A 72,089-nucleotide genomic window follows, 5' to 3' on the forward strand; every position below is an offset into this window, starting at 1 on the left:
ATTGGTCATTGGTATCTTCATTTATTTTTCTTTGCTAGCATGACTAGAACTTTATTAATTTTGCAGGTTTTCTCAAATCTGCAAAACAACAAATCTTTGGCTTCAGTAATTTTCCCTATTGTTTCTCTATTTTAAATTTCATTGATTTCTACTCTAATTTTTATGTTTTTCTTGTACTTACTTTAGAGACAGAAATATTTGAAAGTTGTTCCTGCATGTAGAACAAACTGTAAACATCCTGAAAAGATTTGATAGCCAGTCTACCTTCTGTCTATCACCTATAGACACCCTCTTCCTTCTCAAGTCAAACTCAGTGGGTCAGTCATGTTCACTACTATGCTGTTACGGAGATGGCTACCAGAGAGTGGAACCACACTGTGGAAGAAGCTTCTGTCTTCTCTGACAAGGAAGAGGAGGTGACATCTTAAGTTCTATGATAATAACATACAAATACATTCAATATATTTAGATTTAAGTCATATACTTCTAATAAGATAAGTTGAAAGTAATTAGACTCAGCTGTTCATATGCAGAAGCATGTAGTAAGCATACCAAGATGATTTTGGAGTCTATGATGATCCTGCATACAATTTTTTTCTGGTCAAATTATTTCATTTTTTTCCAAACTGCCCTCAAGCCTACTAGATTAAGAAAAAAATAAACTATGTGATTGTTAAAAATAAAGATCAGTAAAAATATATCAACTTTCCAAATGTAAAATAATGCAGCCAGTATTCACATTGCACAATGCTTTATTAATTGAGACATATGCATATTGGAGTTGTGCAGAGTGAGGATGTGTCTCCAATATGCATAAGTTTTTCTTAAAATAGTGAAATCTAAAGTGAGCACTCTGTTTAAGAATTAATTACAGGAGTTGTATAGTCAATGCAATATCATGTGACTTTTTATGTTTGTCATTTAATGTTCAAAGAATATCAGAAATATAAATGTCTAGAAAGAGACAAAAATAACTGCTGGAAAATAACTTACTCTTTTGACCCACAATGTGTTCCTCCTGAGTTTCACGTTTTATTCTATTTCAGTTATTATTTTCTTTCTCCAGATGCCCTTAATTGTACTTTAACAACAGATTGCAGTTGTATGTATGCACTATTCTCTTTTTATTATACCAGTTTGCTGTTCCTTAGTATATGACGTTGTTGTACCTCTGTATTTTATCCTTCGACTTTTATCTCTGTTTTAATTATTATATTTGAATACACAAAACAATGCCCAAACTGTTTTGAATGGTAAGCCGAAAAGTTCTTTTTTTTTTTTCAAGGCAACTTTCTTCTCAGAAGCAAGCTCTCCCTATCTATGGAAATATTTTTGTATTTTCTCACGGAGCCTTACAATTTATAAGGGATTTTATTTGTTTCCACCTTTTCAAAACGGAATAATCCCTGCTATGAATCCACCATTATAAGCTCTAACAAAGATCTTCATTGTTCACTGCAACATTATTTATGAGAACAAATTATTAGACACAACTTAATATAAAGGGCCATGATCAAATATAGACTTTGTCAACATAAATGTCTTCCTGTTAAAAAACAAGGGAGATATAGAATATATACAGAAATATATATATACAGATATATATGTGCCTATTAAAAAGATTAAAGGACACTAGGACATATCAACATGGAAGCATATCATTGGTAAATCACTGAGTGAAAAACTGGGGAGTGTGTTTACCTACAGGTACATAAGGCAACAACTTTATTGTAATAAAGTACCTATCTTGGTCTGCCTGCCTATTTAGCTCTAACCTGACTCAATAATGCATAGCACATAGAAGACATTAAATAAATATTGTTTGACTCATAAATCTCTAGAAGAAGGCAACCTAGCTATTAATCATGGTTACATCAAAAAATGAGATTATGAGGATATTTGGAGAGAGAAGCAAGATTTTTTGCCCTTTTTATATATATTATATATAGAAAGATAGTTTAGATATTTCACGACACACACACACACACACATATTCTACAGCACATTATATGCATGTGCATTAAAATACTGCAACTATATAACGTATTTCTATAAAATGCTAGAAAGCCAATAAATATTTGGGGAAAAAACAAAATATTAAACATACCACTTAGTAACATTAATTATCAGAGAGGCTGTAAACTTCAGTTGTCTTTGCCTTCTGAGAGGCTACAATGTAAATCCCAAAGTAGGTTGTGATGTGGCAGCCTTAGTTCAATATTCCAGATAAATCTAAAATTTAGCATTGTGGTATCCATTGGTTTAGAGTGGCTTTGAAGACTTTATAGCTTATACATAACCATGAAAAGGGGATGAATTCCTGGTATATTTTAGGGGAGACAATTATTTGTACACCAACATTAACATTGCCTCAACAACTTAGATGAAATGGTACTAACACATTGTCGATGAAATTTACTGACCAAGAAAACTTGGCCTTCAAGCACTCTTCTTTCAAAAAAGTCTCACTCCAAATATCGTTTTCATATAAGCAAATCACAGTGGTTTTCCAGAGAAGAATGGCAGGAATTCCTTTTATGGTCGATGCTACTGGGGATTTCTGTAACAGGCGGTGCATAGATCATTAAGAAAAATAAAGCAATATGAAAAAAGTAAGCAAACATTAAATTCCAAAAATACTCTGTACCATACCCTAGCTGATGTTTTTATCCTTTCACTCTATTTAGGTGGGGAGAATCCTTCATTTTTTTTAATTAAAAAAAGCAGAAAGTCTTAAGGTGATTTCTCCATACAGAAGTACTAAAAGGGTCAATTTGTCCTCTACTTCATTCATTCAGATATTTCCCCATATAACAAATATTCATTAAACATCAATTTTATCCCAGGCTCTGTCATAGGTTGTGAATACACATTTCAACAGTAATGATGAAACCCAACTTTCTAGGACTTTCCTGCTGAAGTATTCCTTTTAGGGAGAAAAAACATAAACAAGCATGCATATATATATATATATATATATATATATGTGTGTGTGTGTGTGTGTAATATGTGTGCTTATTTATATATAAATTATATAGATTATATATAAATTATATATTATTAAATTAATATATAATATATAAATATATAATATATTCATATATATAAATTATTTATATATAAATTACATATATAAATTACATATATATAAATTACATATATAAATTACATATATAAATAATTTATATATAAATTATATATAAATAATTTATATATAACTTATATATATAAATTATTTATATATAAATTATATATATAAATTATAAATTATTTATATATAAATTATTTATATATAATTTATATATATAAATTATTTATATAATTTAATTATATATAAATTATTTATATATAAATTATATATAACTTATTTATATATATATTATATATATAATTTATATATATAAATTATATATAAATTATTTATATATAATTTATATAAATTATATAAAAATTATATATAAATTATTTATATAGAATTTATATAAATTATACATAAATTATTTATATAGAATTTATATAACTTATATATAAATTATTTATATATAAATTATATATAAATTATTTATAAATTATTTATATATAAATTATATATAAATTATTTATATATAAATTATAAATTATATATAATTTATATATAAATTATTTATATATAAATTATATATAAATTATTTATATATAAATTATATATAAATTATTTATATATAAATTATATATAAATTATATATAAATTATTTATATATAATTTATATATAAATTATATATAAATTATATATAAATTATTTATATATAAATTATTTATAATTTATATATAAATTATTTATATATAAATTATTTATAAATTATATATAAATTATTTATATGTAATTTATATATATAAATTATATATAAATTATTTATATATAATTTATATATATAAATTATATATATAAATTATTTATATATAAATTATATATATAAATTATATATAAATTATTTATATATAATTTATATATATAAATTATATATATAAATTATATATAAATAATTTATATATATAAATTATATATAAATAATTTATATATAAATTATATATAAATAATTTATATATAAATTATATATAAATAATTTATATATAAATTATATATAAATTATATATAAATAATTTATATATAAATTATATATAAATTATATATAAATTATTTATAAATTATTTATACATAAATTATATATATAAATTATATATATAATTACCAACTGCTGTAAATAAGATAAATAGGATACTTCTGGAAAATAATGGGGCAGGAGGGCTACTTTTTAAATATCCTGTTTAAAGAATTATGAATCATAAACAGAATTTGGATTGAAGATAAAAAAGAAAAGGTGCGAAGAAAATAAGTATGAGGCAAAGATAGGAAAACAGCATTCCAGGCAACAGAAAACAGACTCCGAAGCAAAAGAAAAGTATTACCTACTGAGAAAAGAACGGTGTATCAGAAGCTTAGTCAGAGAAAAACTTGGACGGAAACGAGTGTTAGTGATATATTAGCTAAGATAGGCCACTATATGCTATAACAACACATGGAACCCAATGTGGAATGGATTAACATGAAGAATGATTTTTCAGTCGCACTTAGTCCAGGACATACGGCCCTAAACTAGAGCATCTGAGGGATATAAACATCTCTTTCTCCAACATATGCACCATAATTTACCATGTATCATTTAGCAGGCAAGTGAAAGGAATAAAAAGAGCATGAAAAGGTGTACCTGCTCTTCACTGCTTCAAATCCTAAGTGTTACAGCACTTCTGTTCAAATTCCATTGGTGAGATAAACATAAGCACAAGGGATGTGTGAATATAGTTCTGCTCTGTATTCTGAGAAGCAGGTAGTTAGTGGGCAACTAACCAGTTGTTGCTATAAGAGATTTTGGGATACCTGTAAGATACGCATATGTACATGTTACATTGATAGTTGTAAAAATTAATATGAATATCATAGAAGTGGTTTGGTGATAAATGGTGAAATGAGAGCATACGTTAATTTTCACATTTTGGAAACAGAATACAGCATTTCAGAAAACAAGTGTAGAAAAATAAATAGATTCTGGCTAAGATCAACCTGTCAGGGAAAGAGACTAAGAAGAAATTTCTAGAGGTAGGAGATATTTCTCAATATCTAGATGTCACAAGAGTCAAAATAATAAACAGTGTTGGTATGCTGCTAAGATGTCCAGGACACACAGAACAAATATTGGATGAAGTTTTTGACGTTTTAGGAGAGAAATTTAGATGACTTTGGAGTGCAGTTAAAGGTAAATTCATGAATCCTTAAGAGATTTTTGGATGAATATGATACAGCTGTTCAAACTTCAATCAGCTCTAATAGCTTAAATAACAGTGCAATAAGAGATGAACTAGGGAGAAAGCAAACAAAGAGAGACAAAGCATGCCTCAAATATGAGGTAAATATCTCATTAGAACAAATGGAAGAAATGGAACAAACACAAAAAGACCAAGCAAGCCTGAAACAGTTAGTATTGTCTGGAAATTTGATTTAGGCTGAACAATGGGAATTAAATTGTTTCATGCCAAAAAAAAAAAAAAAAAAAAGACACGAGACAGTTACACTCCTTGAAGCCAAGGTCAGGGTCCATTTTCCATTTCAGAAACAAAGATTTTAAAAATTTACTCCATTGCTACCTAAGGCTGGAGCTCCCTGAAAGTGGCAGTTCTACCCGGGGACACAGAAACCACAAATTTATAATCAGAACTGAGCCAAGTTCTACTCTGGAACTGCAATAGGTCTTCCATATTTCCAATTTCATATTAGAGTTTATTTCCAAACTGCCCTTATGTGACCATTCTCTGAATGAGTGGGCACTTCAGTGGGTCTCCAGAAGGAGAAAAACAACAAACTCTAAGTCAGGGAGTGTGCTGTGTGCTAGACCCAGAGAGAAAGAGGCAGAACTGCAATAAGAAAGATAAAGAAAGCACCTCCTTCACAAAATGAGTGTACAGTCAATATTTGACAAATGAAGAAATGCAATACTAAAAGATAATCAATAAAATTTATTATCAGAATATTAATTTATATATCATGAATTTAATTTATAAAATAGAAATAAAAAGAATTTAAAATCAGTATGTTTAAGATATAAGAAAATATAAACGCATACTTTATACTCAATAAAAATAAACTGCAACATAAAAATACCAACGAATTAAAGCTAAATGTTTTAAGAAAAAAGGGAAAACTTAAAAATAAAAAATCTAGAGTGTTTGAAGTTAAAAATACAATATCCAGAATAAACTCTAGAAAATTCAAGACTGAGAAATAAATTCATGAATATGAAGACAATAAAATATAAGGCATTAAAATTGAATCACTAAGAGACAAAAGGGTAAAAAAATGGAAAAGCAATATTTGTCTGGAAACAGTTTCACAATAAGAGAATTAACTGGATGATGGGAAAATAATATTTATTTGGGAGAATTTTGCAAACTAAAGAAATTTTACAAACTAAAAAAAATTGTATTTCCTGATTAAAAATGTACGCCAAATGTTAAGCAGGAAAAATGAAACTAAATTCACACTTAGAAACATCATAGAAAAATTATTTTTTAAAATATAAAAGTAAAGAGACAAAATCTACCAGAATAGAAAAAGACTTATTTCCTATTATTTGCAGACTTTTTATAGCAGCAAAGGTGTCAGAAAAACCTATATGATAGAAAATTTCCCTAAGAATTTTGAATATTTTAGAATTTTATTCTCAGAGACTCTGATTAAAGGGTATAACAAATATTTTCAGACATACAATGATGAATAATATTGCTAGTTATCAGAATATGCTGTTCTGGACATATATTTAATTCCCATATAATTCAATGTTACAGATGAATAAACCAAGGCACAATTGATTAACTGACTTTCTCAAGGTAACAACTAATAAGTATCGAAGTAAGATTTTGAAACAACATATTCACTAGATTCAGAGTCTATGCATTTAATATAATACCAGGGGAACAATTAAAGAATATTTAGCAACAGAAAATGGCCAAATGAAACCCTCCAGTGATGGCCCCCTCACCCACAGCAACCAAATTGCACTGCCATCCACACAAGATAGTACTAGTACTTTCATATGTACTGAAAATCAAGTGAGCAATCACAGTACTTGGTCTTAACATCATATCAAGGAAAAGGGCACTCAAGTGGGTAGAAAAGGCAGTCTTGAATTGCTAACATCACCCCTTTCCCATTCCCTGGCAATGGCTGCATGGAGAGAAAATATGTGTGTTTAGGGGAAAGAGAGCATAGCGAATGTCAGACTTTGTATTGTAACTCAGTACTGCCCTGTCATAGCAGAAAGCAACACAAAGCAGAATTCGCCGGCACCAGAGAGAAAGCATTTAGATCAGGCCCAGCCAGAATGGAATCATTCATCCAAACAGGAACCTGAGTTCCAGTCAGCCCCCTTACCATGGGCAAAAGCACCATAGGATCCTAAATAAACTTGAAAGGGAGTTGAGGCCAAACTACTGAAATTACTAGGCAAGTTCCAGTACAGTGCTGGGCTCAGAACCAGTGAACTTGGGGTGTACATAACCTAGTGAGATGATAGCTAGGGCAGCCAAGAGAGTGCTTACATCACCACCCTCCCCCCACCCCAATTCAAGAGAGTGCAGCTTAAAGTTCCAAGAGAGCCTTCCATCAGCTTGAGGAGAGGAGAGGGGAGAGTAAAGAAGACATTGTCTTGCAATGTGGATACCAGCTCAGCCACAGGAAAATAGGACACCAGGCGGAGTCCTGAGGGCCACATTCCAGGTACTGGCTCCTGCAGGGCATTTCTAGACATATCTTGGGCCAGAAGAGAACCCACTGCTGTGAAGGGAAGGACCCAGTCCTGGCATAATTCACCAGCTCCTAAAGAAAGAGCCCTTGTACCTTGAACAAACATTAATGGTACCCAGGCAGTACTAGCCACAGACCTTAGGTGAGACCCAGGCCTTTGCTGGCTTCAGGTGTGGCCCAACCCATTCACAGCTATACTGACCAGGTGGAGAAACCCCTTCTGCTTCAGAAAGAGGTAAAGAAGAGTAAAGGAGACTGTTTTGCAGCTAGGACACCAGCTTGGCCCGTGGAGTAGAACATCAAGCAGGCTTGTAGGCCACATATTTGTGATCATCAATTGTAGGCCTTGGCCTCTGGATGGCATTTTTGGACCCAAGCTGGACAAGAAGGAAGCCCACTGCCCTGAAAGGAGAGATCTAGGCCTGGCAGCATTCACCACAAGCTGATGGAAGAGCCCTTGGGCTTGAGCATGTATCAGTGGCAGCCAGGCACTGGTCACTGCAGGTCATGGGCAACATCCAGGGCTGTTCTGGCTTTGGGTGTGACCCAGAACAGCCCCAGTGGTAGTGGTCACAGGAGTGCTTGTGTCACCCATCCCCTAGCTCCAGGCACCTCAACAAGAAGACAGAGACTCTGTTTCTTTAGGGCAAAGTAAGAGAAAAGAAAAAAGTAAGAAAAAAGAAAAAATAATCAGGCTATTCCCCTGGATCTTAAAGACAAGCAAAGTGGTACTTTTATGAGTCTGTAAGAATCACAGTGTCAATGGGTTTGAGTGCCTCCTAATGCAGATACCATGACCAAAAATTAAGATCACAAAACTCAATTATTTTGAATAGTTGGAAAGCCATCTGTATTAGCTGATTTTCACTCGGCTGATAAAGACATACCTAAGACTGGGTAATTTATAAAGAAAAAGAGATTTAATGGATTTACAGTTCCATGTGGCTGTGGAGGCCTCACAATCATGGCAGAAGGTCAAAGTTACGTCTTACATGGCAGCAGGCAACAGAGAGAGGACTTGTGCAGGAAAACTCCCCTTTAAAAAATCATCAGATCTCATGAGACTTATTCACTATCACGGGAACAGCACAGAAGGACCTGCCCCCACGATTCAATTACCTCCCACCAGGCCCCGCCCACAACATGTGGGAACTGTGGGAGCTACAATTCAAGATGAGATTTGTGTGGACACACAGTCAAATGATATCACCATCCCAAGAAAGACAGATACAAAAAAGCCCAAAATACAAAGACTACAACAAATACCTAACTCTTCAAGTATCAGACATTGACAAACAACAAGCATCAAGACCATTCAGGAAAACATGATCTCACAATACCAACTATATAAGGCACTAGGGACCAATTCCAGAGTGATAGATATATGTGACCTTTCAGTAGAATTCAAAATAGCTATTTTAAGGAAGTTCAACAAAATTCAAGTTAACACAAAGAAGGAATTCAGAATTCTATCAGATAAATTTAACAAAGAGTTTGAAACAAAAAGAATCAAGCAGAAATTCTGGAGCTCAAAAATTCAAGAGACTTACTGAAAAATGCTTCAGTCAGACATACTGAAAAATGCTTCAGTCTCTCAACAGCAGAATTAAGAAGAAAGAATTAGTGAGCTTGAAGAGAGGCTATTTGAAAATATACATTCAGAGCTCTGAGACAAAAGAATAAAGAAGAATAAATACCTTCAAGATCTAGAAAACAGTCTCAATGGGGCAAATCTAAGAGTTATTGGCCTTAAAGGTGAGGTAGAGAGATTGTGGTAGAAAGTTTATTGAAAGAGATAATAACAGAGAACATTCAAAACCAAGAGAAAAATATCTGCATTCAAATATAAGAAGTTATAGAACACCAAGCAGATTTAACTCAAAAAAGACTACCTCAAGGCATCTAATAATCAAACTCCCAAAAGTCAAGGATAAAGGAACCTGAAACCAGCAAGAGAAAATAAACCAATAATACAAAATGGAGGTTCAATACATCTGTCAGCAGACTTCTCAGTGGAAACCTTATAGGTCAGGAGAGAGTGAAATGATATATTTAAAGCAATGAAAGAAAAATGCATTTATCCTAGAGTAGTATATCCAGCAAAAAAAAAAAAATAATAATAATAAAGAAAGAAAAAAAATCCTTCTAACATGAAGGAGAAACAGATTTCCCAAGGAAAAGCTGAGGGATTTCACCAGCACCATAACTGTTCTAGAAGAAATGCTAAAGCAACTCTTCAATTTGAAAAAAAAAATTAATGAGCAATAAGAAATCACCAGAATGTACAAAACTCATTGGTAATAGTAAATATACAGAAAAATACACAATATTATAATACTGTAATTGTAGTGTATAACCTATTCATATCTTGAGTAGAAAGACTAAAAGATGAACCTATCAAAAATAATAACTACAAAACTTTTCAAAACATAGATAGTATAATAATATATAAATAGAAACCACAAAATTTTTAAAAGCAGGAGAGGATGAAGTTAAATTATAGAATTATTATTAGTTTACTACTTGCTTCTTTGTTCATTTGTTTTTGCAATCAGTGTTCAGTCATTCGTTTAAAATAATAAGTTGTAAGATGTTATTTGCAAACTTTATGGTAACCTCAAATCAGAAAAACTGCAACAGATACACAAAAAATAAGAAACAAGAAATTTAAAACCACCACCAGTGAAAATCACACTCATGAAAAGGAAGATAGGAGGGAAAGAATAAACAATAGAAGACCAGAAAACAAATAATAAAGTGGCATGACTATGTCCTTACTTATCAATAATGACATTGAATTTAAGTGGACTAAACTCTCCAATCAAAAGAGAGAGTGGCTGAATGGATTTTTAAAACCAGACTAATGATCTGCTGACTAAACAAATACATTTCATCTATAAAACACACATAGACTTAAAATAAAGGGATAGAAAAACATATTCTATGGAAATGGAATGCAAAAAAGTACAGGAGAAGCTATATTTATATTATACAAAATGGATTTAAAAACAAAACTATAAAAAGAGATAAGGCCATAATATAATAAAAAAGGGTCATTTCAGAAAGCAGATATAACAATTGTAAATGTATATGCACTCAACATTGGAGCTCTCAGGTATATACTAATATCATTGGAGCTTATATTATTGGAGCTAAAGAGAGAGGTGGCCACAATGTAATAGTAGCTGAAGACTTCTACACCCCACTTTTAGCAATGGACAGATAATCCAGAAAGAAAATCAACACTATAGACCAAATGAACTTAATAGAAAATTACAGAACATTTCATCCAATGGCTGCAAAATACATATTCTTCCACTAGCACAAGAGTTACTGTCACAGATGGACCACATGTTAGGCCAAAAAACTAGTCTAAGAAATTCAAAAATAGTTGACATAACAAGTGTTTTCTCTGACCATGATAGAATGAAACTAGAAATCAATAACAAGAGGAATTTGGGAGACTACACAGACATATGGAAATTAATTAAACAGTATGCTCCTGAATAACCAGTGGGTTAATGAGGAAATTAAGAAAGAAATTTAAAAATTTTCTGAAAAAAATCAAAATGGAAACAGAACATACCAACATTTCGGGATACAGTGAAAGCAGTACTAAAAAGAAAGTTTATAGCAATAAGCACCTACATGAAAAAAAAGTAGAGAAACTTCAACTAAACAACCTAATGATGCATCTTAAAGAAACAGAAAATCAATAGCAACCCAAATCCAAAGTTGGTATAAAAGACATAGTAAAGATAAGAATAGAAATAGCTGGGTGCAGTGGCACATGCCTGTGATCCCAGCACTTTGGGAGGCCAAGGTGAGCAGATCACTTGAGATCAGGAGTTCGAGACCAGCATGGCGAACACGGCAAAACCCTGTCTCTACTAAAAATATACACACACACACACACACACACAAATAGCTGGATGTAGTGGCATGCACTTGTAATCCCAGTTACTTGGGAGGCTGAGGCACAAGAATCGCTTGAACCCAGGATGCACAGGTGGTAGTGAGCCAAGATCATGCAACTGCACTCCAGCCTGGGTGACAGACCAAGACTCTCTCTCAAAAAAAAACATAAACACATTAGAACAGAAATAAATGAAGTTACAATGAAAAAATACTAAAGATCAATGAAATGAAAAGTTGTTTTTTTTTTCAAAAGATAAACAAAATTGACAAACCTTTAGCCAAACTACAAAAAATCAGAGAGGAAAAGGAGACATTACAACTGGTACTACAGAAATTCAGGAATCATTAGAGACTACTATGAGCAGCTATATGCCAAAAATTGGAAATCCAACAATAAATTAATAAATTTCTAGACACATGCAGCCTATCAAGATTGAACCATGAAGAAATGCAAGCACGAACACACCAATAACAAGTAATGAAATTGAAGCCATAATAAAAAGTCTCCCAGCAAAAATAAAGACTGGAACTTCATGGCTTCACTGCTGAATTCACCAAACATTTAAAAAAGAACTAAAACCAATCCTACCAAAACTATTCTGAAAAATGGAAGAGGAGAGAATACTTGCAGATGCATTCTGCATGGCCAGTATTACCCTGTTAAAATAACCAGACAAAGACACATCAAAAGAAGAAAACTACAGGCCAATATCCATAATGAATATTGATACAAAAATTCTCAACCAAATACTAGCAAACAAAATTCAACAACACATTAAAAAGTCAATTGTGCATGACCAAGTGGAATTAATCCCTGGGATGCAAGGATGGTTCAACATATACAAATCAATCAATGTAATACAATATGCCACCAGAATTAGGAATAAAAACTATATGATCATTACAATTGGTGCTGAAAAAGCATTTGATAAAATTTAACATCCCTACATGATAAAAATCCTCAAAAAACTGGGTTTAGAGGGAACATACCTCAACACAATAAAATCCATATATGACAGACTCTCACCTATTAACATACCAATCAGGGAAAAACTGAAAATCTTTCCTCTAAGATCCAGAACATGACAAGGATGCCCACTTTCACCACTGCTATTCAACATACTACGAGAGCAATCATACAAGACAAAGAAATAAAGGGAATCAAAGCTGGAAAGGAAAAAGTCGAATTATCCTTGTTTGCAGATGATTTAATCTTATATTTAGAAAAGCCTAAAGACTCCATCAAAAACTACTTGAACTAATATACAAATTCAGTAAAGTTACAGGCTACAAAATTCACATACAACAATCAGTAGAATTTCTTTTCTTTCCTTTTTTTTTTTTTTTTTGAGACAGAGTCTCACTCTGTTGCCCAGGCTGGAGTGCAGTGGCGCGATCTCGGCTCACTGCAACCTCCATCTCCCGGGTTCATGCCATTCTCCTGTCTCAGCCTCCCGAGTAACTGGGACTACAGGCGCCTGCCACCACACCCAGCTAATTTTTTGTATGTTTAGTAGAGATGGGGTTTCACCATATTAGCCAGGATGGTCTCGATCTCCTGACCTCGTAACCTGCCCGCCTCAGCCTCCCAAAGTGCTGGGATTACAGGCGTGAGCCACCATGCCCAGCCCAACAATCAGTAGCATTTCTATCTGCCAACAATAAACAATCTGAAAAAGAAATAATGTAATGTCATTTACAGTAGTTAAAACTAAATACCCAGGAATAAACTTAACTAAAGGAGTAAAAGATCTCTACAATGAAAACTATAAAACACTGATGCAAGAAAATGAGAGACATAAAAAATGTAAAGGTACTTCATGTCCATGGATACGAAAACTCTTGCTAAAATATCCATTATACCAAAAGCAACTTACCGATTCAATGTAATCCCTATGAAGATACCAATGATATTCTCCACAAAAAAAGATTCTAAAATTTATATGGAACCAGAAAAGGCCCAGAACAGCCAAAGCTATCCTTAGCGAAAAGAACAAAACTGGAAGAATTACATTACATGACTTCAAATCATACTACAGAGCTATAGTACCCAAAACAGCATGGGACTGGCATAAAAACAGACCCATAGACCAACAGAACACAATAGGGAACATAGAAATAAATCCATATATCTACAGTGAACTCATTTTTGACAAAGATGCTAAGAACATACATGGGGGAAAGCCATTTATATAATAAATGGTGCTGAGAAAACTGGATATCCATTTACAAAAGAATTAAACTCTTTCTCACCATATACAAAAATAAAATCAAAATGGATTAAAGCCTTCAATATAAGACTTCAAACTATGAAATTATTGAAATAAAACATTAGGGAAACTCTTCAGGACATTGTTTGGGCAAAGATTTCTTGAGTAACACACCAAAAGCACAGGTAACCAAAGCAAAAATGGACACATCAGATCACATCAAGTTACGAAGCTTCTACACAGCAAAGGAAACAGTCAACAAGATGAAGAGACAACCCCCAGAACCTGAGAAAGCATTTGCAAACTATCCATCTGACAAGGAATTAAAAACCGGAACATATAAAGAACTCAAACTATAGGGGAAAAAAAATCTAATAATCTAATTAAAAATGGTCAAAAAATCTGAATAGACATTTCTCAAAAAAAAAAACATACAAATGGCAAGCAGTTATATGAAAAGGTGCTCAAGATCACTGATCATCAGATAAATGCAAATCAATACTATGAGATATCTTCTCACCCCAGTTAAAAGACAAGCAATAACAAATGCTGGAAAGGATGTAGAGAAAAGGGAACATTCACACACTGTTGGTGGGAATGTGAATGCATGCAACCTCTATGGAGAACAGTTTGGCGCTTCCTCAAAAAACTGAAAATTGAGGTACCATATGATCCAGCAATTCCACTGCTAAGTACATACTCAGGAAAAATGAAAGCAGTATATCAAAGCGATATCTGCACTCCCATGTTTACTGCTGCACTATTCACGATAGCCAACATTTGGAGCAACCTAAGTATCCATCACCAGATGAATGGATGAAGAAAATGTAAATGGAGCACTACTTGCCTAGCAAACTTTGCTCTTTTCAACAAGGATAGAGCAGTAGGTCATTATGTTAAGTGAAATAAGCCAGGCACAGAAAGACAAACTTTGCAGGTTCCCACTCATTTGTCAGAGCTAAAAATTAAAACAATTGAACTCATGGACATAGAGAGTAGAATGACAATTACCAGACTGGAAAGGGTAGTGTGTAGTGTGAAGTGGGAATGGTTAATGGGTACAAAAATATAGTTAGATAGAATGAATATGATCTAATATTTGATAGCACAACAAGGTGACTACAGTCAACAATGATTTATTGTACATTTTTAAAATAAACTAAAAATGTATAATTGGAATGTTGTAACACAAAGAAATCATAAATTCTTGAGGAAATGGATAGCTTATTGACCCTGATGTTATTATTATATATTGTATACACGTATCAAAATATCCCATGTACCCTGCAAATATATACACCTACTACGTACTAATAAAAATTAAAAAGCAGCCGGGAGCATAAAAATTAAAAAGAATGCCTGTAATCCCAACACTTTGGGAGGCTGAGGTGGGCAGATCATGAGGTCAGGAGTTCAAGACCAGCCTGACCAACATGGTAAAACCCCATCTCTACTAAAAAAAAACACAGAAAGTAGCCAGGCATGGTGGCAAGCACCTGTAATCTCAGGTACTCAGGAGGCTGAAGCAGAAGAATCGCTTGAACCTGGGAGATGGAGGTTGCAGTGAGGCGAGATCACACCACTGCACTCCAGCCTGGGTGACAGAGTGACACTTTGTCTCAAAAAATAAAATAAAGAAAATATTAAAAGGATATTTGTCAACAATAAAATCGATTTTGAGGGAAGGCAGTAAACAAAAGATGATCAGTCTATCTTTGTTTAAATGTTTCTGCCTTTCATATTCTTGTGCTGATTAAGTCTTTGTAGCTGAATGCTACATCTTATGTATAATTACAGTGGAAGTTACTGCACACTTCCTACTCCACATTCCTACTAAGCATTTCAGCTTTTGGTTTACATCATATGCTACATGAAAATCTTTGAAAGGAGAGCTCTGGAAAATAGTAAGTAAAATCTAGTCTTTTGAAGACTTAAATAACTTTAGTAAAATCTGAGCCCCTAAGTGGCCAGTCTCCACCTAGAGACACATTCAAAGGAAACATCTTTATCCAGAAAACTTACAACTTTTGACTCCCCAGATGTGTAATTACTAATACTGTACTGTTCACCAGAACCCTTACCAATAACATAAACAATCGATTAACACATTTTTACGTTATATATATCATATACTGTATCCTTACAATAAGGTAAACTAGAGAAAAGAAAATGTTAATTAGGGAAATCATAAAAAAGAGAAAATATATCTCCTATTCATTAAGTGGAAGTGAATTATCATAAAAGTTTTCTTCCTTGTCACCTTCACATTGAGTAGGCTGAGGAAGAGGAGGAAGAGGAGGAAGTGGGGGAGCTGGTCTTACTGTCTCGGGGTGGCAGAATCCAAAAAAGTGGAGAAGGTGGAAAGGGAGGTAGGAGAGGCAGGCACACTCTGGGTAACTTTTACTGAAAAACATCTTCCTATAAGTAAATTTGTGCAGTTCAAATCTGTGTCATTCAAGGATTAACTGTGCTAAATGTATTATAAAACCATAAATAGTTTGTTTCATTTTAGGTTAGAGATTTTAAATATATACTAGTAAATATCAATAAGCTTAATATAATTCTCTCTTGAAATGTTTAGCTGCAAATGTAGGCATGAGACAGACAGACAACCAAGTTTATCCAGTTTTTTATATTGGTGAGAAAAATGGGGGTGAGAAATGTAATGATGTTTACAAAAGGATGAATCTAAATAGGGTTTATGGAATCTAAGCTGAGTAAGGAGAGAAATGAACGTGGACAGTCAGTCATCTGGATCCATAGGTTGAAGATCTCAATGACATAGAACATCTTTACATGGGGACATTTGTTAGAGCAAGTGAGGAGGAATTATTGTGTTATGTGGATGTGGTCAGGAAGTGGAACTTCAAGTGCAAATCCTGGGACTTCATCTCGTTCTCCTGACTATGAACTGACTTCTAATTTGCTCTCAACACTTTGGACTCTGACCTAAGAATTTGATGCCTAATTTTTAATTAGGTTTTCTGTTGTTACTGTTGTTTTAGAGTGTTCAGCTGTGCATACACGCATGCACAGAATTCACTCTAATTCATTTTGAAAGGTATAGACTTAAGAGATATTCAGAATTCACAGAATTACTGCATAGCTAGAGAGAAATTTTCTAGACTAAATTTTTAAGACCAAGAATTACACCAAAATACCCTGGCAAAGATGCAGACACTGTCACGTTGTAAGCCTCACATAATGCCACTGTCAGGCAGCTGCCACCACCACCCCCAACACCTAGATCAGCAAATGGCATGTGCCTGTTCCCTCAGTTAGCTCATGTCTTACCCAAAGCCTACCATGTGGGCACTGATTGGTGGAAATTAAATGACAAGTTTTCTCTCCACAGACATGGGAAGCTGGGATGTCTGTTGCTTTGTGATTCCATGATAGACTTGACAACACAGAAACTACCACAATGTGAGGAAGGTGCGCAAGGGGCTTCTGGAAGACTTTAAAAAGACTCAAAGGGAAGAGCTTAAGTTACTTATTCCAATAGCAAAATGTGCTGTTATCCATGTTGTTTAAAGACCTTGCTCTACAAGTTTGTCTTTATCATATTGTACAATTATCTATACAGTACTAAATATAGAAGAGTGTTCAGTAATGATAAGTGTGTGACGATGAGATTACATTAGGGGAGACAAATATGTGTTACCCAGTCATTCTACCCACACAGACTATGTATGTAGATTTTTTTAAAAAGTGACTACTTTTCAGAACACTTTCCAAACTATATTCTAAATGACAAATGCCCAGTTAGTTCATAATATATGTAGTTTAAAATATTTCAGATCGAAACACAGGGAAATGCCCTGGCATGCTTCCTGTGAGAGAATTATTAGACTCCAGAAAGCAGGAGACTAATTCATGATACTAATCTAGAAAAAAGTGTGAGTTTCAAATTATAAAGCCAAGCTATCAAGTGGAATGAGGTTTAAAGCCTTTACATTTTATATTTATTTTTGCCTCACTTAACCAAATACCTCAGATGAGTGCATATTTTTAGCCTAAACTTACACCATAATTACCTCAATTCTGGATCACATTGCCAATGTTTAACTATTAGTATGTTACCAGAGGAAAGTTGGAGAAACAATTCTGGTAAAACATTTTTTTATGTGAGAGAGAGAAACCCTGTAATTTTCAGCAAAATGATTACATAAAGAGCTACCTATAATTTTATTTAATTGTACCTTTTTATCTCATTTTGTCAACCTAGCTTTTTTTCACCCTTGTCTCAAAAGAAAGACATTACAACTATGTTCAAAGCAAAGTTTTCAGGGATATTTACATAGTTAACTGTTCTCAATTTATGTCTAAGATTACAGCATTTTAAACAACTAGCAGAGAATGTAAAACTCATAATAGCAATATTTTCCTTAGGTACAGGTACAGAGAGACCTCCTTTCAAATATTGAACATAAAAGTATTAATCATGAGTTACATATAAGCAAAATTAATAAGAAGACTGTACATTAATTATGAATAATAGGCTATATGGCAACAAATGCAAATATAACCCTATAGATTACCATCAACATATCAAACTATATAATCCACAATATGTTAAAAGTCCATGTTGCGGCATAATATTTCATTGTACATATATATCACATTTTCTTTATCCATTACAATCACCTGCTGATGGGTAATTAGGTGATTTCCATATGTTAACTGTTGTGAATAATGCTGCAATATAAATGGGAGTGCAGATATCTCTTTAGGATCCTTGTTTCAATTCATTTGGATATATACCCAGAAGTGGAATTGCTGAATCATATACTAGTTCTATTTTTATTTTTTACAGGGCCCCCATATTGTTTCCCAAAACAAGTGTACCATTTTACATTTCACTAATATTTCTATATCCTCACCAATAGTGTTATCTTTTGTTTATTAATAATAAATGAAATTAGCCAGTCTTACAAAGACGAATCCTGTATGATTTCACTTATATGAGGTTATCTAAATAGAGAAACATGGAGGTAGAGAATTGAATGGTGGTTGCCTGGGAATGGGAGGGGGAAATAGAGGATTGTTCAGCAGATATAAAGTGTTAGTTTTGCCAGATAAGTAAGTGTGGAAATCTGTACAACGTAGTGCCTAAAACTAACACCATGGGATTGTGCACTTAAACATGTATAAAGTGTAGATCTCAAGTTAAGCATTCTTGCCACAGAAAGGACACAAGGAAACTTACGGATGTGATGGATTTACATGTATTACCTTGGTTGTGCTGAGAGTATCAGCAGTGTATTCATCTGATAGTATACATTAAATGTGCATATCAATTATACCTCCATAAGCTGTTAAAAATTCCATTATGAAACTTTCCTTTGTTGTTGCTACATAGAGGAAAGGTGATGGTGAAGAATGCTGATTATTAAATCAGTTTTCCTGAGTTCAAAGCCAGCTCTACTGATGATACCCTCATGAGCAACACCAAATTCTTTAATATTTCTGTTTCCTCATCTGTAAAGGAAGGATTATATTAGTACCTACTTCATAGGATTGCTGTGATGCTTAAATAAGAAAATACATGTAAAGGACAGAAACCAGTGGCTGGCACATTTTGGAATCCCTACACAGGTTAGATTTTTAAATTAAGTGTCCACCTTTAGAAATATTTTTAATGACTCACTGACAGATTTTTCCATTTATATATTTTGTTCCTGGAAGACATAAAACTATATCTTCAGTGCATACTCAGTTAACACAACAATGTTCTATTCATACTACTTAAAAATTCTAGAGCTTTACATGAAGTTTATTTATTCACCTAGATGAGTGGCTGGCACCCTTTTTCTGCATAGGGCTAGTGAGTTAAGATTTCAGTATTTGCAGGCCATACGGTTTCCGGCACAACTACTCAACTCTGCCATTATAGTGCAAAAGCTGCCGTAGATAATACTGAATCAAGTAGGTGTAGCTGCCATCTCATGACACTTTATTAAAAAAAAAAAAAAGCAAGCAGCAAGCCAGATCTGGCCTATGCGTGTAGTTGTCTGACCCCTGATCTAGATATTTGAAAAAATGCAAATAAAGTGCTCAAATATTTCAACCCTATTTAACCTTTTCTAAGGGAAATAAATTCAATGAAGCTCTTTGAGTATCACAATTGCACTCTGTGAGTATATGTATCTAAACCCTGAATTCACATTAAATAAAACAAGTATAAGCAATAGTCTGAAAATTCTGTTTTGTGTTAACAAACACAAACAAGAGCTTTTAGAGTTTATAAGACTAGAGAAACGTGCCTGATTCAACACTTAAAAGATGGAAGTAACACAAGTTGTTACTCTCATATGTTTCTCTCTACTTACCATATGAAGATCAAACACAGTATATGCATTATTTAAAAAATACCATTAGTGTATTATTAATTCAATATTTATAACTGTTAAAATGTTATGATAGAAAATCCTAATTGTCAAGTATAACGTTTTCTAAAATAAAAAGCAGCTAAATCTATCCAATCAGAGCCTGACTTAATAGAGATATGTCCATAACCACAATCAATGGAGTGGTGACCTTACTCAAAAGGTCACTGCATTAGTAGTGTCTTTCATGAGAGATGATGGCAAATTTGTGCATTTTTGAAAATGATAAACGAAAGAGAAACTAAAACCATTTTAGAAAAATCTGAATATCAACAATACAAAATAAAATATATATCATCTTGATTTTTTTAATTGTGTTTTGTTCTGTTTTAGGCTAAATTCTTGAGGTAATTGCCCAAACTTTCCATTTAATTTTTCAAAGTATGCCTAAGTGTGTAAGGAAAATAAATAACTGGAAGGCTGGCTACTATGCAGGTTTTGGCTTTTACTTCCTGGGGCCCAGCACCTTCCCAATTACCCAACATGTAGAAGACACTAACCTTGTGTAGAGTGTGGCAGGGGGACACGGCATGGACCGTACTTCCCAAAACATGACTGCACATTCCCTTGCAGGCTACTTCTGAACAGTAGAGTCCCAAACACTGAAAGTATCTCTGAGGACTTTTCAAAGGGTTTAATCCTCCTGTGCATTCACCAGCAAATACCTAGGCCTCAAGGAACAGATTTGATTTCCTAAGCTTTTTCTGTCTACACTAGAAAAGTTGATTATTATGCAGAGGGAGGACACATAGCCTCGTGTCCTGGATGGACAGCTCCACTGGCTTCTACTAGAAAGGACGGATGTCAGTCTTCATTATGAGAACACATTCCTTCTCACCATAGCTCTCATCCTGAATTCCAACCCCCAACAGATGTCTGTGCATTGAAGACTGGTGTTTACCTCTCTGTGATTTCCAATACCGGGGCCAATTTCACTGACCAATAACTTCTGAATTGTTGAAGGGCTGCTACTAGACCCCTGCCCAAGTCTTTCACTTTAATAGGATACAACTAGGAGTTTACTACATCCCCTCCCCTCCTCATGGTGACTCCTTGGCACTTTCTATGTAACTCTTCTATGATCCCTGCCTAGCAGCTTCTCTCTCTCCACTAGATAGCCCTTCAATCCAAACCAGTTCTAGAGCTGGAGACACCTGGTATTTCTGTATTCTGTTCAAACGTTAGAGCAATATCAAATCCTAGACAGACAGACAGGTAGATACAGAGATGGACAGAGAGAGAAATATATAAAGAAATTGCTTCAAATCTTTTGTCTAATCTAGTTCACATTTATGAAACACAATACAAGTCAAAAAGAGAGAGAAAAATAATTACTTCATTCAGATGATAGTAATGGAGATCCAAGGATATTTGTCAACAATTCCACCCAAAATTGAGTAAAGGATTTTTTGGGGCAATTTTCTACTCATTGTTTATGTATACATTTAATGAGAACATATTGTATTGCTATCTAAATACATTTTGTATTCTACATTTTTGTATAGTTTTCCTGTTTACTATTGCCTCTTTTATCTTATACACATATCTAACCCTTTAATCTCACCTCTATTCCCAGGCATTAACTAGCATTTGTGGATTATACACATTGCTCTCCAAGCACAAACAATGTACACAATTAATATGTATGTAAAAGAATGTGTTTTTTTGGTCTGTGTTTTAAAAGTGGGATCATGTGGTCTCTATTTCTCTAGTTCTCAAATTTCTTGAGCTAATTCACATAGGAAGGCTCACATGGAATCTTACTTCACATGAAAATCACCAAATTTTTTAACATCTCTGCCCTCTATTTCTTAACTATCAATACATCAAGAAGCTACTTTCTGGTCATTTACAATGTTTTAATTCTATATGTAAATTTGCATCTGAGAAATAATTTTTACCAAAAATAAAGAAAGAAAAAAGAAAAGAAAATCTTTCCTCCTTAGAAATCAAAATATCTAGTTACAAAATAACACAGGTCCCTGACACTACTACACACACATACAATTATGAAATTTGAAGACATTTTTGTCTTAATATTACATATTTGGAGTTGGACAAAATACACTTAATTCCAGTGACATTATAATTCACTCAATGGATGGAAATAAAAACCTAATTATCTGTGATTTAACCCACTACTTCTCAAAGTGTAGTCTATAAATACATAGTTGGTCCACAATCTCTTACCTGTCTGCCATAACTTAAGTATAGAAGTTGACAGCATTTCAAAGTATTTCTGGTACTTTGGAGAAGAATTTCATGGTTGCTGAGTCAAAAGACCAAGATATTGGCTTGTATTTTATATGTCTTTTTTCCTCCAACTACATCAAGATATAATTGACAAATAATAATTTTATATGTTTAAGCTGTATAAGATGTCCTGATATACATATACATTGTGAAAGAATTACCATACTAAATCGAATTAAAATACTCATCATCTCACACAGTAAACCTTTTTCTTTTTTTGTGGTAACGATATTTAGTATCTACTGTCTTTGCAAATTTTATATATACAATGCTTCATTATTAACTATAGTTACCATGCTGTACATTAGGTATCCAGAATTTATTCATCTTATTGTACCCTTTGACCAATATCTCCCCATTTCTCCCTATCCACAACCATTGGTAACCAGCCTCCTACTCTCTGTTTCTATAAGTTCAACTTTTTTAGAATCCACATAAATGCAAGATCATGCAGTATTTGTCTTTTCATGTTTGGCTTATTTCACTCAGCATAACGTTCTACAGGTTTATTCCTGTTGGTACCAATGGCAGGATTTCCTTGGTTTTTAAGGTTAAAAAGTATTCCACTGTGTGTGTGTTTATGTGCATATTACATTTTTAAATCCATTCATCTATTGATGAACACATAGGTTGTTTCCATATCTTGGCTATTGTGAATAATGCTGCAGTGAACATGGGAGTGCAGAAATCTCTTTGAGATTAGTGATCTTATTTCCTTTGGATATATATCCAGATGTGGAATTGCTAGTCATATGGTAGTTTCATTGTTTAATTTTCTGAAGATCCTCTATTCTATATTCCATAATGACTATATCAGTTTGCATTCCCACATATGTCTTTGTTATTTTATTTCTGGTCTGTGGCAGATTAGGAAAGCGCACGCACGCACGCACACACACACAGTCACACACACAAACACACACACACTTTCTCTGAACCACAGAAAGTCTGAGAGGCAGAGCTCTATGGCAATAGTCATCAGTCTTCACATTATACACTACTGTTCAGTATTTTAAAACCTCTGTTATACTCTTGTAAAACAATAATTACGTGATATTTACTATAAGTGTCTACTACATGCTGAGTATCATGGAAAAGTATACAAAGTGATAAGACGTCTATAATCTGGTTAGGTAAGAACAGAGGCAGAGGAAACAATTGGGAAACTCAGACGCTTTGTAATGAAGACCTATGGTGGGCTCTAGATGAACCTTCATCATCAGAAGCAGCTGAAAATTCTTTTAATGCTTTCTTATTCTATCTCAAGCTAACAAAGGGCACAAAAATTGATATTCATCATGCTCTTTTTTAAACCTAACAACTGTTCAAACAGACATTGAGAACACTGGCATTTCAGTATAATCCTTCATACTTGTGAATCCAGTTTTTCTTTCTTTCTCCACCAACAGGTCTTTTTGCAATAGTCAGAGAAAAGAAGAGCAGAAAAGTCCCAAATCATTTATAACATTCAAACAAATAAAACAAATAAAATGCACCTTTGGAATCTCACTTCACCTCATAAAGTGACTTCACACTTCACCTCATGAAATAATGAAAAACAAAATCCTCTTTTTGTCAGCAATTTGGACTCAGTAAGACTGTATTAAACCAATCGCTTTAAGACAAAAACATCTTTGTCATCCTACAAGAGATGAGAACTGACAGATCCAAGGGGGGAAAGAGGAATGCTCTTGTTTATGCTTCACACCTCACAGCTTTATCCTCAAGACAGTCACACACACACACACACACACACACACTCACACACACATGCATGCACGTGTGTGTGCGCACACACACACACTTGACAGTTTTTTAATCTACATAAAAGCATAAACTCCATAAGGCAATCAAGTACCCATTGTTCTTTAGCTACTTTGAGGCTTTTTTTGACATTACCAAATATTAGCAGGAATGTTCAAAATCAATTTCACATTAAAAAAATTCCTAACAGTCAGCATTCTTCTTATTACAGGAATCACCACAGAAACCCATGTAAAAAAATATAAGATTTGACCATTCCCTTAAATATGCATGAAATTATTTTAATTATTTTATTCTCATTCTCTCTTTTACTACAACGTGTTCCTAGTAAATTTTAAAGTGTATTTTTTAGCAAGAGAAAAAAAGGCTCAATTGTACACTCATATGTACAAGTTATCATGAATTTAGGTCTATATGGCTTAACAAGAGAGGATTTTCTTTTCATTCTTCACTTGATTATTCACCTTCAACAGTAGAGTTGTGAATTTAAAATTTAAATGACCTAAGTACTAACTAATAAATACTGTACAGACCTTGGCATTAATTCAAATGGTATAATTCTGACAGCAGTAAAACAGGAATCATGGTGGATCCACTACTATAGGAGGCATGGTAAATGTTTCAAAAGATTGCAAGATAGTGATGTCTGACCAATTGTAAAGCTAAGTCATTCCTAGTATATTAATTCCAGGATTTCATGATTAAAATGTCTTAACCATTTTTATTAAAGTGTGGTATACTTTAGCATAACTGATAAATAAATCCATAATTAATTTAACTTACCCATCATCGATTTACAAATTTTAAGTTATATTAGGTTGGTACAAAAATAATTGTGGTTTTTGCCATTTCTTTTAATGGCAAAAACTGCAATTACTTTTGTACCAACCAATACAAACTTTCTTTGATACTGAGGTATCTTTTCAGAACAAGAAAGATAAAATAGGTCAAAGGATTTTGCCAAAAAAGTAATTTGACCATTTACATAAATAATACCCTAATCAGGGAAACATTTCTGAAGCCCTTCTTGATCACCTTCCTATTCCTTGGTATTCCAAACATGAACCTCGCTGTCATCATCAATAAGCTATGGGCATCCTGATTTATTTGCGTGTCCTTAGTACTGTGCACAAAGCCTCACTGGTAGACAGTAGACATTACATAAACACTTGTCTATGAAGAAATCTATTCAAGCTTTCTGTTTGGACTTGAATAAAAAAATATGAAATCTTTCCATCTATCAAGAAAACAGAACCCCACTGCCCTTTGGGGGTTTAGCTGAGGCCAACGTATGATAAAGTTGTCACTAAAGAATTCAAAAAAATATATAAGGTTGAGAATGATCAAAATAAATGTAATGAGATTTCATTAGACAGACAACCAGTCTAGACATAAGAATGCTTCCAACCGTCTGAGTAACAAGTCAATATGACTATTTTCTGGTAAAACTGGGAATGCTTACAGATGCCAGGTGTGAAAGGCATTCAACAATGACTTATTTTAAGGACGAATTTGTAAACTGCCAGATAAAGGGCGAGAGATTGCCAGGATGGTATCCTATCCACCTGCCACCTTATGGCAACGGCCCTGAGTTGCAGACACTTGTCACTTATGTGCCCTGGACTGTGTGTAAGAACTGTGTTCCCAATGTACAGTCAACACAAAGTCCTCTGTGGTTCACTGGAACCACCACCAGCACCAACACCATCACTAGAAACAAAGAGATTCAAAAGCTAGCAAATAACATACCTGTTTTCATCACCTGTACTAAAAAATAAGTCCTGTCTAGAATAGAATTTTAGAACAAATGAAGATTGCATTCAGCACCCTGTCCATCCTTTTCCCATGCCACTCCCTTACACCTACCAGTAAAATCTTGGTCCTCTTTCAGCCCAGCAGTCCTCTGACCACACCATACCTGAGCACATTTACTGTGGACAGCATGTTTAGCTTGAAGTCTTTCCTTCTACCCCATCATAGCTACCACTGTTGTGAGAACTCCCATGTCCAGCACTCCAGGGAGGTGACATCAGGTACGAATAAGGTGATATCAGGTACCATGACTATTTGTTAAAATGTCATGAACTAGAATAAGGCCTGGAAATACACAAATGTATATCATAGGTAAATAAATGACTGTTAAATATGTTTATTTGGTATGATACTAAAAGGATATGCATTCTTATAAAGGAGCCTTGTATTTGGCAAATGTGTTCCAACATACTCATTGATGATGATGGTGAGTGATGTCTATAAATATACATGGAAATATGTTTGTTTTTGCTAAAATAAATGTATTTTATTCTAAAATATTCTAAAAATACTGAAATAAAAAATATTTCATTTATTAACCATCAGAATGTAAGATCTAGTTTCCATAATCCAGGGTCTATTTAGAATGTATTATGTAATTATTCAGTGTTAGACGTGGTAGTGATGGCTCAAGAGAAAATAAGATTTTTAGTAAGGAAAATGACTAGTTCAGAAAATAAGTCAACTATAGAAAGAAATCAATCAAGTATCCATTGTGTTTGGTTCCTATAAACAGTGCCTGAACATCTAGTCTGAACTGGGACAAAATCACTTTAATTGCACTACTGCTTTTCAGTTTAAAGCCACCATCAGTGATTTAATGTCAAACTCTGGGTCTTTATTCAATTATCAGAGTGGGGGATTCCCTGAGAAATTGAGAGGTGTGCTTCAAAGTGTGACTGAGATTTGAACAAGCTTATTAAGTGTCTCTGTCCTCACTTTCTATATAGCATATTTAATCAAAAGTTTAGAGTCATCATGGTTGATGTGAAAGTCAACAAGACTTACTATGTCTGAATGAAATGACTGAGGGAAATAAAGATAAAAAACATTAAGTTTATTAGGGAACAGAAAAAAATGGGAAAGAGATGGACACAAGGAGAGGGGGAGAGAGGTAGGTAATTTATAGTTTAAGTCAATAAAAAGTTTAAAATTTTCAATTATATGGAGTTAACATGAGTAGAACTTTTAAAAATCCTTTTACAGTAGAAATAAGCAAAAAAATGCTATTTTAATTAAATTCCAGCTTCCTGCTCTAAGCTCGCAGTGCTGTACTTACAGCCATTTCCAAACCAAACCAAAACCTTCCTCTAAAGAAGCCTGGGAAATTGAGGTAATAGTCTGTAAGTGTCATCAGTGCTGTTCACGCAAATACTCTGTCTCTCTCTCCTTTTAAGTACATGGAAAGATTGTACTCTCCAAACATGAGGTATGCTCATGCAACTTCTGTGGGTTGATTAAAAGTGACAAATGACACACCTATGACAAGTACTTTCTCTATGGAAATTTAAGTACCCGTGTGAGTTTTTACCATGTTCTTTTCTCCTCCTAGGTATCAAGGAAATTTCAGATACAGCTAGATCCTAGAGTGAGAATACAGGGTAGAACATTCTCCTAGGCAAATCAGGTTGATATGTAACATGAATAACAAATAAAATATTACTGCTTTAAGCTACGACATTTCTGGTCTTGATTGTTACAAAAGCCTAGCCTACCTCTTCTGCCTGATACATACAGAGTGTCAACATTCAAGGTTGACAAACACAGATTATGTTTGTTAAAGGATCGGCTCTAGGTAACTGAAGATTAGAAGTTCATATGTCATAAAAACACACAGATTTCACACTTTCACTCCCTACCTCTAAGATATTGGCCATTTTATTTTTGCTGGCATAGTTTTTCTGATGATTAGATGATCCATTACATTCTGATGATAAAATGATCTGTTTTATGTAAATGGTGAGAAATAGCAGTCAATACATTTTAATAATTTTCTCTATCCTTTTGTATAATCATACCAGTTCTCAAAGCCTTTGACTTTGTTCAACTATTTATTAAAAATGAGGTATTAAATAGTAATATTAAAATGTCATGTTATAAGCAATATGAATCAAGTTGTGACCTATTTTGGGGAGCAGAATGAGACTAAATGAGATTTATGAACTATATTTCAAGTGCAGATTTCATAATACAGGTGTCACATGGACCTACTGGAACAATAAAATGGATCACTATTCACACTGAAATTGTGGGTCCAATACATTAAATAAGAACCAACTGGCCAGAAATTACTTTCTTAATATAAAAACCTTCTAAACTTGTGAATAATTCAGACTTTCATTTTTTTTAATTTTGTTTTTTGTTTCAATTAACTACCACTGGTATATTTGTGTTCATTACTAGATACTTGACATGGTTCCCTTAATTACTCTGTGGCCACTCTATGTGAGTGTCAGTCAGGATAAACTAGGTTACACCTTGGAAAAAACCAAAACAAAACAAAAAAAGAAAACATCTAAATCTTGGTGATTCTTTGTGACAAAAGCCATGAATAAATGTGCTTTCATAGCTAAAATATAGTGTCTACATATTCATAACAGCAATATTAAATATCATATGAAGACTAAAACTGGGCAAAATTATTACAGTATAGCTTCAAAACAGCATAGCATAAAAGACTGCAGAAATTTATGTCTTTTCAATCATGCTGTTGTATAGATTAGCTCAATTCCTGCTGGCTCTGCTAATGTGTAAAAACCCATTTTAAACTGAAGTTCAAGCTGGAATAATCTCATGATTCTTATTGGTCTCATATATCCTCTATGGCTCTAGTTAGGATGATCTCGTGGTTCTTAGTTTTTTTTTCTCATATAAAAATTTCACCAAAAGTGTTCTAGGCTATGAAAGATTAAGTCTTGGAATAAAATCAAAGATTAGGTTCACAAAAATAATAAACTATTGACAAGGTGTATCAGTCATTTTGTTAAAGACGTGGTCAATAATTAGGTTTATAAACTTTTTTACTAACTGGTAATTGAATTGACCGAATTTACCAGGTGCTTTGACACCATACACACCTCCTTTAACTGATGGTATGGAAAAGAATTCCAAGATCATAATTTATTTGAACTATTTCCCCAATAAATTTAGTGTATAGCACATTATCATGACTTTCTTTAACTTACAATGCCTTTGAAGGCATGCTTATTTTCCAGAAAGTTTATGGGAAATCCATTATTGAATTTGGCCACATCTTTGAAAAACAAGCAATGTTCTTAGATCGAAGGAACAAATGTTGCCTTAAAGAATAATTTAAGTGCAGCCTATATTTTGTTCTTCCAGTTGTTTCTGGATAGCTGATCAGAGATTTATACAGAATGCTTAAGAATTCATTTTCATATAAATTCTACCAAAGAATCAAAGGAAACCTAAGCAGATTTTAAAACATCACATCTACCATACCCATATTCTCACTCTGCTGGTACAGCATGCAGCATTAAACCAATAACACTGACCACTAGGGTTGCCATATGTGGGACATACGTATGCTAGGGAAAGAAAGTATGTATTATTCATCTGAAATTTAAGATTAACTGGGGGTTCTGTATTTTGTCTAAAAACCCTGGTAACAACGCAGTTCCTTGAAATATAATAGTGGTCAAGTTAAATAACTGTTAATATTTCTTCTGTTTTCTCTGCCTTAGGATGAAGTATTCATTTGTGATGAGCAGTGTGCAAACAATAATAAAGCCAAATCCACATTTTTGTGACACTCCTGACAAACTGCTGCTGTATTAAAGAAATAAATTACAAGTCCTCTATTGCTCCACTGCACAGCTCTCATCCCTGTTTTTGAGGCATTTCAATCAACCTTGCAATTTTCACCAAGTAGTAAGATATTAAACATATATTTTATCTGCCCTGAAATAGCATTGATTTTGAAACTGTGAGATCTTCTAATTTTTTTTCCAGATAATGGTCAAACTGGCCCTTTGGGTTATAAATTAGGTTTTTCTTGGCTAATATACTTCACATCGGCACATATTATACAAGCAAAAATTATGTCATCAAAAGGCTCTGGTACAATATGAAGGGAGCATAAATGTCAAGATTGATGATGACGGCTCGGAGCCAGCTCATTAAAGGCAATGGTGTGAATAATATAACTATGTTGCTTTTGAAAGAACCGAATATGTATTATCCACCTATCAGTGCACCAAAGCAGCATCATAAACATAGATCTCTAACTGCAGCCCATTTAAATGATGAAAGGGTGTATATTAATCTATGAAATAGATTTTACCCGGGGGGAAAATTGTTCTATTTATGAAAGTTAAAAACATTCAGTGCACAGAGAAGCACTTATCAGATGAGCATCCACGGTATGCAGATGCATTTTACTAATGCTTCCTGCTAAGATAAATAGTCCGTGGTCATGGAAGATGCTACCATAATTTGCTAGAAATAAAAGAACTAAAAAGAACAACATGTAGGCAGCTTTTTGTAAAGCATGGGGAGTAAATATTCTAAATTACTGGACCTCTGTGTTTTATAGAGTTAATTCAAAAATCATTGATAAAACATGACAATAAATATATATGTGTGTACATATATTACACACACAAAAATAACTGAGTGATTTTTTTAATATTTACTATTCCCTAAAGGTAAGTGAATATATCTTTTGGTAATAACTGCATGCTTGATTCACATCCACCTTCAGTTTCAGGATCCTCAGACCCCATTACAATTTTTAGTTTGTGGACATTATCTACATATGTGAATAGTTCCCTATTCTTTGTATCTGCAAAGAGATAAAGGATTTTTAGTTTCCACGCATAACTTTAAAATTACCAAGACAATTCAGCAGATTCTTCCATAGTATACACCACTCAGGTATCTTTGAAGCAAAGTATCTTGCCTGTTACAACAGCAATTCATAATCCAGAAGTTACAGTATTTTTTTTCCTCCAATAACCTCTTATAGATATTTCTGGGCCCATCTCTTACCTTTTGATACCCAATTTACATATTCCAGGGAAAAATGAAATTTCAAATAAGAAAAGTACAAAATAACCACTTCTAATTCAGGGTAGGGGATGGGGCTTTCAATATTCTCACATACATTGTCTCTCTGAATACCTACACAACCTGACAAGATCACTTATAAGGTTTTCTTTCAGATTGAGAAACTGAAGACTCAACAGATTATGTATGCTAAAATCCCCACACTGATAAGTGGCAGAGAACATATTTGAACCTGGGACTTCTCATTTTAGGTAGGTCATTTTTCACAGGGCCTCTGCTGGCCCTTGGTGTGGGAGCAAGATGATGCCCAGTAGGGTTCCGACTTCTGGATTAGCCTGACTTTATGTCACTGGATCTTATTCCTAAAAGGGCATTTAAACATATCCTTGTTTCCCAGACTTGCTGGATAACTTCTATGGTTTGAATGTGTACTCTCAAAAATTCAGTTGTTGCCAATGTGACAGTATTAAAAGGTGGGTTCTTTAAGAGATGGGTAGACCATGAGGGCTCTGCATAGAACAGTGTTGACATATGACTCCATCTTAGAAAAAGACTCCATTTTATATTTCAAGAGGCATCATGCCAACAGGGGCCAGATGTTCGCCTAATCAGTAGCGACAATACCCAAGCAGATCAGGGTGTCACCCTTTATTATTAGTCCTCATCAGAGGACTCATGGGCCATAAAATGATCTGGATTTCACCAGCTCAAGACAGCCATCCTGACAGATCCCATATTGCTGTCACTAGTGATCAGCAGCTAGGGACTCTTCCTTGCAAGACATTGTCAACAGTCTGGGTCAGGCCAGGATACTCTCTTTGTCCACGTTTCTCCCCTTGGATTGCTTCCTTAACCCCTTTCCTGTGTCCCTTTCTCTTGATGTTAAGTGTTACTATGTTTGGCATGAAATTTTAATCTGTAACATTTGTATATTAAGTAAACTACTATGTATGATTTGCCATATTGACTAAGTTGTGGAGTGACTTGAGCCTGTGTGTCCATGGGTGACAACTGAGTGAACAGATAGTACAAAGGAGAATTACCTACTTGGGAACTTTATGAAGTTCATGGTGTTTATGATTGAAATAACATCAATAAAAGTCTGACCTTGAGAAACAAAACAAGTATACTGGTTATGTCTGACCTTGCACTGCTGACAACAGGCTCCTCCCTGTCAAATGAGAATAATATCCTTACAAAAGAGGCTTCATTAAGAGTTTGCTAGCTTGTCCTTTCTACCTTCTGCCATGCAGGGACACAGTGTTCCTCCTCTCCAGAGGATGCAGCAACAAGGTGCTATCCTGGAAGCAGAGAGCAGCCCTCGTGAGGCACCAAACACGCCAGAGCCTTGATTTTCTACTTTCCAGCCTCCACAACTGTAAACATTAAATGTATGTACCTTATAAATTACCCACTCTCAGGTATTCTGTTTTAGCGGCACAAAATGGACAAGTTCACACACCCAGACACGTAGTCAATTTTAATTCTAACCTCCCTTCACCAAACAATCAGTACACGGTGTGAATTCACCTTCCTAAACCTTCCTCAGATGCAATTCTTTGTCCCTAACTTTATTGCCACTGCCTTTGTTCAGGTCTTTGTTCAAGCTCACCTGGACCACTACTCTAACACCTGAACTTGGCTTCCTAGTAAAAAGTTTCTCCTTTGTCTACTTCCAATTCATTCTTTATGGAAAACTTTGTCTAAAATGCAGTCAAACCATGTCATTCCCCTGCTTTAATTATTCCAATGTCACCTAAATTATCAATCAATAAAGTCTAAACATGTCCATAGGACATATATAAGTCTCTTAATAACCTAGCTATTGATTATGTTCCTGTTAGACTGATTTCCCCATAAGGCCCAAATGAACCCTACTTTGAAGTCTCACCAACTTCCTGATGCCTCTATCATTTATCTGTCTATTTATCTATCTGTCTATCTATCATCTATCATCTTTCTAATTTTATTCTAGCTCTCCATAATGTTGCCCCTTTTCCCTAGAATGGCCTTGATCTGTAGCTCTGACAAATAAAATGTTGCAAAAGTGATGCTTCAAATAACATTTTCTTTATGTGCTACAACTTTTAAACAGGACTTTCTCTATTTCTTTCTTCTCTCATTCTCTCTCCTCTTTCTCTCTTTCCTTCTCTGTGTTTGCGTATGTCTGTGTGTGTCTGTGTCTCCAAAGGATTTTAAGTACTGACACTATAGATAATTTTCAAACTACAAAATCATTTTTTTAAAACCTTCCTTAGTTCCCTATTGCCTTTTGCCTTGAGGATAAGCATACTAACTTTTTAGAATGAAATACAAGCCATAACTCTTTTTTCCCTCTTCAATTTAATCTCTCATTGTATATTCCCTTTCACTTGGACTTCACCAAACTGTCTTTATTTGTTCAAACATATCATCTGTGTCTGTACTTCCTCGGATTTTCTCATGACTTTTTTATTGTTTGTATAAATTTAAGGGGTAAGTGAAGCTTTGTTACATTGATATATGTCATACTGGTGAAATCTGGCCTTTTGACCATCACTCAAATAATGTGCGTTGTACTCATTTAGTAATTTTTTATCAATCATCCACCTCCCACCCTCTGAATCTCCACTGTCTATTATTCCACATTGTATGTCATATTTACACACTATTTAGCTCCAAATTATAAGTGAAAACATGCAGTATCTGACTTTCTGCTTCTGAGCTATTTCACTTAAGATAATGGCCTCCAGTTCCATCCATGTTGCTGCAGAAAAACATGACCTCATGCTGTTTTAAATAATAAGAACCATCTTCTTACTTGACTGGGTTAAAAAGTTAAAATCCAGCTCATTCACAACCTTTTCAATAATTAATTTTTAGAATTTTATAGGGAAGGTTAAATAGCACAGTATTCGTCAGTCTTGCCATGACAAGTTACCACCAAAAATTCTCAATGGCTTACAACAACTTCATTTCTCACTCTCTTTCATGTAAGCAGCTGAGGATTGGTTGCTGAACTCTTTTCCATGTACCTTTTCATTCATTCTGGGAATCAGGCTGAAGGACAAACCCTTATTTGAACTTGCCTGTTCTGTGGTAATAGCTGGTAGATTCATGCAATAGCTTTTACAGTTGCCTCTTGGATTTGAGACTCATCACATCTAGTCACATATAATCGGTCAAAACAAACCCATGGATCAACTCAACATCAATAGGAGGCACTTTTGGCTTTGGCAATAGGCAAGGATGAATAATCCTTGTATTGGAAAGATGAGTGAACACTTGGAAACAATAATGCAGTCTAGCTCCTTTTGCCTCCATCAAATTCATTCGAATAGTTTATCTCTAGAGTTTTGCTCTGAATAAAGACATGATTTATTCAGCTTTCTATCCCCAGCACCTACCACAATTCCTGAAATGCAATGTGTTCATTAACTGTTTGCTAAATAAATTATTAGATGAATGAATAGAAAAGGAAAAAATGAAGGGGAAAAGGATCTAATGTAACAACACTTCATTGCAATTAACTTTTGACAGTTATGCTGTCTTGAACTTAACCAAAAATTTCCAGAGAGCAAGTGTTTTATTCAAATTCCTAACACACCCTCCTGCAAAGTTTCTGCAAAGAGCTTGTCATGATGTGAGTATATATATTCAGAAAATCTTGCCAAGTAATGAATACATAAATAAATACAGTGAATAACAATGGTTGACCCATTCATGTAAAACTATCCTCACCTGTAACTGCATTCTTATATCACTGCTCAGGAATTGTGTTTTTCATGTAAAGGAGATATGACCCTTCACTCGCTGTTCTTCAAAAAACTCTTTGATAAACGACTTGCTTTTGCTCTATTAAACCTAACTCTGGAAAGAACACACAGAAAACAAATTTGCTTTGTTTCATTTTTAAATAAATCTATATAATGAAAATCCGAGGATGAAGAAAGGTCTAATTACAATGCCATAAAACAAAGCCAAAACACATATTTCTGTCCTGTTTAAAAGAAAAAGCTAAAAGCATTATTTTATTGCATTTTCTGAGAGCAGCATAAGATAACATAGACAAAGTCTCTAACTACAGTTCAGTTATTAGGAGAGTGAGCAGAAATACTATTTGAGTGTAAGTATTTTAAAGCTGTGATGGTTAATTTTGCTGTTAGTGAGGAATCTGGGCTGGGCTATCTTCTGTTCCCTCATGCAAACATTCAGTTGTCTGGAAAGAGATGATGGTGCTATAATTGGCATAGACATTACCACTTTGCATTGAATTTGCCTGACTTTGTCATTAATTCCATCCTTGGCATGCCTGTCTCACATTCCTTTCCAAATATAAAATTTAACATCTTAATAAATCTTCCACAACTAAGTAATGCTCCCTACTGATAACACTCTATTTTCAATGTGTATTTTTTCCAACAAGCTAAATTGAGAATCTGTGTAAAACAGAAAAGGTATAATAAAAACTAATTTATTTGTTACAGTTGGGGAAGGAGGTTCTGAAGAAGGTTTCAAGACACCTGAGATTCCGCTCTTTTAGTATTATGAAAATAACCATTTTGAAGAAAATATTTCCAAAAACTACACAACAGTTCCCTGTTTTCTTAAAGAAGCAGACAAATATGCATTTTCCCCCAAAGAGTCTGCATTATTACTATGTTTCCATTTATATGTCAAATGCTGGCACTCTTATTTTTAAGCCTACCAACAATAGTATTTTGTTTGTCTTTGCTTATGAAATGCACCTCGGTAATTTTTTAATTTGCTACTTATTATCAACTGTAACTGAAAAAATAGAGAATTTGGATGGTAGAATTTCTCTACAAATTGAGTCAACAAGATGGGAAAAAGGGCCAGTTATAAAAAGTGAAACGCAAGCACTATAGCATATTGTTGCTATGATTATTTTTTGTTACATCAATGTTTTTCCTCCTTTTCTCATTTTTTTCTTTTAGTAATTAGCTTCCCCCAAAATTAAGGATGAGTTCTGTGCTAAAATAGATAATATGAAACATATTCTCAAAAAATTTAGACCAACATTAATTGTAGGATATACATTATTTTATATTCTGAAAAATAAAACTACCAATTAAATTTTTCTCATCACTCAGAATTTTTTATTAACCAATAAATGACCACTTACTTACACATGCATTTTTATCTTGCACAGTGAAAAACAAAAGAAAGTATAAATGCAAGAAGCTAATTACGATAATCTCAAATTTCTGGAGCAACTTCATTTTTCTGTGAATCTCTTTTCCATTATGTTGGCCTTCACCATGGGATATAATTTCCTTCAACCAGATTACATAGTTCCAACAATTTTCCCCCTAGAAATTTTCATTATTTGCTTTATCAGTTTTCTCTCATTAATGAACTGAAACTCAGTTTAAGATCTGAAAAGGGACAGCACTATGTTTATTTTCCTGGCTTAATTTGGAGAAAATGACACTTCCTTCTGACCAGACTTTCACTGTAGTTTAACTCAAAAAACTTACAGACTTTCAGATATATAGTTCCTGTTTCCTTTGTAGGATTACGGAAAACACACACACACACACACACACACACACACACACACACACACTTACTTACACACACTTTAAAAGAAAAGCCTTTGCCCTGGGATCTGACTTAAATGTTATATCAATACAGTGTTGACTCATAGCTGAGGCTATTTTAAAATTTTATTAATACTGTTTAGTACATGCCTATATGTATGGGTCTCTGTGATCTGCCAGAGCCATTTTTCCTTGGTTGGCTTTTTAGATTTGCTATTTTGCTTTCCTGTACAAACATACCTATGATATCTTTCCAGTCCTGGACTAGTTGGCCACTGCCCTTCCTGGAAAACACTATACACTAAGACGGTTAAAAAAAAAAAAAAAAGGCATCAGCTTTCTGGGGTCTCAGGAATCCCTGCCTGCTTGTTTGCATTTTCACTCTAAATGACCTTGCATGAGCCGTTGTGCCTTTAGCATGGCATCTGTCCATTTCAATTGTTAAAAGGCTGAGATCAATTATCTTGGCAAGAACCAATCTCAAAGACCCATTTCTCATGTTGAGCCACCTGAAACACATTTTGTTCCTGTCATCTCTCCCTTGATGTCACCCAGGATCTCTAAAACACAATATTATCTGTCATATTTTCACTAGGTGAAAGAGGTTCAATTATTCTCAAAGTTCAGTGTCTTGCAAACACTGCCATAAAAATTCACCCACCTCATTAACAAAAATAATTCCAGTATCTCCTCAACCCTCCAAAAATCCCTGCAAGTGCTCTAGTCCTTAAACATTAGTAAGGCCCACACAGGCTGATGTGGGGAGTAAGACTCCGGCTGTAAGGCTCACAGCCCTTGGAATCAATAGCACTAGTGGCTTTAAGCCAAGACAAGGCAGATGGGGCACTCTTTTTTTTAGCTATAGTTGGTATAATGTTGGCAAAGGATTTGAGTGGTGATCCTCCTTGTTAACAGGTCTGCCCTCTCTCAGAAGAGAACTGAGGCATGAGCATGAACTAAAGATGGAAGGTAATTTGATAGTGTCTGTGGGGACAAGCAGGGCTCTTCGTTCAATCGACAGTATTATAAATATTATAATGGAGTTATTAGTGAGAGCAGACTGAACAGCAGCTGGATTGTCACAGTCAAAAATGCTATAGCCTCAGGCTTAAATATGAGAGTGTGCAGCTGAAGAAACTGTGCATCGAATGTTTTGTTCTGCAGAATCCATGGAGCTGCAGAGAAAAGAGCAGTGTATTCTGCAACCTACTCGAGGGAGAAGAGCAGCTCATTATTCAGGAGGGTTTACCCACTATTTGCTCCTAAGGAACAGTAGCGATGATATCTGAGGGACTCACTTTTGACAAGTGCATGTCTGGTTGAAATATTAAGAACTGGGGAGCATGCCTCTGGAGGAAAGAAGGCAGCTTAAGAAATCTTAACAGTGTTTTCTGGGATATAAAAATCCCCCAGGTTCCTAGAATATAGCAGTGCGAGCATGCATGAGAGAGAATGCTGCATGATTATCTCGCACTCTTATTAGGTTCACCAGCTTACACACCCATGCCTGTGGCCACTGGTAAGTCACCATGGAAGTATGGAGACGTCCGCTGGAACTCTTGCCCCTACAAAAATTCTAAGGGAAAACAGCAGAAATGAGTTGTTCAAAACCCTACTTACACTATAGATTACTAAGTAACCTCAGGCAAATTTTCTGCCTTAATTCTTCTTAAGCCTTTTGGGACTAATGGAGGCCTATTAACTTCAAGGTCTTAACTTCAGACCTTAAAAGTTGGTGGGACAGATAATTAGGGACTTCAGTATTAAGAGGAAGCCATTAAAATGGAGACAGTTCCCTGAAAACAATATTTTGCTAATGGATAGGACTTAATCTGTGGCTTACATATGATAGTACACAGCCACTCAGGTTGCTATAATCTATACATTATCAAAAAGAATTTAAAGGCTGATGAATTACTATTTTTTTCTGTGTAATAGCAGTGCTTGAATTAAAGCAGAAATATTTACTTATTAATTATAGCCATTTGGCCCATAATTCTAAGGGTGAGAAAATATTAATAAAAGTGATAATTTTGAAGACAGTTTTAAGAAAGGTCATAAAAAAGAGGCCTTTTGTTCCTTGGGAAGCAATTTTCTTAGAGTCAGTCTATCCCAAACCCAATCCTTTCTACTCAAAATAGTGTCTTCCTGCACAAAGACCTTCCAAGAAAGCTAAACTGATGAAATGAGTTACAGCAGAATGAATAATTGCATAATGGATGTGAGGAAACTGATCAGTGAGGTTCCTGGCCAGTCTAGCTAAGGGGATGAGAAAGCCAGAAATATCTGAGTCACTGTCTTGTAGAGAGGATGGATTTCCTTGAAATGGCCTTCCACAGCAGATGAGTCCCTTGGCCTTGACCACCCATTGGCAGATGGGTGATGATAAATTGTAGCTTTGAAATATAGATTTAAAGAGCAGATCTAGAAACTGTCACAAGTTTGTGACCATTCTCATGGTGGGCTTTCTGGTGGCAGGTGCCTGCTCAACTTCCAGGAAGGACAGACTGGAAGTGTAAGGGAGTTAGCTCTGAAGCAGCCCACAGCCAATGACAAACAGGAGGTGCTGGGCAAACAAAGCTCTTACCTCTCTAGAAGGACAATTCTTTAATTTTTTTTTTTTTAAAGATATGGAGTCTCTGTTGTGTAGGCTGAAGTGCAGTGGGACAATCATGGTTCACTGCAGGAACCATGCAATGGTTGACCTCCAGGACTCCAGCAATCTTCCCATTTCAGCCTCTGGAGTAGCCAGTATTATGGAAATGCAGCACTATGCCCAGTTAATTTGTTTTTCAGTTTTTCAGAGATGGAATCTTGCTATTTTGCCTAGGCTGGTCTCAAATTCCTAGGGGAGAAACAATTCTGAGCCTTGCTGAACACAGAGCCCCAATTTCCAACAGCAATAACAACATATTCATCAGTGCGACACACACTGTTTTATATATGGAATAGAAATTGTGCTAGGCGAAAACATCCAATACAACAAAGGAGTTGGAAATTATTAGGAAAGCAAAGAGAGAGGTGTGTTAGGCCCAGGATGGGTGGATTTCTGCTAGGGTTGTTGGAGGTTGGGGACTGAGTACCCATCTTCTTTATGCCCCCAAACCTCAGGAGCCCTGTGTGACTGTGCCATAATTCTCTAGTGTGCATTTGAAATTTAAGTCCAGGGGTCTATTTCTCAGGGCCCAATTGCCTATGGCCACTGGGCTTTTCAGATGGTTGAGAAGCCATCTCTCCTTTTGGATTCTCATTTTTTATTTCTCTTGTACTCTTCCACCTTCTAAAGAGGAATCTATCTTTACAAATAGTCTGGAAATTTTTAGAGAAAATGAATAGGTAAGGGAATATTTGGCCCAAACCACAGACCAGCTGGACTCTCGTTTCTTCTGATCTCCTTCCCACTTCCCTGCATCTGTGGCATTGGCAAAGACAGAAACATGAGTTTGCAGGACAGATTACAACATCATCGTTCCAGGGGAAAAAAAAAAATTTGTGCATGTGGTAGGTGGCTCCACAGTGTAATTTCAAACACAGTGGTTCAGTGACCCTGGGTTTGTTAAGAGAGTTCAGGATGCATGAGAACAAAGTGTCTCAATTCTTCATCATCGACCCCCTTCCCATCCCAGGTAAGGACAAGCCTTTGTGTCCAGGCTGATGTGGAGAGCAGTGTGCAGTTTCTGAGAGATGCTGATCAGAATCAAGTGTCCTAACCATGCTCTGTAAGGCTGCAATGCTGTGTCCTTCTTAAGCAAAGGAATACTCACTGTAACATCAATTAAGGATCATGTAGAAAAAGAAATTCTTTGAGTTTACCAGTGAAGAAATATAAGAAAATACTGTTCTGTCCTTATCAATAAGAAACACAGAGAGCCATTAACCTAACATAGGAAGTCACGAATACTGAATGGCTGTGCCTTCCCCAAAGAGAGACAGTGGAATGTGAGCCCTTCTTTCTTTCTTGTCTTTCAGAATCAATGCAGGACAGGAAGTGGAAAAGAGATGGATAATTGAATTTGGTTTTGGCCTGTTCATCCCTGTGCTCTCCAAGATTTATCTATAATTTCTCCTCCCTTCAGTTCCTGTGTTCACAGTCTCGGAAGATGTCACTGCCAGAACAACTCTCTCAACAAACAAAACGAAACCCTCAGCAGGGAGCCTCATGGAAGGGAATTAGGGCTTAGGATACATCTCCTCCCAGAAGTCAATTTAATCCTAAGATTTGGGGTATGTTTCCCTGGCCTTTACCCATAGAAAAGGCAAAGGCCTAGAAGATCTCCTTCTACACATCATGTCAGGGTCAGCTTCTGGGAAAGTGGAAGCAGAAATGTTTTCCTGGCCAGTAAAGACGCTGCAAGTTGAGAGAACAAAAAACCCACTGGGCTGATCAGAGAGGGAAAAAAGTGAAGATTATCCATTGATTTCATGCTTGGACTTCAGGTCAGCAGAGTCCAGCTGCCGGCAGATCCCTTAGGTGAACATTCTTATAGCCTTCCTGCTGCCCCTCCTGGCCTGCATTTTCTAAACAGAGACAGGAAGATTGGATACAGAGACAGATACCCAGGCCAACTTCTGAAATCCGAGGACCAATAACTATAGCCCAGACATCTTCCTTCCATGTCCCCCAGGGAGCCTGTGTCCCTATGAGCCCCATGAGTCTGTGTCCCTAGTCAGCACCCAGCAGGATAAACCAACGGTCCCAGGAAGCTGAGGGCACTGTCACCATCTTAAGAGATGTGTGTTTCATTACCAGAGAAGTCTCTTACAACCCTTCCAGAGAAGAAAGTCTAACTCAGATAATCGTCTCTATACAGTGAGAAATTGTATTAGCACTTCTAGGAGCACATCTTCTGAAGAAGGTCTCTGCTTTTTCCAATCAGTGATGTCTCTTCTTTCTCATAGTAGCTGGGACTACAGCAATAACATACTCATTAGTGCAACACACATTGGGCAATATATGGAATGCACAGAAATTGTACTAGGCAAAAACATACAATAAAACAAATGAGTTGGAGATTATCAGGAACGCAAAGAGAAATGTGTGTTAGGCCCAGGATTGGTGGAGGTTTCTGCTAAGGTCAGTGAAGGGCTGGGTCAAGTGTCCACCCTCTTCATTCAGAATACATTTTGTTTCTTCATATAGAAGAGTGAACTCTTCTGTCTGTGCCATGGTTTGGACTGAGGTTTGTGGTATCCTGGGAGCTTGGGGTTTGAGGAAGACAGTGTCAGTCTCAGATTTAATATAGTGCCTTTTTAGCCTTCTTTATTAGTCCATTCTCACATTGCTAAGAAGAAATACCAGGGACTGAGTAATTTATAAGAAAAGAGGCTTAATTGGTTGACAGTTCTGCAGGCTCTCTACGAAGCATGGTGGCATCTGCTTCTGTGGAGGCCTCAGGGAGCTTTTACTCATAGTGGAAGGCAAAGCCAGAGCAGGCAGTTTACACGGGGAAGGCAGGATCAAGAGAGTGAGGGGAATAGTGCCACACATTTTCAAATACCAGACCCCATGAGAACTCACTATCACAAGGACAGTACCAAGAAGGCTGATATTAACTAATATCAGCCATTAATGAGAAATCCACCCCCATGATCCAGTCGCCTCCCACCAAGCCCCACCTCCAACACAGGTGATGACCATTCAACATGAGATTTGGTGGGAACACAGATCCAAATCATGTCACCTTTTAAAGGGAGGCCAGATGCATGCAGGGGGATTGTAAGGAGCTTTGCACACCCACTCCCATCCAAGATCTTTTCAATCTGCTAGAATATCTTAACTTTAAAATATAGTTATCTTGTATAACTGTCATTGGACAAGGTAGACAAGGGCAAAGAGTGGGGACCAAGTATAAAGTCATTCAGAAACTTTCCAAAATGAGAATAATCAAGTAAATTTCTAGCCCTAAAACCTGGCCCAGGCAGTTCTTTCCCTGTTTCCTCACTATCTTGATCTTCACATAGCTGGGGAGAGGAGGGTTACAGCAAAACAATACAGCCAGAAATCCTTTCACTAAGCTTCCAGGAAGGGCAAGAGATAAGCAGCTTCACATATCACAAAAGTAGAAACTGGAAGATTAGAGATGGCAAGACCTCGAATTACACAGTTGGGGTACAGCCTTTGACCTTGGATCTCTTAGTGGGGAAATAGCTGGCACCAGCCCCAAAACCCTGATCCCTTCTGGATGTAGCCTGGGAGGCAGTATGAACTTCACACCTATCATCTTAGTATTAATGAAATTGGACAGAAATCCAGCCCACTGACATTCCTTTATACTCTTTTATTGTGAAGAATCATCTGAAAAAATGATAGAAAATACAAGAAGCTGTTTTAAGCAACAAAAGGGAAAGTAATGACTTGCAGAATTAACAAGTTTGGGAATAGGCCTGCGTCAAGCACTGGGGTACTGCATGGGCTCAGCTGATACCCTTAGGATTCTGTTTCCTTCTATTTCACAGCTCTATCCTATTGTTTCTTCATTCTCAGGTGTCATGTGGTAGAAATTGGTCTTTTAGCAAGTCTAAAGTGAAATCCTTCCAGGTTCAAGTGCAACTGAAAACATGGTGGCTCTCTCACAAGAGTTCCTATAAGAGCCTCATTTTCCTTCTTGGACCTAGTTGGGTAACATGTCCATCCCTGAACCAGTCACTGGGGATGGGATTTTTTTTTTTTTTTTTTTGCCTTTGCCTGAGACACTACCCACCCGTGGGTTTAGTGTAAGGGTAGAAGACAACTCCACCTATACGTGGATAGAAACAAAAGAATGGAGGTAGTTTCCCTAGAAATGAATGTTGATACTTGCTTCCAAGTCTAAAACAGTTATAAAATAAGCAGAATAACTTGCTTGCCACTAAATCTCAATGAGCTGTACTTCTCAGTGACAAAAAAAGTAATTAAATCTAGCTCGAAATAGACATCATAACAAATGACTAATAATCCAGATTTTCTGTCATCTCTCATCCAACTCAAAATAGATCCCTATAATCTATTAACCCATTTATAGAGAGATTTATGTTCAGACTATAAAACCACACTTGCAATCATTACTGCCACCAATTATAAATACCTTTTGGTCTATAAACCAACCAAGAATAAAAACAAAATCCAAAGTTAGCAGAGATGGAGGAAATCTAGAGAAACAGAGATTGAGCAAAAATAAAGTACTATTGCCAGTCTTGGTTTCCTCTGTAAGCCAAGACATGCTGGGACTGTACTGCCTATGAGGTGCCCTTCTTGGGCAATAAAGTGAAACTTGGCCTTCTCGGGAATCCTCCACACATCTCAGTGAATGACCTCCAAAAATAATAAAAAGTGATTTTCAGTGAAACGGGTCATAATCATTACTCTCATACTGATATAAAAAGAACATTGTCAAAGGTTTACTTAACTCGCTGATTAATGAGAAAACCAATAAATGCTTCAATTAATTCAAAGGAAAATCTAAAATACCCAAACAATATAGGGAGACAAGAAATGCTGAAAAGAATTTCCAAATAGACACAAAATGGGTCTATTCATAAGATACTAACCAATTACATTCTACTGGACACAATGAATGTATGTATCACTGGACAGGAAGCATTTGCATTATTATCGGTTTTATACAATTTACAGAGATGTAAAGTAGCTCAAACTTATGGAAGACAGAGATAATTCAGAGGAAATTTAATATTCAAAAGAGTACTTTTTGCCATTTCAAAGTCTTTCACAGTATCTCATGACACCCCAGTATACCTCAATAGGCATTCCATTTAGCAAGAGGCATGTGACCCCATTCTCATACTGTACTCTATTACGTTGTAACAAAAGAAGAGATTTTTCCTAACTTTCTAGTCTCATAATATCTTTAGTGATATAGCTCTCCTAATTTTGTTTGAATCCCCTTATTCCTAGAACCGAACTACAAGCCATGGATGTTAGACCAACATAGTGTAAGTTCATCATATGGTACTCAAAGTCACCTCTCCTTACCACAATATAAGTATCTAAATGACATATCTTATTTTTTATATACCCTACATAGGCTATTTATATTCTTTATTATGTTCTGTGTTGACACTTAACAGTTCTTTATTTTGCAGAATTTGTTTATGAAATTCCTTTCAGATACACTCTATGTTCCACTTACATTTTACAGTGGCCACATTCATCTGATTCCATTCTTTTGTTCACTGAACATTCTTTATTTAAAAAATATTCAACATTAGTATCATGAGCTGGTATTCTGAACATGTACTGGCATAAATTTAACAACTTTGAGAATTGCTTTTCAAATTTGATTTGTTGAAATACATAATGGGTATCTTTCATAATGGAACTTCCTTTATTTTCTTTTTCAGGATTACATTAATTCTCTTGATGAACAACCTTTTAAATTGTTGTCTGCTAATAAAAATAGAACATTGTTGTCAAATTTTAATCCCTCTTTTCTCAACATACACATAATGATACTCCTGGTTTCCATACTGGAAGAATATTTAATAACATTAACATAAAAGAATTGGATTCAATTGAATTTGGTTTCAAATGATAGTCATGACAATCACCATAAATACCCACTTCAGCTCAGAATGTCCTGTGCACAGGTAATATTTCTTTTAAGAACCTTGATATATACAAGAGTGAAGTTTTTGTAATTTATCTCTTTAACATATTGAACAAGTTCTCCCAAGCAATGGAATATGTCAATAACAGTGTTTGCACTTCTTTCAATTTACATAATTCTGTTGCTAAGGAGACACTGAATATGACAAACAAGAAATAAATAGGCCTCACAATAAATTATTTAAAATGTCAAGAGGAATTTTTGAGATTATTCCATCAGAATGAAATATTATTTCGATACATCAAATAAAAAGAGAAATCTCTCAACTCGATTTGATGAGAAGAGCCAATGGTTTTAAGATATGAAAGAACTGAAAAACCCTAACCTCCAAATGTTTTACAAAAGTTTTACCAAATTTTTTCAAAAGCTTATCTTATGCAGGTTGTCTTATAAAACTTGTTACCCAGATCATTTCATAGGCTAATCTGTAACATTACTTTCAAAACTTAATAATACAAGAAAATCACTTAGAGACATAAATTCAAGTGTATGAATAAGATATTAGTTAAGAAAATACAACAATATATTTCTAAAATCACATTCAATTAGGCTATATATCAGGAATGAAAGGCTGGTGCAACATAAGCAAATGTATAAATATACTTCAAAATAACAGGTTAAAGAAGAAAATTACATATTCTTTCCGTAGATAAAAGACTATATTTTAAAGCATAAATATCAATTTATGAATTTAATATGTTTTAGCAAACAGAAAATTTCCTTAGCTACTTAACCCTTATAAAACAAAAGTTGAAAGATGGTTAATACTGTGATGGTTAATACTGAATGTCAACTCGAATGGATTGAAGGATGCAAAAAACCTCCCAGCCTACATCTTTCTGCTGTGCTGGATGCTTCCTGCCCTCGAACATTGGACTGGAAGTTCTTCAGTTTTGGTACCCAGACTAGCTCTCCATGCTTCTCAGCTTGCAGACAGCCTATTGTGGAACCTTGTGATCTTGTGAGTTAATACTTAATAAACTCTCTATTATGTATATATATCCATCCTATTAGTTGAGTCCCTCTAGAGAACCCTGACAGATTTTTGTAGCTGGAGTGGTTCTAAAGGAACAGAATATTAAGGATGGAGTTCTTTCATTGGTTTTGGGGTTTCTGGAGTTGGCTGCTTTATATGATTAGACCCAAGAATGCTAAGGACTTTACTTCTAATAGTATGGAAAATACTGATAGTCCTTGCGTGAACTGTTTAGAGAATTATACAAAATAAACACATTTGCCACTCCTGATTGATCATAGTGACTTTATACATAATACCTTTCACCATATGTGGAGAACCAGCGAACTTAATGAAGCTGGTTGGTTGCTCCTAAGTTCACTGGACAAAGTGATGAGAGAAAATGATGAACTCAGGCATTCTATCTCCCAGCTTCAAGAGCAAATGCTGAGCCTCAAATCTGCTAAGATTGCCCTGAGTGAGTCTTATCTCCTGTAGAGAAAGAGTTGAAATTGTGGAAAAACAGACACATGCTCTTATTATGCGAGTGGCTGACCTGCAATGAAAGGTGCACACATAGCCTCACCAGGTGTCTACTGTTAAACTGAGGGTATTGATTGGAAACCCTGCAACTTGGAATGGGGATGTGTGGGAGGACCCTGATGAGGCTGGGGTCACTGAGCTTGTAAACTCTGACGAACCTTCTTTTGCCAGAAAAAAACAGCTTCCCCATCCCCAAGTAGTGGCAACATCCCCATCCCAGTGCTGCCATCAGCCTTTCTGCTTTTCTCTGAGGAGGTAAACTCTGTGCTGCCTATGGCAACAGTGATGGCCTCCCCGAAGCAGTTGTCAGGCAAGATAATGTAGATTCTCCTCACAAGCCACTCCCAACACCTCTGTTTGCTTCTAGACCTATAACTAAAGTCCTGGTGGGCCCCTAGAGATGAGGGGGAAAGTGTGATCCATGAGGAGGTGTGCTACACTCGAAAATAAGTGCTTGAGTTTTTAATTTATATAAACAGAAATCTAGAGAACAGGCATGGGAATGGATATTAAGGGTGTGGGATAATGGTGGAAGGATCACAGAATTGGATGAAGTTGAATTTATTGATTTGGGCCCACTAAGCAGACACTCTGCATTTAATGTTGCAGCTCAGGGAGTTAAAAAGGAGTCTAATAGTTTATCTGCTTGGTTAGTTGAAATATGGATTAAAAGATGGCCCACTGTGAGCGAGCTGGAAATGCCTGCTCCCCCTTGGTTTAATGGAGAGGAAGAGAGCCAAAGACTTGAGGAGATTGGGATGATGGAGTGGAATAGTCACTTTAGACTTACTCATCTCAGCTGGGAGGGTCTAGAAGATGTACCCTTGACCAATGCCTTGCCAAAAGATTTGTGAGGACAGCCCCTGTATCTTTAAAGAGCCCTGTAATTGCTCTTCTCTGTATGTCAGATCTAACAGAGAGAATCTCAGTCACTGAACTACAAAATTTAAATACAATGAGAATAATTGGACCCTGAGGTGGCAGGCGCCAAGTGGTGGCACTCAACCATCAAAGGAAAGGTGGGCATAGCTACCTTAATGGACAGCAGAGGCAAAGCAGCAATCAGAATAGTCTGACTCACGTAGAGCTCTGGCATTAGTTAATCACGGTGTTCCTAGAAGTGAAATTGACAGAAAGCCTACTACATTCCTACTTAAATCATATAAGCAGAAAACTTCTAGGTCAAATGGACAAAAGACAAATTTGAATTATAAAAACAGAGAATGACAGGCCCTCAGTTTCTGGACTTGAGCCAGTTTACAGACCCAGAAATGTTTGAATGAATGGGAAGCCAGTTGTCTTGAGGAAAGACCCCACTACACTACCAATAATTTATGCTGTTAATCTTTCTCCCGACCTTCCCCAAGGAGACCTCTAGCCTTTTACTAGGGTATCTGTGCAATGGGCAAAGGGAAATGATCAGACATTTCAGGGACTACTGGACACTGGCTCTGAGCTGACGTTAATTCCAGGGAGACCCAAAACGTAATTGTGTTCCTCCACTGAAAGTAGGGCTTACAGAGGTCAGGTAATTAATGGAGTTTTAGCTCTGGTCTGACTTACAGTGGGTCCACTGGGTCCACAGACTCATCCTGTGGTCATTTCCCCAGTGCCAGAATGCATAATTGGCATGGACACCCTTCGCAGCTGGCAGAACCCCCACATTGGCTCCCTGACTTGTAGGGTGAGAGCTGTTATGGTGGGAAAGGCCAAATGGAAGCCATTAGAGCTGCCTCTACCTAGAAATATAGTAAATAAAAAACAATGTTGCATCCCCAGAGGGATTGTGGAGATTAGTGCCACCATTAAGGACTTGAAAGATGAAGCGGTAGTGAAAGATGTGGGGGTGGTGATTCCCACCACATCCCTGTTCAACTCTCCCATTTGGCCTGTGCAGAAGACAGATGCATCTTGGAGAATGACAGTGGATTATCATAAGCTTAACTACGTGGTAACTCCAATTGCAGCTGCTGTACCAGATTTGGTTTCATTGCTTGAGCAAATTAACACATCTCCTTGGACCTGGCATGCAGCCATTGACTTGGCAAATGCCTTTTTCTCCATTCCTGTCCATAAGGCCTACCAGAAGCAATTTGCCTTCAGCTGGCAAGGCCAGAAATATATCTTCACTGTCCTACCTCAGGGGTATATAAACTCTCTGGCTTTGTGTCATAATCTTATTCAGAGAGACCTTGATTGCTTCTCACTTCTGCAATATATCACACTGGTCCTTTACATTGATGCTGTTATGTTGACTGGATCCAGTGAGCAAGAAGTAGCAAACACACTAGACTTACTGGTAAGACATTCGTGTGCCAGAGGATGGGAAATAAATCCAACTAAAATTCATGGACTTTTTACCTCAGTAAAATTTCTAGGGGTCCAATGGTGTGGAGCCTGTCGAGATATTCCTTCCAAGGTGAAGGACAAGTTGCTGCATTTGGCCCGCTCTACAATCAAGGAAGAGGCATGACGCCTAGTGAGCCTATTTGGATTTTGGAGGCAACACATTCCTCATTTGGATGTGTTTCTCTGGCTTATTGAGTCACCCAAGAGGCTGCCAGTTTTGAGTGGGGTCCAGAATGGGAGAAGGCTCTGAAACAGGTCCAGGCTGCTGTGCAAGCTGCTCTGCCACTTGGGCCATATGACCCAGAAGATCCAATGGTGCCTGACGTGTCAGTGGCAGATAGGGGTGCTGTTTGGAGTCTTTGACAAGTCCACATAGTTGAATCACAGCAGAGGCCTCTAGGATATTGGAGCAGAGCCCTGCCATCTTCTGCAGTTAACTACTCTCCTTTTGAGAGTCAGCTCTTTGCCTGTTACTGGGCTCTCATGGAAACTGAATATTTGACTACAAGTCATCAAGTCACCATGCAACCTGAACTGCCTGTCATGAACTGGGTGCTTTCTGACCCATCCAGCCATGAAGAGGGTCATGCATAGCAACAAAATCTGATCGGGCTTGAGCAAGTCCTGAAGGCACAAGTAAGTTACATGAGGAAGTGGCTCAAATGCCCATGGTCTCCACTCCTGCAACCCTGCCTTCTCTCCTCCAGCCTGCACCGAAGGCCTCATGGGGGAGTTCCCTATGATTAGTTGACTGAGGAAGAGAAGATTAGAACCTGATTCTCTGAGGGTTCTGCACAACATGCAGGCACCACTCAAAAGTGGACAACTGCAGCACAACAGCCACTTTCCAGGACATCCCTGAAGGACAGCGGTGAAGGGAAATCTTCCCAGGGGGCAGAATTCCAAGCAGTGCACCTGGCTGTGCCCTTTGCATGGAAGGAGAAATGGTCAAATGTACTATTATATACTGATTCACGGGTTGTAGCCAATGGTTTGGCTGGATGGTCAGGGACTTGGACGAAGCATGATTGGAAAATTAGTGACAAAGATATTTGGGGAAGAGCTATGTGGATAGATCTGAGTGGTCAAAAACTGTGAAGATATTTGTATCTTATGTGAGTGCTCACCAGCGGGTCACCTCAGTAGAGGAGGATTTTAATAATCAAGTGAATAGGATGACCCTATTCACTCAGCTTCTGTCCACAGCCATCCCTGTCATCACCCTGTCATAAGCAAAGTGGCCATGGTGGCAGGGATGGAGGTTATGCATGGGTTCAGCAACATGGACTTCTACTCACCAAGGCTCTCCTGGCTATGGCCACAGCTGAGTGCCCAATTTGCCAGCAGCGAGACTAACACTGAGCCCTTGATACGGCACCTTTCCTTGGGGTGATCAGCCAGCTACCTGGTGGCAGGTTGATTATACTGGACCTCTTCCATCATGGAAAGGGCAGTGGTTTGTCCTCACTGGAACAGACACTCCAGATACAGGTTTGCCTATCTTGCATGCAATAATTCTGCCAAGACTACCACCCATGGACTCATGGAATGCCTTATCCACCATCATGGTATTCCACACAGCATTGCCTCTGACCAAGACACTCCCCTTATGGCTAATGAAGTGCGGCAGTAGGCTCATACTCATGGAATTCACTGGTCTTACCATGTTCCCCATCATCCTGAAGCAACTGGATAGAATGGTGGAATGGCCTTTTGAAGTCACAATTACAAAGCTGACTAGGTGACAATGCTTTGCAGGGCTGAGGCAAAGTTTTCCAGAAGGTCGTGTATGCCTTGAATCAGCATCCAATATATGGTACTGATTCTCCCATAGCCAAGTTTCATGGGTCAAGGAATAAAGGAAGTGGAAGTGGTACCACTCGCCATCACCACTAGCGATTCACTAGCAAAATCTTTGCTTCCTTTTCCCACAACATTACGTTCTGCTGGCTTTGAAGTATTAGTTCCAGAAGGAGGAGCATTGCCAACATGAGACACAACACCAATTCCATCAAGTTGGAAGTTAAGATTGCCACCTGGACACTTTGGCCTCCTTCCACCTTTAAGTCAAAAGGCTAAGAAGGGAGTTACAGCACTGGCTGGGGTGATTGACTCAGACTATCAAGATGAAATCAGTCTACTACTCCACAATGGAGGTAAGGAAGAGTATGCGTGGAATACAGGATACCCTTTAGGGCATCTGTTAGTATTATTGCCATGTCCTGTGATTAAGGTCAATGGGAAATGACAATAGCCCAATCCAGGCAGAACAACAAATGGCCCAGACCCTTTAGGGATGAAGGTTTGGGACACTCCAAAGGGGGGGGGGGAACACTACCTGCTGAGGTGCTCGCTGAAGGCAAAGGGAACTCAGCTGGGTAGTAGAAGAATGTAGTCATCAATACGAGTTACAATCACGTGACCAACTGCAGAAACAAAGACTAATTGTCATGAGTATTTCCTCCTTCTTTTGTTAAAAACATGTTTGTGCATGTATATGCTTGTACTAAGAAAATATCTTAATTTTATTTATCACATGACATAAAATTTATTGACATCATATCAGCATTTAGGTATTAACTTTCTCTAATAGTATTTGGGTGGGGCATAGGTGTGCGTTTCTGGTCGTATGAAGGATATTTGTATTCTGCTAGGTGTAATTATGACCTTATTATTATCTTTATTAGAAGATTATGTATGATCTCAGGAGATGTGTACGGGTTCAAGTTAACAAGGGCTTGACTTGTAATTGTTAATAATGAATGTCAACTTGATTGGATTGAAGGATGCAAAGTATTGGTCCTGGGTGTGTCTGTGAGGGGTGTTGCCAAAGGAGATTAACATTTGAGTCACTGGGCTGGGAAAGGTAGACCCACCCTTAATCTGGGTGGGCACCATCTAATCAGCTGCCAGCACAGCTAGAATATAAAGCAAGCAGAAAAATGTGAAAAGACTGGACCGGCCTAGCCTTGCAGCCTACATCTTTTTCCTGTGCTGGATGCTTCCTGCCCTCAAACATTAGACTCCAAGTTCTTCAATTTTGGAACTTGGACTGGCTCTCCTTGCTCGTCAGCTTGCAGATGGCCTATTGTAGGACACTGTGATCATGTGAACTAATAGTTAATAAACTCCCTGTATTAGTCAATTTTTACCCTGCTGATAAAAAAGTACCTGAAACTGGGCAATTTACAAAAGAAAAGTTTAACTGGACTTACAGTTCCACGTGGCTGAGTGGAAGACAAAGAAGAGCAAGTCACCTCTTATATGGGTGACAGCAGGCAAAGAGAGAGAGATTGTGCAGGGGAACTCCTCTTTTTGAAACCCTCAGATCTCGTGAGACATTTACTATTATGAGAACAGCATGGGGAAGATGTGCCCTCATGATTCAATTACCTCCCACTGGGTCCCTTCCACAACACATGGGAATGCAAGAGGAGATTTGGGTGGGGACACATATTCCACCCCGGCCCCTCCCAAATCTCACATCCTCACTTTCAAAACCAATCATGCCTTCCCAACAGTCCCCCAAAGTCTTTACTCATTTCAGCACTAATCAAAAGTCCAGGGTCCAAAGTCTTATCCAAGACAAAGCCAGTCCCTTCCACCTATGAGCCTGTAAAATCAGAAGTAGGATAGTTACTTTCTAGATACAGTGGGGTTACAGACATTGGATAAATACAGCCATTCCAAATAGGAGAAATTGGCCAAAACAAAGGGGCTACATGCCCCATTCAAGTATAAAATCCAGCAGGGCAGTCAAATGTTAAAGCTCCAAAATGATCTCCCCTTTGAATCCATGTCTCACATCCAGGTCATGCTGATGCAAGAGGTAGGTTCCCATGGTCTTGGGCAGCTCGACCCCTGTGGCCTGCAGAGTACAGCCTCCCTCCAAGCTGCTTTCATGGCCTAGCAATTGAGCATCTGTTGCCTTTTCAGGCAAACAGTGCAAGCTGTTGGTGGTTCTACCATTCTGGGGTCTGGAGGATGGTGGCCCTTTTCTCACAGCTCCACTAGGCAGTGTCACAGCAGGGACTTTGTGTGGGGGCAGAGCCCCCACATTTCCCTTCCACGCTGCCCTAGCAGAGGTCCTCCCTGACTGCCCCACGCCCATCAAACTTCTTCTTGGACATTGAGGTCATTCCATACATCTTCTGTATCTAGGCGGGGTCATTCCATACATCTTCTGTATCTAGGCGGATGTTCCCAAACCCCAATTCTTCACTTCCGTGCACTCACAGGCTCAATACCATGTGAAAGCTGCCAAGGCTTGGGGCTTACACCCTAGAAGCCACGGCCCGAGCTCTACATTGGCCCCTTTCAGATTGGCTGGAGCTGCTGGGACACAGGGCACCAAGTCTCTAAAACAAACACAGCACAGGGATCCTTGGCTGGGCCCACAAAACCATTTTCTTGTAGGCCTCTGTGCCTGTGATGGGAGGGGCTGCTGTGAAGACCTCTGGCATGCCCTGGAGACATTTTCCCCATTGTCTTGGGGATTAGCAATGGCTCCTCATTACTTATGCAAATTTCTGCAGCTGGCTTGAATTTCTCCTCAGAAAATGGGTTTTTCTTTTCTATTACATTGTCAGGCTGCGAATTTTCCAAACTTTTATGCTTTGCTTCCCTTATAAAACTGAATGCCTTTAACAGCACCCAAGTCACCTCTTGAATGCTTTGCTGCTTAGAAATTTCTTCTGCCAGATACCCTAAATCATCTCTCTCAAGTTGACAGTTCCAGAAATCTCTAGGGCAGGGGAAAAATGCTGCCAGTCTCTTTGCTAAAATAAAACAAGAGTCACCTTTACTCCAGTTCCCAACACGTTCCTCATCTTCTTCTGAGACCACCTCAGCCTGGACCTCATTGTCCATATCACTATCAGGTTTTTGGTCAAAGCCATTCAACAAGTCTCTAGGGAGTTCCAAACTTTCCCACATTTTCTGTCTTCTTCTGAGCCCTCCAAACAATTCTAACCTCTGTTACCCAGTTCCAAAGTTACTTCCACATTTTTGGATATCTTTTTAGCAATGCCTTACTCCTGGTACCAACTTACTGTATTAGTCCTTTTTCATGCTGCTGATAAACACATAGCTGAGGCTCGGCAATACACAAAAGAAAGTGGTTTAATTGGACTTACAGTTCCACTCCCCTTTACATATATATATATATGTCTTATGATTTCTGTCTCTCTAGAGAACCCTAATACATACCCATTTTAGGTTGAACTACAAGAAAAAGAATATGTATTTTAGATAAATATATTAAATTTACTTTAATCCCCTCCTGAAATTTGGTTGGAAGTTTATTTATATACTAATTTTGAGCAAAATGGTATCTTCATAATATTAAGACATTCCAACTAACAGCGTGGATAACCCATTTATTTTATACACTTTAAGAAAGTATAATCTTTTACTATGTAGAAATATTGTGATTTTGTTAATTTCTATATATTTTATAAATTATATTGCTGCTATTAATGTTTTTCTTAATTGTATTTTTTCTGGCTGATCATTGTTGCTATAAAGTTTTTGTAAGTTGATGTTATACTCAGCAACTGTCATAGTTTGCTATTTACTTTTTTAGCTTTTTGACTGGGAGGATAACATTATCTATAAATTAAAACAACCTTATTTCTTCTTTTTAAATTCATACATCTATTATTTCTTACTTATTAGCGCTGGTCAGAACTATCAGTACTATTTTTTGTTCATTAGCTTTTGAGGACCAATTTGGCAATATCATTTTTTAAATAACAGCTTTACTAAGATATAATTCACATACCATATGATTTCACACTTAAAGTATGCAATTGAATGGTTCCAAATAGATTCTCAATTGTGCAAATGTCACTCCAATTAAAATGATTAATTTGACGACTTCACAATTAAGAACTTTGGTTTTAAAAAGGACAACACGGACAAAGTTAAAAAGCCAATAGATTGAGAAAAGATATTTCAAATACTATATTGAAAGACATAAGTAATATAGAAACAAGAGGCTGGGTGAGGTGGCTCACACCTGTAATCCCATCACTTTTGGGGGCCAAGGTGGGTGGATCGCCTGAGGTCAGGAGTTCGAGACTAGCCTGGCCAACGTGGCGAAACCCCATCTCTACTAAAAATATAGCAGGCATGGTGGTGCGTGCTTGTAATCCCAGCTATTTGAGCAGCTAAGGCAGAAGAATCGCTAGAATCCAGGACACAGAGGCTGCAGTGAGCCAAGATTGCACCTCTTCACTCCAGCCTGGGCAACAAAGCAAGATTCCGTCTCAAAAAAGGAAAAAAAAAAAAAGATTTTCTGCAAATCATTAAGAGACAAGAATCCAAATAGAAAACTAATTCTACACAAAATATATTAAGCATGTCACCAAAGGAAATATAAAAAGACTGAGCAATATATGAAATGATTATCAAACCTATTTGTGACTAGACAAATTTAAAAAAAAGCCAGAGAGATATAATTCTATTCCCATCAGATTACTTAAACCTAGAAAGTTGTATAATAGGAGCCCTTCTCATTGCTGCTCGTGAGGGTATAGACTGGTGCAATCATTCTGCAGATATATCTGGTAGTGCTCTGTAAAAATAAGTATATTTAGTGCTAGGATTCTGCATATATTCCCAGATAAGTTTTCACACAAATTCAGTAGGGAACATATCATTAATGAGAAACAGCTGCAGGCAATCCAGTGTCCATCCCTAACAAGAATGAATACATAAATAAAATGTAGAATACTATGCAGCAATTAGGAGCAATGAGCTACATAAATACACAGCAACATGGACATATCCTGAAACCAGAGATTTTACCAAAACAGTGAAAAACAATGAGATCTATGGTCTAACATCATTTCACTAAATGTAATTGCCTCCACACGGAATAATAATACTAATTATAGATAAACACATGTAATAAAAGAATCTGTCTGAAATGCATTATAATGACTGTCTATGAATAAAAATGGAGTAGACAGAGTAAAGGAAAATGAGAATGGGGAAAATGAACAAAAGGAAAAAATAGATAAGATATATGGTGCCAAAACTGCTAAAGAGAGTGTGCCATGATATGAGTAATATATTAACACCCAGATCCTGAAGTTCAGAGAGAAGGACTGCATCATTTCTCTAAGGTTCCAAAGCCTGTAAGAGGCAAAGAAAATCTTGACCTCGGATCTTCTGAACCCAAGCCAATTCCTCTATTACCTAGTAACAGCAATGATTGTAAGAACATATCTCATTTGACACAATAATCTAGTGGGTTAAACATGGTGGATCTTATTATCTCCATCTTACTACTTAACAGACCATGACTATCATTATACAACCAGTCCTACAGTTAATAGTTGGTACATCTTGAACTTGAAATATGGGGCATCTGTTTCCATGGGGCACTCTTTCCACTATATCATCATTCTTTCAGTAAGTTATGGTCTCATATCACATAATTATCTCCTTTGAGGGTTATTTTAGAATAAATGTGGTTTTAGTTCAACACTATTTGTTGAATAATTGGTAGCAAGGATACATAAATTTTTAACAGTTTTTTTCTTCCAAATGTATTTTAGGTTCAAGGGAGTACATGTCCAGGTTAACATTAAAATGCATTTTGTTTTGTTTTCTCAGATAAGAATCTCTAATAATTCAGACACAGAAGACAGAAAATCTTTCCACTTTGCTTATGGACAAATATGTCCTAGACTTACAACACCAGAATTTCTGCTTTCTAAACGTAAATAGTTTAAGGCAGCGATACTAAGGCAATGTAAATTGGGCAGAAAAAAAGTTATTAAAAAGGCAAAACAACAATGATAATGTTATAAAAACTTTATCTCTGCACCTTTGAGACTTCACCGACCTTGTTTGTTTTCCTCCTAGAGACCAGTTTGGGCAATTTTTCAGAACAAATAAAAAAAATCAGGAAATGTACAAGATATTTAGAAGTTAAAAAATGTGTTTCCAAAAAAAACATAAAAAATACTAAATGCAGGGCATAATAACGAATTAGAAAAATACCATCATGGGTACTGGAAGACTGAGAAAATTGTTGCATGCCTGGAAAAATCTGAATAGGCACCATGTAATAGAACAAGATATTCTAGGAAAACATCCTTGTTCTTTGAGATATATGCAAATTGTTTAGGAATGGAATGTCAAGGGAAAGTTAACAAAGCTATAAAAATACAAACAAATCATGAGCTTAGATGAAGTGTATGCAGGAATTAATGGAATTATTCTTGTAACTTTTCTGGAGGGTTAGAAATTATATAATGTGAACATAATAAGTTACTATATAAAATATTTTAAGTGTCAGCTTAATGCAATAGTCATTAAAGAAGTATTTTTATGGTTTCTTTGGACTCCATTAATCCACTAATCTAGAACAATCCCACTCCTCTTTTTTTTCATTCCTTCATGATACTAACAGTACATTTTGCAGAATGTCTCTCAATTTGATTGTTTTCACAATGTTTTACACAAATCAAAAAATCTTTGCATTAATATTGCACAATTCATATTACATCACTTTTATTGCACAAGAGGCCATATGATATAAGCTTGTGTCTGCATTAGTAATACTGCATTTTAGCTTTTATTTCAGGTGGTGTTTAACATACTTATTCCCTGTGAAGATACCTCTTATTTATATATATATAGGTATAAGCTGGGTGACATAAAGGGACTATATAACAAACAGGTTTCTAAATTTTTTCTCCAATAATTTTAACATTCATTGATAATTCCTGCTGGAATTGATTATTACCACAGTGGTTGTGAAAAGATTTTTTCTAGTATTTACTTATTAGTTTGTATTCTTGTGTAAAGACGGCTTTACTGCCCCCTTTCATTTTTAATTTTTGTGAAGAAATTTTCAGATATTTTCTATATAAATATTATATGCAAGGTTATGATTTGTTTAAATAGATAACTCTCCTATAAAGAAAATAGGAAAAGAAAGAAAGATTTGAATATTTTCCCACCCTATTACATTTTTTATTATTTTCCTACAGCCTCTTATTGTTAAGTTTCATGGTTATATGTTACATGTATTTACTCCCCAAGAAGATACAAGCTCTTTTAGAGATCATCTTACATGTCTACATTGCTTGGTAAGAATTGTCATAAGGCATAGACAGTGCTCCAAAAATATGTATTGAATGAATTAACTTTCAAACATATTTGATGATTAAATGAATTTATAATGTCTTAAAAATTCCTACAACAGTAGTTTTTTTAATCTTTTACTTTTGCATTTATAGTAATAATAAATTTACTTAAATTCTAAATAAATGCAAAAGGAAAAAATAAAAAGCGGTGAAGAAATTAGTCTTATAGAAATTAATGTTTTGCCAACTAAGAAAGTTACATGTATTTAAAGAAGGTTCTTTACAAAAATATCAAATGCTGGATTCATAGATATAAGACAATGGAAGAAGGAAAAAAAGAAATATTCAAGAGAAACTTAAATTCTAGTATTAGAAAATACAACGTATACAGCAAATTGTGCTTCTACATTGAAAAATATAACCTGCTTCTCAGGCTAAATTATGTAATGTTAATAGTAACAAGGAAAAATGTATTTGAATCTGTATTTGTCCTATAAAATCCAATAAAAGAAAAAATATACAAGTATCATATAAGAAGCCCAAAGTAGATGAAACTAGACTAATAGTAACTCTAAATATGCAACAATATGGACAAAACTGGAGGACATTATGTTGAGTGAAATAAGCCAGGCATAGAAAGACAAATGTCACATATTCTTACTTAAAGTGGGAGCTAAAATAGTGATTTCATGGAGGTAGTGAACAGAATGGTGTTACTAGAGGGTAGGAGGGCAGAGTGGGATAAAGAGGGGTTGGTTAATGGGTACACAAGTACAGTTAGAGAGAAGGAAGAAGACCTAGTGTTTGGTAACACAATAGGGCGACTATAGTTAACAATAATTTATTGCATCTTTCAAAATAACTAAATGAGTAGATTCTAAGTGTTCCTAGAACAAAGATATAATAAATGTTTGAAGTGATGGGTATTCCAATTACCCAAATTTGATCATTACACATTGTATGCTCATACTGAAATATAATATGTACAACATAAATATGTACAACTATTATGTATCTATAAAAATTGTAAAATATTCTAGTAGCATCCTGAATTCTATATCCTTACCCTCTTGGCATGGAATGAACCATCAATTAAGGACCACTGTGTCTAGATGCAGATAATACATTACCTCAGGGTATTATTAGAAATTACACATAAAATAATAACATTAAACAAAAAAGTTATAAAGAAAATCCGAGCATATTATATATGTTAATCAATCCTCACAATACAGCCAGAGATACATATAGTTACTACTTACATCTCACAGTTGAAAAAAAGTAAGATTTTGGTAAAATGACTTGCCTTAAATCACACATAAAGTTGGCAGAAGTCAGTGCTGAAAGTTAACCACTGCATTCATTATCAATAATAGTATCAATTGTTTACACCTTAATGATGAAAATGCAAAACACTATACCAATGTACAGATGTGGGGTGTCTGCATGTGTGTGTGTGTATGTGCAAGAGTCTTTCAATAGGGACAATTTGATAGTAACTAGCATGTATTGAATGATTCAATAAACTGTAGGAAAGGCTAGTTGAGGATCTTAGAGTGAGAAACAGGATATAAGTAAAGACATGGGGAGAAGAATTAACTAAAATTGAGAAAAGGAGGGGAAAGCTGATTCTTGAGTACGAAGTGTGGATGGGATGTTGGGTAATGACAGCAACTAAGTAGGAGTTGACTCAAAATTTGGGTAAGAGAGGCAGCCAAATGCTAGCAAGGCTAGGGGATCACATTTTTACACTTAATGGGGGTCATTCTTCTCCTAGATGAAGATCACAGGTTCAGATATAAAAATAAGAGACTGCCCTCCATATCACACTGTGGCACAACGCTATTGAGTTGCCTCGACAACTTCAAACCAGCATTGCAAGTTTTGGATGAAAGTTGTTTTCTTATGTTTCTAATAATGTTATTTATCAAAATAAGATAGAAATGTAAGGAACTTCAAAGTTTTTTTCTATCTATCGTGCACGTGTAGTATTCATTAACAAGATGCTGTCTGGTTAAGTATGTGCTAAGGACATTAAAGATCTTAACACCTGCAAAAATGTTTAATAAATTACTATAAACCTTGATGGAATCACCTGCCAGTTTTCCTAATTCAGAGGTAATCTCAAAAATAATTTGATCATATCATCACTTAAGCTGTTATGTGTAAGACGTTATTAGTTGGTAATAAAAACAATAATTGAATGATAATTATTGTGAGGACAGACAATACACCAATCTTTAGCAGCACACAAATGATATGCCTCTCTCATTGAAACACCTGAACCTAGTTTTCTGAATCTCCAGAGACCAAACAAAAATAGTGATGTTTTTAATTGTCCTGACTTTAATACACATTAAAGAAGAATGTGCTCCAGAAGCATATACAGAATTTGTGAATTTCAAACCCATTTAGAAAATTCATTTTATATTGAGAGACCATGGCTTTTCTAGAAAAGAAAAACAAAGTAAAATGTAATCCTTATAAACCCTGGAAATTTTGACTTTACTCCTTTTTATTATTAGTACATTATCTAAATCTTAAACAATTTTACATTATTTTAGATTATCTAAAATCAGTGTATTTGTAGTTTTCTGTCACTCCCCAAACAGATTACCTTATACTAACACACACACACATAATGAAAAGCAATATGGATAATATAATCCATTACAGTAATGCTATTAAATATTTTTTAATATGCCAGAAGTTTAAAAAATAGGCAATAAATTAGTGTGTTGGAGCAGAAGGAAAAGGAAACTTTTCACTTTTACCTTCTTAATTTTACAATTCCAAATGAAGACTTAATAAAATAAAATGAATGTAAAATGTCATTACTCAGCACATTTCTAAAACATGTCTCAATTCTCATCTGAGTGCAATTAAAAATGACATTTTAACTTAAAATTATAAAATATTCATTTGTAAATGTCTATTTTAAACTAATCCCTCTGATAATTTGAGGCCTTTACTTTTCTGTTCTATAAATCTTTCAGATTCCAGTTTATCCAAAGTTATTTTAAGTCGGCATAATATAAATCCTCTCAATTAAAAAAAATAAAGACTATAATATGCTATTCTTTAGGATTTTATTCTTGAACTTTCTGAATAGGCCAAATATCTCAGATCTATCAGAACTAGAGATTCAGAGACCTATAATTAGTCTCTTCATTTTCTCCTTTCCTTTTAAATTCCACTCAGATAGTGCCCTTTTCACCACCACCACAGCCATCCTCATCCATGAGCAACTTATGATATATGATTTATATAATAAATCATACAAAAAAAGAGTCATTTTTTCTGCAGGCTGAACTACTGGACCAAAATCAAGTCTACACTAGTATGGTGAAGTAGAGCACAATTTTAATTACTCAAATCATGTGGTGTATTCTTTTAGTGAACATACGTTTTACTAAAATATTTAGATGACTGAATCAGAAGTGGTATTGTTGTATAAAATGCCTGAAAATAGCATACATTACTTGCTTGTCTTACTAATGGAAAGATGTCCTGTCTTACCCCAATCCTTAGTTCATCTATAAGAATTAACCTCATTTCATACTGCTTATTTTACCTTAAGAAGACCTCATGATACCATCAGTATTTTATTTCTGTTACAAATATAATTATTATTGATTTGGTTTATGTTTTCCAACCAGAAGGGACTTAAAAAACAGACAACAACGATAGCAAAAACAGAAAAGTAGATGAATCTGTAATAGTTATAGTAAAAATATCCTGAGGGAAGAATCACATGATAGTTCTTTTGTGGCATTGTTAGAATTATTTTTCAAAGAACTAAGACATAGAGATTTCTGTCACAAGTGCATTCTAAATATATTTTATGAAAAAATATTTAAGCAAAAGACTAAGGGATTTTATTGCATTGAATAAAAAGCTTGGTTTAAGAAGCTAATACCACACTGTAGATGCGTTATTAAAATTTCCTCACATTTTCTTTTTACGCTTTGCTTCCTTTATCTTTGCAACGTACGTGTTATAACCTACTATGTATAAAATGTAGTCCATCTGTTAGAGTCCTTTGGGAAGTTTCTGTAGTCTAATGTTTGGAACATGCTAATTCATCACCATACAAGAAAATATGACACATTTAGTGCATTATTTCTCTGGGGACTGTATTGTCTCTTGACAAGGGGTTACAGAGAGAGACCTGAAAGGTCATTCCCATCTCTGCCTTTATGGTAACACAATGGGCAGCGGTCATGTTTCCTTTCTCAGGATAACTGGCCAGCTTACCACCAGGTACACATGCAGCCATTTTGGTATAAATAAAGGCAATAGTTGGCAACTAGATATACATGTAGTAAAATAGGAAGGTTATGAGATTCTGATAATAGGTACCATGCATTTTAAGAATTTTCAAGCATGACAGAGGTTCTTTGACTTGAACAATCATGTTAAATCGTGTGCAATTTAGAAAGACTGAAGATTAGGAAATAAAAATAACCAGAAAAGGAGTTTGAATTGCTCTCAAAATTCCTGCCATTTCAAAACAAACCACAAAAGAATCCTTACGAATTTACTAACTTGAGAGTGCCAATGAGAGTAAATGGAGATTCTGACAGGGAAGAAGAAGCACACTTAGACTCATGGAGCGAGTACAGGCATTACTCACTTGAAACAGAAAATTGAGCCCAGCTGCTTTGCACTGACCACTGGGGAAGAGCTGGGTTTCTGTTGTCTGCAGCAATTCTTGGCAAAATTCATTGACATCTAATACATGTTTCTATGCCTAATAATTAAAAACCAACACGTTCCAAACAGTTGCACAGAGTGTGAGGTCAAAAGACCATGTTAGGACAGCTGAACTAGCTCAGCTGCATTTCCTGAGGACAATTACATTCATAATTAAGCTTTAAAAAGTGTAATTTGAAGAAGAATTTCCCCTCTCCCTAAGGCCTGTTCTGCTCCCGTCAAAATTCTTATAATGGGATTTTCTTGGAACAGAGACAGAATATCAACAATATCAGCAATATGACCTGGAAGCCATATTGGAAAGGAAGATACATCGGAATAGCTGTTGTTATTTTCCTTTTTATCTGTGGTCTTTCCTCTCCATTTCTATTATTTATTGCCAATCTTTCTCTTATAAGTAAAATTCATTAGAAGTGCTCACTCATTACTACTCTTATTTCCAGCAAATGCACACATCCCTTTTATTATCTGATGTGTTAATTCAATGAACAACTAAACATATTCTGCATCTATCAAGTGTTATACACTAGGGATACAAGGTTGAGAAGGGCATGGTCCTTACAGATAGGACGGAAAGCTCACAAAAGAGAAGGCACAGAGAAGTCAGCATAAGATTACAATTTCATATATTTGGTAGAATCATGTATGTAATGAGGAACTCAAGGATCAGAGCATACATGTTTTGAGGGTCAGAAAAATGTTGCCTGGGAGAAGTACATTCAACACTGAGATAAGAAAAAAATGAATTGGAATTATCTGAGTGAAGCAAAGGAGGATCTTTTCTCAAGCATTTGGAAGAGTAGGTGCAAAATTCCAAAGGTGAGTAAGAATTGTTACATTCCAAGACTCATCATAGTATGGTTTTGTTGCCCAGAAATCTTTATCCACACCATCTTCACTCCTGTTAAAATACACCATATTTCTCCTGGGTTGGACCCTTGGTATTCTCTGTGTCCTTTTCTTTCTAGCCTTCTCAAGGACTTCTTTTTTGCAGTTAGCCCTTATCCTTCTGTTTTATCTATTTGTCCCTCTCTTTACAATCACTTAATCCATTACACATACTTTATAGTTCCTATCAATAAAGAAAAACAAGAAACAAACTTCTCTTGACACCTGTGCTAAGAAGTTTGGTGTCTTATCTTGAGGCTGGTGCACAACCAGTGAAGGGTATCAAGCAACTAAATACCATGAGGTTTAACCTCCTGAAAATAGCATCCTGGCTTTTGTGTGCAAAATTGATTGCAGGAGGTGAGACAGGAAGTAAGCATACTTATCAGGAGGCTTGCTAGCAGGCTTATCTAGACAGTGGCAGTGGAAACAGAGATTAGACAGCTGGAGAGAGAGAGTAAGCAGTGACAACGGACAGAACTTCATCAAATCAATGCCATGAGAGCAGCTCCAAGCAGGGACTCAGTAAACATGGAGGTGGAGGGTAAAACTTCCCATGATCCCAAGCAACCTGCTTCCGAGCCACCCCAGCTAAACATATTCAAGTGAAAGTGTTGCACCTGCTTCACAAATACATGCTTTAAAAAGTTTATTAACCATGCTCTTCCATCCATCCAGACTTTCTAAGCCCTGGCTAAGGAAAATACAAATTCTGAAATTTCTTCTAATTGGCTCTTAAGGGTTGGGGGTGCAGGGAGTCAACTGTGAAGTGCAGCCTTCAGTTTGGGAAACTTTGTGGATCATAATCTACACTCACCATCTAGAAGATGCTCAACAAATACGTACTGAAATTTTCTATTCAGCAAAACAGGAAGCACTAGAGAAGGTGGGACTGGATTAGATGATTGTCCAGCCTGTTAAACGTGTGAAATGGAGATGTCTGGTGACATTTTACATATAGTCATTAGACATGGGTATCTGGTGCTCAGGGAATAAATGGGTGAGAAAATTCAAGTCTTTGTAGCTGTAAAGTTTAATCTTAAAATATTGAGAAAACACACACACACACACACACACATATACACACACCACACCATCTTGAAAGTGTTGGAAAAAATTGAGGACAAAGCTCTATGAATAATATCTACTAGGAGTGCTACTATTTATACCAACTTATCTATGTTTTAAGTTAATTGTCCTCAGTTCTTACTTTAGTTAGCTGCTAACTACTTTATCACCCTGTCCTCCCTGGATAATTTCCTCAAGGATAAGGTAAAGGGATTTGAATAGAGAATTATAAGTTCTATACCACTTCCTAGCTCTAAAATTCAGAGTGTCTGATTCTCAGACCAATTTTTAAACTCCAGAGAAAATTCTACATTTAATTTCTAAGTATGTCAGCATTTCAACATGAATCACCTGACAACCCCATGAATTAAAAGTTCTACCAAAAATGGGACCATTCTTCTCAGGCAGATTTGGGGAACTCTCAGAGCTGTGTTTACCCAGAAGCAGAACCTGAGATAAGGTTTTGAGCACATGGTGTTTATCTGGAGAGTAAAGTAGACACTAGTATAGGAGAAGGGAAATCAGACAAGTAAGGTAAAAGAGCTCACTGTGAATTACTAGAGATTAACCCCACTGGGGAGACACAGAGGGCCAGAGATATCCCATCTGGATGATGAAAGAGCTGGGGTCGTTATAGACCATCTCCTGTTAGCCATTTTTTGAGGATTCTACCTAAGACACATCCAGCCAGCTGCACACAAGCCAAAGTGTTTTCTACAGCCACAGAAAGTCTTCAGACAAAAAGAAGCAGGTGCAAAAGCTGGAAATCAGGTAGCAGGCACAGTCATAAGGGTGAGGGGATACAGATAAAGTCATTATCTGCTCTATGAGTTCAGTGGGAACAGACTGAATGTCTTCAAGCCCAGAACCTGAAGAACCTCATGCCCAAATAAAATGCTGGACAGTTCCTGTAAACTGAAGACACTAGTGCTGGCTAGTATGATCTCCAGACTTTCATGAATCATTACATAATCTTGTGACTTGTGCATATCTTAGCATTTACCTTTACCTTTTCATAAATGGAAATGTATAGATACAAACAATAATTAAGACAGAATTGTTATGAGCAATATCTGAAACAGTGCTATGCATTCTATTTCCTGTAAATTCATTGATGAAATCACATTGTGACATAAAATATCTTTATTTCAAATTTGCTTAACTTGTAAGGCTAGTTTGGAATAGAAACCTAGAATAGTAACTACATGTTACTTTTATTTTCCAAAATTGTGAATTTAATCATTAAGAGTAACAAGTACAAACTCTTTAGTAACTTTGCTGTTATTACTAAAAACTTCTTTGTGTAGCTGGGATGGAGTAAATATTCTATTCACTTCCCCAAATCTCTTTAAGTCCTCTCAGGACAATTACACTTCACCATTTTTCAGAAATGGAAAATAAATGATAGACTGTATTTTACTTTGAACTTCACTATTTTAATAAAATATAGTTACATGACAAGGGAATATATCTAACAATGCTTTTAAATGGATGAGTTTAAAATGAGAATAAATTCTCATTTTTATCTATGTCCTGAATGCTTAGGCTAGTGCCTTTTGAATAAGAGCTCAAAAATGGTTTATTAAAATAATGTTATTAATACTCTCAACCTCTTTCTCAATTTGGACTCTCATAGGTTTGTGTCTGTAAAACGGATGACTGACAGTGATACTTGAGCTCCAGGCAGTCCAGCAGTCTCTACAAGTATAATTAAAGAAGAGAAGATTTGCTATGTAATTCTAATATAAAACAGGGATTAGCAAGCTAGCAAGTGGCATGACCACAGCTTGTCCTAGGCAAGATTGTTTAAAAAGCCCTTGGTTTTTGCGACTGTAGACTGTAGTGAGCTAGACGGTGTCCCCTCATGTATACATACTACACACCCACACACAAACACCACACTTACATATTTTATATACATAATATACGTGTGTGTATATATGTATGTGTGTATATATGTATATGTGTGTATGTGTATGTATATGTGTTTGTATATATGTATGTGTTTATGTATATGTATATGTGTGTGTATATATATTTTTATATATATTTATATATATTCCACTCAGAATTTGTGAATGTGACATTATTGGGGAACAGAGGGTTGCTATGATCTGAATGTTGGTATCGCCTCTACACTTTTATGTTTGAGTCTATTCCTTAGTGTGGTAATAGTAAGCAGTGGGACCTTCAGAAATTGATTAAGTCTGTACGTGCTGATATCCTTATAAAAAAAAAGCTCAAGGGAGCTCCCCTATCCCTTACACCAAGGAAGAACATGGCAAGAAGATGCCATCTATGAGAAACAGGCCCTTACCAGACAGTGAATCTGCTAGACACTTGATCTGGGACTTCCCAGCCTCCAGATAGAATAAATTTCTGTTGTTTATAGATGACCCAGTCTAAGGTATTTTGATATAGCAGTCTGAACAGAATAAGACAGAAACTGGTACTGAGAAATGGGGTGCTGCTGTGACAGATACCTAAAAATGTGGAAGTGACTTTGGAACTGGGTAATGGGCACAGAGGCTGAAAGGGTATTGAAGTTTATTGTCATAAGTGGACTATAAAGGGTGATTCTAGTGAGGGCTCGGAAGAAAAGGAAAGCTTTAGCGAAAGCCTCAAATTTCTTAGAGATTACCTAAGTGGTCAAAAGCAGAATGCTTATAGAAATACAGACAATAAAGGCCATTGTGATGAGGTCACAAACAAAAATGCGGAACGTGTTATTGGAAACTGGAGTAAAGGCAAAAGTTCTTATAAAGTAGTAAAGAAACTGCCTGTGTTTAGTGTTTAGTGGTTTTTGAAAAGAGACACTTATGAATGATGAAATAGGATATCTGGTGGAAGAAATCTCTAAGCAAAGTGTTAAGTGTGGACTACAGCTTCTCTTGACTTATACAGTAAAATGTGAGAAGAGGGAAACAAGTTGAAGATAAAAATTTACAGTCAAAATACAAGCAGGACTTAAAAGATTTAGAAAATTCTCAGCTTGGCCATGTTGTAAAGAATGAAAAGGTATGTTTGGGAGAGAATACCAAGGATGTGGCCCAGCAACCATTTGATAAGATTAACATGGAACTGCAGAAGCCAGGTGCTTTTCATCAAGGCAATGGAGGAATGACCCCCACTAAAAGCATTTCAGACATCATGACGGCTGCTGCTCTCATCACAGGCCCAGCGTGCCAAGGCCTAGGGGACAGAACAAGGTCAAAAGAGGGGCCCAGGATGCCCACTGGAGCTCAGCACTTCCTGCCCTATGCTACCTCATCTCTGCTCCCTGCTTTCTGACACAGCACTGCTCAGTCATTCCAGGCATGGCTCCAGAGGGTCCAAGTGTGGTGTGGGCTCCAGTGGCCTCCTTTCTGGAGGGCACAGATGATAAACCTTGGTAATGTTCTCTAGGTATCATCTCCACCAGGACACACAGTGCAATACCATAGAGGGAAAGCTGACTCCACACAGATTTCAAAGGATGCCCTGGAAAGTCTTGAGGCTCAGGCAAAGAATTGACATAGGGGTGGGGCCACCACAAAAAGCCTCCACTAAGGCTGTGCTTGGCAGAGTCATAGGAGCAGGCCTACCCTCTGACCATAGACCAGTAGAGCCACTAGAGGGCATTTCCAGCCTGGCATGTGGCTCTAATATGTAAGTGCTGTCATGTGGGCTGGGACTGGGACACCCAGAGCCTTGGGGGCCCAACGCCTGCCCAAGTGTGCCTGGAAGATTGGAAGATGGGGCATCAAAAGGAGATTATTCTGGAGCCTTAAGATTTATCGTTTACTTTGTTGTTGTTGTTGTAGTATTCCTTCCTACTTCTCCCTTTTGGAATGGGAATGTCGATTCTATGTCTGTCCCACCATTGCATTTTGGAAGCTCTTTACCTATTTGATTCACAGAATCACAGATGGAGAGCAATTTCTCTCAGAATAAACATACCTTGAGTCTCACCTACATCTGGTTTAGATGACATTTAGTTGAGACTTCAGAATTTAGACTTTTGAATCTGTGCTGGAACAAGTTAAGACTTTTGGGGCCACTGAGATGGAATGAATACATTTTTCATGTGAGAAGGACTTGAATTTTGGGGAACCAGAGGTGGAATGCTATGGTCTGAATACATTTTCCTAAAATATGTATGTTTGAACCTAATCTGCAGTGTGACAGTATTAAGACATAAGGCCTTTCAGAAGTGATTTGAGTCATGAGGATGGAGCTCTTACAGAATTAGTGCACTCACAAAAGATTCTTGAAGTAGCCCTCAGCTTCTTCCACCATGTGAGAGCACTGAGAAGGTGCCACCTATGAGGAACAGGTTCACAGACATAAGATCTCCCCATGCTTTCATCATGGACTTTGCAGTCTCCAGAACCAGGAGAAATAAATTTCTATTGTTTATGTTAAAACAAACTAAATATGGCCTGAGAAGCACTCTGTATTTCTATATTTGAGTTATTGTGGATGAACTGTAACCTAGCTTAATATTCAGACAAAATTGAAAACCTAACTTAATAGTATGCACCTGTAACAATGGCTGAGTGTTGGCCAATCCCAGCGGCCATACTTCAACCACTAATACGCTGCTGAATGTTCAGACTGTGTTCAAGTAAGGCAAACGCTGAGCTGAAACCAATCTCACTATTTCATATGTCACATCCGATTCCTGTACTTCACTTTACCTTTTAGATCTATGAATTTGTTCTGACCACGAGGCACCCCTGGAGCCTCTGTGAATCTGCTGTGGTTCTGGGAGCTGCACGATTCGTGAATCATTCATTGCTTAGTTAAACTCCTTTACATTTAACTCGGCTGAAGTTTTCCTTTAATCATTTATAAATTACCCAGTCTAAGGTATTTTGTTATAACAATCAGAACAAACTAAGACAAGGGTCCCTGAAGATGTAATTAAGTTAGGGATCTTCCAGTGAGATAATTTTGGATTATCTGAGTGCGTCTTAATTCCAATAAAATGTCCCAGAGACAGAAGAGAAGATACCTAGAAGACACAGTAATAATTCTCCCTTAGAGCCTGTGGAGGAAATGTGGCCCTATCAATACCTTCCTTTCAGAATTGTGGCCTCCAGAACTGTGAAATAATACATTTCTCCTCTGACCCAGTTTGTGATCATTTGTTATGCAAGTCACAGGAAACCAATACAGGTATTATCTTTTCTATAAAAGCTATTTTCAGTCTTACAAGTGACCTTTTGACAGGGTTTTCTGTTTTGATATCACTCGAAAATCTATCAAAGTTTGTGACTCCGATGCTAGCTTTGACCTTCACAGTTTGAGCAAATATGGTGACATGACCAGGCTTCCCAATGTCTGTTTTCCTTGGATTGTCAGCACATAGGGTATTTTACTTCCCTACCGGCATTAAGCAAAGCATGGCCCTTTGGTTAGGTCTGGTCAATTAAACAGAAACAGATGGGGGACACCAATGTGTGATTCTTTATGTTTTGTTTTGTTCTTTTCATTGCTCCAGATGACCAAAAGTGCCTTAGTCTGCTTGGACTGCTATAACAAAATACCATAGACTGCATAGCTTAAACAGTAGATATTAACTTCTCAGAGGTCTGAAGTCTGAGAACAGGGTGCTAGCATAGTCTGGTTCTTGGAGGGGGCCCTTGGAGAAGGCTCTCTTCCTGATTACAGATGGCCATCATGTAGCACTGTGTGACAACATAACACAGAGAGAGAGCTCTGATGTCTCTTCCTCTTCTTGACACACTAATCTCATCATGGGGCCTCTCACTCATGACCTCATCTAAACTTAATTTATTCCCAAAGTCTCCACCTCCAAATACCTTCACTTCTGGAGTTAGTGCTTCAACAAATGAATTTGGGGGGAACATATTCAGTTCATAACATTAAAATTCAAATGGTAAAATGAAGGTGCCACTAGATCAGAGCAGCAGACATCTTCCCTTCCAGACCAATACAAGGCTTGTATGAACAAGGAATATATTTCTTCTCTGTTAAACTATATTGATTTTGTGATACTTGTTACTATAGCATAACTTAAGTTCCTCTAAAACAGCATATAAAGCTGGAATTAAAAGAGTGCTGTTTGGTTAAGAATTCTGCTTATAATCTAGAATGGTAACTCCAGATAAATTTCTTGGGTTACAACTGTGTGAACCCACAGATTAAAATTTCTCTAAGTATTAAAGAACTGGGTGAACATGCATTGTTATATGATCTGGACCATGATATACACAAATCTTATAAAGAAGCACATATAATAACCAATGTTTGATTGATAACATAAAAAAAAAAGACATTTGCTGGAAATTGAGCACTCCTAAGGTCATCATGTGTAAGTTTCAAATATCCAAATCCCAGATTTCTAGTAAGGAAAGCAGAAACATAAATCTAGACATCGTCTTATATGAGGGGTGCTCTGGGGGTGTCAGGTTTGACATTATTTTAGCTAGTCACATGGCCCCACAGTACTTAACAGGGCACAGAACTGGCAGAGAAGTTAACGTTTTCCACAAAGAGTGAAGGAATTAGTCCAACTATTCACTGTTTATTATTAGTAGCAATAGTAAGCAAAACAAGGTATGTTCATGCGAACATGAATGCTCTTCCAACTCACTGTCAAGCTGAAAGTTTATACAATGCAATAAAAAGCCATTCCATGGCTTTAAAAAATCAACAATAATTAAAATAAAGAAAAATTTTAAATAAAAGCAAAAAATATTGACACTATCTGGGACCTGGACATTTAATATCATTAACGTTTTTATCAATTGGAATAACTTTTGTTCAATGTATTGTATTTTAGGGAAAACCTAAAAGAAAATATTTTCATGTCCTAACCCCTGGATCTGTAAATATTAATATGTTACTTTACCTGCAAAAAATACTTTGCAGATGTGATGAAGGATGCTGCAATGAGGAAGCAGCAGTTAGAGAGGAGAGAAAATGCCATGCTGCTCGCTTTGAAGTTGGAGGAAAGAGGCCACAAGCCATGTAATGAAGGAGGCCTCTAGAAGCTGGAAAAGGCCAGAAACTCCCTTCCCACCCTAGAGCAGACAGAAGAAACACAGGTCTGTCTGCACTTGCATTTTAGCCCAGTGGAATTGATTTTGGACTTCTGCCCTCT

The sequence above is a fragment of the Pan troglodytes genome, chromosome 4, assembly GCF_028858775.2.
Source record: "Pan troglodytes isolate AG18354 chromosome 4, NHGRI_mPanTro3-v2.0_pri, whole genome shotgun sequence".
Taxonomy (NCBI): domain Eukaryota; kingdom Metazoa; phylum Chordata; class Mammalia; order Primates; family Hominidae; genus Pan; species Pan troglodytes.